Source organism: Hydra vulgaris, chromosome 12 (assembly GCF_038396675.1).
Source record: "Hydra vulgaris chromosome 12, alternate assembly HydraT2T_AEP".
Classification (NCBI taxonomy): Eukaryota; Metazoa; Cnidaria; class Hydrozoa; order Anthoathecata; family Hydridae; genus Hydra; species Hydra vulgaris.
The window spans coordinates 67580844-67652932 of NC_088931.1; the positions used below are offsets into that span (position 1 = coordinate 67580844).

The following is a 72089-nucleotide window of genomic DNA, read 5'->3' on the forward strand; positions in this document are numbered from 1 at the left end:
AAAGAAGCCACCATTTTAATATATCTTTTCTCCTTGTGTGAGAGTCGTTACACCGTACAAAAGAGGAATGCGCGATTCTCAGTTAACAAAAAATAAATCTGGAAATAAGAACAAATAAATCTGGAAACAGCGAAATCTTTTTTTTTGTGCTTTACAAACTAGTTACCTACTAACACCTACTAAAAGAAAACTTGCTTCTGGCACCTTTTTAATTTTATTCTCTGAATTTTTGGAATCACAACGATGAATAGTTTACACAGAATAAAATGAGGGAGGAGGAGGTGATGAATCCTTAAAAAGTGAATCCTTAATTCCACCCCCTAAAAATAAATGGAACAATACAAATAAACTAAAAAACTTGAATCACCTTTAGTTCATATTTTTGATTGCCAACTTCCTGTTTCTCACAAAGTATATTCTTCCTATATTCAGTGCCGGTTTTAGGACTACCAGCGCCCTGGGCGAGATTTCTACGGCGCCCCTAGCTCAATTTAACCCCATTCGAAAAAAAGGCAAAGGGTAAAATAACCAATTAGTTTCGCCCCTTTATATTCGGCGCCCTGGGCCATCGCCTAACCAGGCCCTACCCTAACGCCGCCACTGCCTATATTCATACTGCTCTAGAAATTTGCTTTTAGAAATTTTAAAAAGTGATTTTATTTCATCATTTATCTTTTGGATGTGTTTAATATGTATTTTTATTTCTTTTTATTTTCAAGTGCATTTAAGCTCAACTAAGCATTAAATTTGCATAAACGTTTCGTAAATGAAATGGTTCCTCTGGGAAATTCCAACCCCTTAAATGGTAAAATTTTTAATTACAAAATTTGAACGTTTGTAATAACATCTGTATTTCGTATTAGATATATAGTTACTCATAATTTAAATCCAATCAAAATAACTCTGACTTTTATTGTAGCCGATGCATTCCCCGCTAACATAAAATGCTTTCTCGGGAACCTCTATGTTTATTTATGAATATTTACATTTTCAGGATATTTTGGTTCAAAATTCGTTTTTAATTATTATTTATCATATTTACATCATTTCACGTAAAAATTTATACTAATATTAAATAGAAAAGCAGTTAAATATTTTTGAAAAGGGGAGGAATTGCCCCGATTTTGCATAAATGTAAAATTTTAAAAAAATAATTTTCTTTTGTTTTGTTTTTTGTTAAAATTTTAATTTTATATCAACCGTTTGCTTAAATGCGTAAATAAAAAAAATTCTTGTGCTACTTTTTTATTTTTTATTTATAGTGATCTTTAACCATTTTTTAGAAGTAGGGGGTGGAATTACCCCAAATTGGCTTCTTAAAAATAATAAAAAAAAGGTCTATAAAACTAAAATTCACCTGACTAAATTGTGTCGAATACCCAACTAGCCGACTAAATTTGTCAAAATACTGACTATAACTTAAAAATCACCTTATTTGGAGGGTAAGGTGTTATTCCCCCTCCCCTGCCTCCTCCCCCCTACTTCCCTAAAATTGCCGCTGAATTTAGGTATATATATTTAAGTATATTTAAAAAATAGAAGTCGAGATCTTAAGCTCTTTTACTTGGCGATTTTCATTAAACTTAATGCGCTATTTTTATTTTTTAACTTGGACCATTATAAAATTATAAATTCATAATTACTTTTTATAATTATAAAAAGTAATAGTATAAAGTAATCTCTAATTATATGTAATTAGAGGTTTTCTGGGTCTGGGAACTCATTTTTGAGAATAAAAGGTAAAATTTGACCACTCTGACCTGCATAAGACTAGATATTGCATACCTGGGTCAACTTACTTTATTTCTAACATGTTTAATTAAAAGTTGTTTAGGTTTAGGGAATTTATTTTTGAGATTGAAAGTTATACCTAACCATTTTGAGTGGTATACTAATAGCTAGCTGATACATGTTCAGATAAATTTACATTTTTTACATGCTATAGTTCTACCTCTTGGTTTATGGAGTTTAAATTTTTCAGATATCAGCAAACCAATCATCATGGAATTATAATAAACATATCAGGAATTAAAGATAACAAAATTCTTTTAAGGCATCAAAATTTAAAGGTTGGAGTTTTAAAAAAAGATGGGATCAAAAAAACAAGGGATTTTAGAGAAGTTCTTCTTTAATCACCAAATACTTTGGTGATTAAAGAAGCATGTAATTTTAACCATTTTAAATAGTTTCATTACATAAACTTACTATTGCGTCCCAGTAAAAAAAACGCTTGTCCCATATGGGTTTCATGTGGGTTCTCATTAATCCCACACAGAATCCACATGGAATTCATGTGGACAAGCTTTTTTGTTCATTGGGGTACAGCTAGAAGTTCGAATCAAATCAAATCAGATATGTTCTAAAATAAGGTTTTAACATTATAAGAACTTTTACGAATAGTACAAGTAATAATATAAAGTAATCACATAAATAATACAACATACAAATATTAAATAAGATGAAAATAATAATAATAATAGTAATAATAATAGTAATAATAATAGTAATAATAATAACAACATTAATGATAATAGTAACAGTATTTAAATAACAACAACAATAATAATAAAGAGAAGAAGAAAAAAAAGCGCTACATCATTAAAAGGGGGAAAAAAACTTGTATTTATATCAAAAGAGTGACACTGAAACTAAAGATAATTTATTAGTAACTACGATAAAAATATTTAGAAAGGAATAAAGAAGACTATTTAAATTTCTTAGAATTATTTGAAAAACTTATTATTGGTGCATACCAATGCTAAATTTGATTATATTACTTAGTTAAAACCATGCCAAAAAAGATCTTTTGTAACAACTTATAAGCTTACATTGTGCAGTCGCAATTACTATTTGTGTATTCTCAATTACATATTACAATTTCTAAATTACATGTTTTGTTTCTCAATTACATATTACGAAATCTAAATAACATGTTATGTTACTCAATTACAACTTTTAAGATCTCAATTACACCTTGAAATGGTAAATATTATAAACCTTTCTTAATTACAATTATCATGTTCTCAGTTTTATCTAAGGCTTTCTTATTCAATTTTCGTGTTCTCAATTACTACATACGTTTCTAAATTACAGCTTTCGTGTTCTCGTTTACAATTAGGAATAAATGAAATAATAATAAATGCGATTGAGCGCAACCAAATTTTAAGAATGTAATTGCAAATAAAAGGTTCGAAATCAAAATTTATTTTAGATTTCAAAATTTATGAACTTAGAATTTAAAAGTTTTGAATTAAAATGCAGCCGAACGCAAAAAGAAAAAAAGAGTAAAGATTTTATGATATCAAAATAGTCAAACTTTAGTAAAGAAATTTAAACTTAAAAATGTTTTTTTTCTATGTTTTTGTTGTTTTTATTGGTTTATTTGATAAACGATAAATTCAATTAATAAACATAATAAATTCAACACAACGATAATTTAAAATAAATTCAACACAACGATAAATTCAATTAATAAACAAAACCAATAAGATCACAAAGTTTCCCTCGCATTTTTTAATTAAGCCAAAAACTAAAATAGCGCTTTAACTTTAATGAAAAATTTAAAAGTAAAAAATGTAAAAAATGCCCCGTAAAAGAGCAATGAATTTCTTACCTATTGTTTTTTAAATAAACTTAGCATTGCGTAATTTATGGACGTCCTTTTCCTTTCTCGTTCCCGTAGAAAAACGGACAAGTGAAAGTCACTCAAAAAGTAAAATCTCGAAATTTCGAGATAATTTTATCAGGCAGCCCATTTTTCTAACAAATCTTTTTAAATTTTGTTTCATAATCGAACTTTAAACTATTTTATTAAATATTTTTTCTTTACTCACTTAATTTTTTGTTTTTCCGTTAAAAAAAGTTTGCTGTTAGCAAAGTCATTGTATATCAATAAGGTAAAACAAAATGAAATTTTTATTAATATGTTTTCTTTTATAATTACCAAATAATGCTTTATATTAATTATTATTTTTTAAATATGGATTATTGTTTAATAAATAACTAGCTGGATTTTTAGATTTTGTTTATTAATGAACAGAGCCTTAAAATGTTTTCCCTAGGGAAAACATTTTTAATAGCTATTAAATGCGGGCCCCCTTAAATGCAGGGCCCCAGGTTTTAGCCCAAAAGGTCATATAGTAAATCCGGCACTAGTATTGAGTGCCTTTATCTTTAAACCGTGACGAAGAAAATTACTATCAAAGCCTTTAAAGTGCTCTGTAATTTTAACAACATTATTATTCCTAAAGAAATATTTTTAAACAGTAAGACATTTTAAATCAAATCATACTCTTTAAAAAAAATTTTAAGTGTTTGAAAACTGCATATTAGTTTTAGAGAAGAACTGGATTTTTCTTGAGAAGAACTGGATCTATTAAGAAATGCAAGCTTTTTTCTGAAAAAAACCCCCGCTAAGAATTTACTTCATAAGTCAGCTTTTTGCAAATATCTTCTTATAAAATTCGTTTCTTTCAAGAATTGTTCATGTGCATTATTAAAAATGTTTGAAAAAAAGATAAAATGCTGAGTGCAAAAAGCTAAATAACTTTTATCGACCTAATTTTTAATTTTTGTTACTTAATAACCTTTTAAACCAATACCCAGAGCAAATTAGGTTGATTGACCTCATAGTTCCATGCTATCTAATTTTTTTCAATCAGAGATTATAAATTATAATTATTATTGATTAATCAATAATTTCAAACAGGTTTGGTTTAAAACCTGTTTGACTTTGTATTGGAGACCTATATTTTTAATATTTTATTTTGGATTATACGTATGTGTTCTTTTCACGTAACATTTTCATCCAAAACTGCACCTTGAAACGATAAATGTAAAATACAATGCTGAACTTAAATTAACTTCTTCCGCAGTTATACTGATTAATATAAGATTCAAAACTTGCAGTAATTTTTTATTGAGCAAAATATGTTAAACTTTTTAGTTATAACATTTTTTATTACAAATTATTGGGTGTTTTCACAGGTTTTAAACATCTTTGCATATCTAAGTTTTTTTGAGAGTTTTTTTTTTTAAATAAGTTTTTATAATTTTGTAGTTATTTTATTTTTTATGTTTTATGTTTTCTAATACTTTTCATAACGTTTTTGTCTTCTTATAATGATTTAAGTAAACCTTGATCATCCAAGGGTTCAAAAAAGGGTTTGAATTTTAATTTCTTTTCCGGCTGAAAGCGCTAAAACATAGAAATAGCAAATTCATGGTTAAAAAATTGCGCTATAAATATCTTATAAGTGTTATTTATTTCTTATGATTGTAATATAAGATTTCAATCAACTTTTTCCGATAAAAGATTTACTATAGAGTATAATATAAAAAAGAGTTTTCATTGATCTATCGTATTGAAGTTGTAGGTTTTGATAATGAATTATTAGGGCTAATGTTATCAAATGTAATCTGTTACGTCGGATTTACGTAACATACTATGAGCTGACGAGGTCATTTCGTAAAATAAAGTTATTATATTTTTAAGCAAAAAGAAAAATAAATTAAAAGAAAATAAAAAGTAGTTTTTAACCAATATTTATAAGAAAACTTTGAACGTTTAGATTTAAAATTAAAAAAGTATTCTGACGAAAATAGATTCTCTTTCAATGGAACTCACTTTGAAGATTTTTCGATTAAAAATTATCATCCTTCTTTCTCAGCACTCAATTTAAGATTAAGAAAAAAATATTCATTCATTTTAAAAAGTAAAGTATAGTAAACAAGAAAATAAAATATTATGAGGTTAAATGTTTTCTTTTCTTTACACCCCAATCTTCTATGATTAGTTTATTGCATTAGAAACTTGCAATTTTTCCGGCCGCTTGTTTCGTTTGATTCTCCATTCTCGGAATTTTCGTTCTTCGTATTGTCCCAAATCTTCAATCATGTAAATGCTGACGTTAAAACCATAAAAGAGTTCATCGAACAAGATCAGTAAAAGTATTAAAAAAGTATAATCAGAAGAAAAATTGGAAATTCTTTTTAATTTACAATTTTAACTTGCATTAAGAAGAGTATGCCTCTAAAATAAAATAGATTAGATGAATAATAAAATTAAAGTACAACTAGCCTCTAATTTAAAAAGATTCTTGTTTTTATAACACTCAAAAAGTATAACTGTATTTCTAGATTCATCGCAGTTTTGCTATCATCATTAGCTTCGCCAAAAATTCTCCAAAAGTTTCGTAGCCAAGACGAGTCATCCTCTCATTACAGGTCAATAATTTGGTTAAAGCTAAAGCAGCGGCTTTAGAATAGCAATAGTTTCCCGTGACCGATTTGCAATTAGTTTTATAGAGGCAACCTGAGCTGAACGTCTTGCGTACGAAAGCTTGTAAAGCAAAATTTAGCATCTAGCAGGACTGCAACTGAAAATAAAAATATCTTAGACTTTTATTTATATATTACAATAAAAAATAAAACTTACCAAAAAATATGAAAAACATAAAAAGTTTTATAATGATGAAGGAAAGCAACACCAGACTTTCATGTGCTGATGATTGACATTACTGCATCCAAAGTAGAATGATAAATATATTTTTTAACAAAGTTTACTCTAGTGACATTAATAATTACATCGTGCACTAATTTATTTCAACAGTTTGTAAAAATGTGCTGACGTTCAGGATGACCTTTGATTAGTTGAGTTTTAAATAAGCCACTTTTTCTTAAATTATATTCTGAATTTGATGAGAAAAGCTGTAGAATATAAATTTCAATCTGTTGTAAATGACAAGCATTTTTCTATTACTGTATAAGTTTACTGTGTTCTTTAAGTGTTTAAGCCGAGTATTTTTTGTTTTTGATCGTTATTAACGATATATTTTGATGTTTAACTAACAATAATGCGCGTTGTTGGACACGTTTGAGTAAAGCAATTTTTGTAGAGGAGTTAATCAAGCTTGAACACAAAACTCTAGATGCGGTACCTGATGTAGAGCTGGTACAGTTTTTCTATAGCTAGAGAGATCCAACACCAAAATGAATAAAGAAAACCAACCACTTGATTGCTATCCCAAGTTGCTGCTTCTCTTTGTACTTTGACTTTTTCGAATATTTCTACACCAAGGTCTCACTCAATGCGTGTTGGAACTATATTGCATCAGTTACCGTTTATGTCAGCCACTGTATTACCAATTAGTTTTTGCATCAAACAAATAGCATTACTTTGCACTTTTTATTCACGAGCCAGTTATGCTACCAATTTACGGCCCTGTTGTTATCCGCTTTCAGTTTTCCATATTCAGAGGAAATGGATTGACACCGATAACTCATGTGATCTTTTAACTTGGTATGGTTATAAATGCAGTTTGGTAATTCATTGATGAAGAACGCAAACAGCAGTGATCCTTGAGGGTCACCACTTCTCACTTTTTTTCACTAGGATGTTTTTTCTCCTATTATAACTCATTGTTGTTTAATTGCTAGCTAACCAGTTATCCAGTTTAATACCTGGCCTCTCTGTAAATGCCAAAAGCATGAATAAGTGATGAATGCTTGACAAAGTTGGTCAATATTTAATAAACCAGGTATCCACTGTAAACTGCTTTCTTTAAAATGTTACGGGACTCAATCAGGTTTGTTAGGCAGCCGTAGTGATTTACAAATCCGTGTTGAGACTTTGATATTAGGTTGTGCACATTGATTCATTATGCTATTTATGATAATTCTTTCCGTCACTGTACACAATATAGGTGCGAGACACCAGCTTGTAGTTATAAGTCTTGACTTTGTTTCCTTTTTAAAGGGAAGGCGTGACAATTAATTTGCTTTGAGATTTTAACACTCTATAAGGTGTCGTTAAACCTTAGCAAACAAAATTTAATAAACCTAATTAAATTTTCTTTCAGAATAATTATAAAAGTATTTGTACGAGATTTTCTGAAATAACCTGAAATAAGCTGAAATAAACAAAGTTTATTTTTAACAATAAAATATTTTGTTTGGATAAGTTCTAAAGCTTATTTCAATGTCAAAATATTTTTTTTTGGTTTGCCCCAACCAACCAAAGAAAAGAGAATAAAACAAAGTTTTAATTGCTTTGCACATCACCAAGTAATTTTATTCTTTTAAACGTTCAAAAGACGTCTTTATTAGGTCCTGTGCCCTCTGGGTAATGTACAAAATATTAAAAAAAAGAAAAAAAGGAAAGTGGATCCGCTTACTATAACATTTATAATATAACATTCTCTGCCAGTTTTCTGCTCTAAAAATTGGGTCCCTAAAAAATGAATAAAGTTATGGTAGATCCAATCCCTTTTTAAAAAGCCTTAGTATTCTGAATAAGGGTTAGTTTACAAAATATGGGCGTTGAAATTTAATCAAAATTACAGACTGTAGATTTCAAGAAAAAAAATAGTAATAATAAAAACGAACGAATCATTATTTATTCTCTCTTTTCTTCAATTTTTTTTATAATCAACAAAAACAAGTAGCGTTACTTGTAAAATAAATTATTCATTAGTTTGCGATTAACGAATAACTAAATTTAGGAAATAAATATAAAATTATAGAAACTTGATTTCTCTATGAATATAGAGTCTATTGAATATAACTTTTAATAAAGCTGTGTTTGACCGGGATCATTGAAAAAATAATTTCTTTCTGAAAAACGCAGTCTGTCACTGATGCAGACATGTTTATAACAAGGGTTTGGATTGTAATCGTTACTTTTGTTTACCGTAAGCAAATAAATATAAGTTAATTGTAATTATATTTTTATAATTTTATAAAACCTTGTGTACTTTTTGTTGATAATTTAAATCTTAGCTTTACTCCTAAAATCTATTTTTTTTTCGAATTTTCTTTCGCAAAATTTTTTTACAACAATCGTGTGTTGTTTGCTATTAGAAATAAAACCTTAGTTTGTTACACATTATGTACAAAATAACAAACTGAAATATAAATTTATCAACATTTAGATTTTTCTTTATGTGAACAGAGCACTTTTTCGCAAGAGCAACGACTGTTTACAAGTCTATTTCAAAACTATAGCGTTGAGTCTAGGCCCGTTTTACAAGCTTCTGACCCCGTGATCATTTATATAACAACAGACATAGTGAAAATAGATGCGGTTGTAAGTTTGTTTCAAAACTTTTATTTTGCTTATAGAATTTGATTTTTAATATTTTTAAGTCTAAATATTTTAACAAATAAATAATTTAGGGACTGTTTATACGATGCTAAAATAGCCAAATGTTGAATGTTTGCTTTGTGTAGTTATTGTAAGATATCTTCTACCACATTGAAATGTTTATTTTGTGTAATTATCATAAAATATCTTCAACCACATTGAAATGTTTATTTTATGTAGTTATTATAATCTTTAATCATATCGATCACTATATTGAATAATAGATTTAAACAATGGATCTGATTGCCATATGCAAGATGGTAGATAATTTATCGCCATATTGCACAACATGTTTTACCATAGATTATTATTGTTGAAAGAAATTTATTTTTTAATGGCTACCCAGATGTCTGTACTTTTTTAATGTATTATTAGAAATTATTTTTTTTTACGGATTTATTTTTACGGCATTATTAACCTGTTAAAATACTATCATCAATGATTTAGTCAACCTTTTTCATTTTTAGTCAACCATATCTTTGTCATTTTTAGTCAATCATATCTTTATCATTTTTAGTCAACCATACCTTTAGTCAACCTTAAGTCAACCCTAAGTCAATCTTAAGTCAACCTTAAGTCAACCTTTGTCATTTTCAGTAACTAGCATAGTTAAATCAATCAAATAAGCAGAAATAATTTTTTTTAAATTAAATTCTAAATTATTAAATTTTGTGCAACCTGCAATCTTAAAATCTGAGAAAAAGTAAACATTTTCGCATGAAATGCAAACATGTTTATTGTTGTTATAACAACAATTTTAATCGCTAATTTTTTCGTTTTCTGTAATGACTTTTCATATTTTTTTAAATAAAAAAAATCAGCTAAAATATGTACAGAAACTGCCTTTTTTTCAAATTTACACACCGTTGTTTATTGAATATTTTCTTTTTTTTTAAAGAAAGTCTGCAAACGACACTTAAACAACTTGTTTTTGTTTGAAACCTCATAAGCTCGTATAAGTGTATCATAATAAAAAAGATATGTAAACAAAATTAATAAAATTTATAAGTAATGATATAGATACAAAATTTCTTAGAGAAGTCAAGCAAACATTTTTGTAGTTGATTTGCGGTGGACTAATATAGGCATTTTGAGCGGTTCATTAGAACTTATTCGGTTATTTAGTGGCATCCGCTATAAGTGGCCAACCGATAACTTTCAAAGTTGTGATATGGCGGCTACTACTGATAGTCCACTAAGTAACCGATGAGCAAAACTAGAGTGGACCACCCAAAAAGTCTTCATAGGTCCACTAAAATTCTGCTTTAAAATGTTTGTTCGGACGTCACTAAATTCTACCAGAGAAATTAAATTTAGAAAGTTAAAAAAAAAATAGGTTAATTACTTTATTGAAGACCTAATCGCTTTGCTGACAAAACTATTTCAAGCGATTTCTGACAAATCAGTGTGTTTTTTAATCTTTATTTTAGAACGAAAAAACCCAAGCAATGACATTAAAGGTTCACGTAAAGCACGTAAGTTACTATTAATTTTCAAAGTTTTATTTAAAAAAATTTATCATTCTTTGTTTCAAGGTTTTAAAAACATTTCTAAACCCTAACCCTAACTTTTTTTTTTTTAAAAAAAAACATAAGCGTATTCATAAAAAAAAAAACTTTTAAATATATAAGAAGTAAAAAAAAAGAAAAAGAAAAGGTCAAAAAAAAGACATCGTTAAATAAGAAAGGAGTGAAAAGTTTTCTTTAAACTTAACCTGTGATAAGTGATAAGTATTTTTAAAGCATTTTAAGAAAAACTGAATAAATATTCTTAAACCTTATTAGAAATTAAAGTTAATCTATTAATTAAAAAACAATTTAATGTATCGTACATAAAATATTACAAAAATATATAGGCTATGTTGCCTGAAATGTTAAACAAATAATATGATAAACAAATAAATGAAATATTAAGCAAATGTAGAGAATTGATGTAGATTTTTTACAGCTGTTGTTCTGCATAAAAAAAAATAGCCATAATGCCTATATTAGCAACAAAATCTCAAAAATTTTTGGAACTCTATATCAATGAGGGGATCTACTAAATAAACATCATCTAAAACAAATATATTTCAGTTTTATACAAAGTTACTTAAATAAAAGTTACGCAAATATCGCTTGGAGTAGTACTTCTAAAGGCAAACGAATAACACTCTATCGAAAACAAAAACATGCTTTAAGAACGCATTTAAAAAAAAAAACGAATTTGCAAAACCACTTTTCGAAAGTATGAATATTTATACATTATATGAGCTAAACATAGGTTTAACATTTAAAATTTTATATTTCATGTACAAAAGTGAATTTCAACAATGTCCTTCAATTTTTCATGATCTTTTTAAATTAAACTTAACTTAAAATTTTTTAAATATTTTGCGCACAACAGGCACCTTAATTGAACCTATATGCAGACTTAAGCAGGGACAATTTAAAATTACATATCAGGCTCCTCACATTCAGAATAAAATCTTAGCAAAAGATAATATTATAACATGTAGAAAATAAAAATTGCTTTCAAAAATTAATTAAAAATAATATTTTTGAGTATGCTAACCTTATTAATGATTTCTTTTAAATTACTTTTTGTATTTTTATTTTAATACTAACTTTGTGAGTTTTTTTGTTTTATTTTCATTTATTTTATATTATATTCATTTTAACTTTTGTTTTTAACATCATTGTCAAAAGTTTAATATTGTAAAAATATAAATGCTACACAGCGGTTCTTGATGATAAGACCTTCCAAGTTTCCCGCGTTTTTCTTTAACTATAACACTATTATTTTATGAAAATTTGTAATAATTAATTTTTATACGTTAAATTTTTTACTCACACATATATAATTTGTTTATTTTTGAATGTTAAGAGTTTTTATAACACGAACTTTATTTGTAAAAAAAAGTCCTAAGAGAAATTTTATGATAACTAACGTTTGCGGGGAAATTATAAAAGCTTGAGATTTTTTCATTATATTTATTGAAATTGTTTAAAAACAAACCTTGAACTTTAAATCCAAAGCTGAGATAAAAATTGGTCTCTAGTTATAACATCCTTATTATTAAAAGAACTTATTTTCTTAATTAGTATTATTGAATTCAAAAAAATTGTAGTGCAACGTAATGATAAAGTAATGCTAAAGTTTCAAAGTTGCTGTATGAGATCCTAGCTCTCGTGATTTATTTACGGCATGGCAATGGACCAAATTGGATTTAGCGTGCCATAATCGAGATAGTAATGAATCATTATAACTCAATCACTTTGAAAGAACCGCTATTGAATAATATTGGTTCAACGGTATTAAATCGATAAGATTATCATATGACCCAATAGTTCCGATATAATCAGAAATAACCATACCGGTGTAGCATGTACGAAGTTCTAATTCGATGCGGATTACTGTACAGTTACATTGACCTGACGATACGGATTACTTTTAAAGTAATTTCTACCTGGGCACCGTAACGCCTAACATATTACCTTATCGTTGTAAACGAGGTAATAAATGCGGAAAAGTAAACAAAATACATTAACTTGTTCGCAGCTTTTTTAATTATTTTTCTTTAGCCATAGATCTCTATTGATTTTTTTTCTACAAATTACGCTAAAATGTTATTCTAGAATAATGAAGAAAACATTAGTCCTATAAAAGATTCAAAAAAGTTTTTAAAATAAATATTAAAATTTCAGTATTTATCACATTTTTTTTTATGTACTAACTTCGTTAGTTGAATTATTTAGAATAGTCTTTTCTTACAACAACCGCTATTTATTTTCCGTAAATCATTTTTACAATAGTTTTGATAATATAATAATAACAATGATAATAACAATAATAATAATAATAATAATAATAATAATAATAATAATAATAATAATAATAATAATAATAATAATAATATAATAATAATAATAATAAATTATAATAATACAAGATAAAAAAAAATTAATACAAATTATAGTAATAGTAATAAGTATTTTTACAATAATTACAATGAAAAAATAATAATAATAACTAATATTATAATGGTAGTTATGAGCATAAAATTATTTATAATAATAAGTTAATGATTTATTAGGATGGTGTCACTCACACAAAAATCTAATCAAAGGAGTGACACCAATTTTTAAACATAATATAAGTAATAAAGTTAGAATAAAAAATTTTTCAGAATTTTTTTAAATTGATATTGATTAAGATGAAGTAAAGGTATTTTAGGATATAGTTTTATGGACTCATACAAAATACATGCAAGGCTCCTATTCCATTCACAGACACAATAGAAGTATGGTAAACAATAGAATTTTTACCATACTTCTGGATTTTAAAAGATGGTACATTTAGTTTTCCATTGTGTTTATTTCTAGTAGAGTAGGAATGTAATTGTCTACCTTCAGTGAACAAGTTTGTGATAGGAGGTGGTAAGGAATAGTCTACTTTCTGTGAACAAATTTGTAAATGGAGATGGTATACGAATGTTGTAACTCATATCTTTTAAAAGTATATGAGCTATAGAAATATCTTTGATAATATTTTTAAACATTGTTTTAGCATAAACTTTCAGAAAAAAAAAATCAATAGAGATCTATGGCTTAAAAAAACAATATATATTATATTTTGAAAACTCTTAGTAAAGTTTTTTTTTCACATTTCTGATTTTTATTAATTTGTAAATATGGGTCAAGAAACTTAAATTAATTGATCACAAGTCATCATAAAGAATAATTATAACAAGTCATCATAAAGTCTTAATTAATAAACTACCCGTTGATTTAAACAGAGAAGATGTTTATTTAGTATATATATATATATATATATATATATATATATATATATATATATATATATATATATATATATATATATATATATATATTACACAAAAGCTTAAAACAAATTATAAACGGTGAAAAGTAGCAAAAAAACTGTGTTAATTCTTTTATTTTACAACTTTTACCTTTTTTTAGTAGGTAAAAGTTGTGTTCAATCACAATCTATAAGGTTTTTGTAATATTTGGATTTACAATCATGTATAAAAACGATGTAAACATGTTAAAAAGTTGTATGATGGTAAACATGTTATTTAATTGTTCAAATACCAGGTACAACTAAGACCTAGGGAAAATTAAATCACAGCAATCAGATTTTCTAATTACAAACCGTGGTCGATCAATGTGGAGACATTTCTAAAATATTGAATACCTAAAAAAAAGCATTTCATCGTTTAAACGGCAAACTAAAATACATCTTCTTAATTCCTGATATATGTATAATATAGTTTACAGTATTTGTTTTCAGATTTTTGAATTTTTTTTATCTTATTTTTTTAATATTTTTTGTTTTCAATTTTTAACTCTAAAAAGAGTTTTATTGAATTTTTTATTTTATTTTAAAAGTTCAAGTGTTTTTTTCCCTTAGTGACTAAAGCAATGGTTCCCAACCTTTTCTAACCCGTTCCCCAAATTATATATCATAAAATCTTCATGGACCCCTTAGCTTTTAAAAATTTTTACAAGGTGAAAATTTTAATAATGTAACTTTTATTCATCAGCATAATATTTTGTTTAAAGTATTTTTTATTAGACTGTCTAGCGACAGTCTATTTAAAAATATGACAGTCTATCAATGACACAAAAGTATTTTATCTTAGTTAATATATAAAACCTAAAACTTCGACTCATTTGGAGTCGAGAAAACTACGCAGCAATATCAGCACATATTGCAGCTGTTAAATGAGAAACAGTATTCACTGGACTAAATGCAAACGATGATTACCAGCTTCTAGCAAACGTGTACAATGAAGCCACTAACCTACACATTCCGTCAACTACCACTCCCTTTACTGAAAAACAGGAGCAATTGGTAACACCAGAACTTATTGAGGCGGTCAAAGCTAAACGCATCTCTTGGGCCAAGTACATAAATGCAGGTCAAGATACGCATAAGTTTCTCAAAATATCGCATCGCACTGCCTACACAAAAGTTAAAAAAATGGTCAAAGCTGGTAGGCAGAAGTACAAAGAGTTACTCGTCAGGGATTCCGATAGCAACCCTAAACGCTTATTTGCATATGTAAGAAGCAAGCAGAGTGTCAGTAACAACATTACATTGCTTGAAACAGTCAATAGTAACATCACAACCGATACCGGCGATATATGCGCATCGTTAAATAACTATTTTCAATCAGTCTTTGTTTTAGAGCCTGAAGGTTCAATGCCAGGCTTTGAAAGTCGTACTGAAGCAGTTTGTGTCATCGATCCAGCAAGTTTCTCTATCGATATAGTACAAAAATGCCTAAATAACCTTGATGAAAGAAAATCAACCGGCTACGATGGCTTACACCCACGGGTCCTTAGTAAATGTTCAGCTGCCTTTACCAAGCCTTTTTCGCTTATCTATAAGTGCTCGTTTGCAACTGGTGTAGTTCCTGACTTGTGGAAAAAATCGAATGTAACACCTATTTTCAAGAAGGGGAGTAGACTAAAAGCATCCAACTACCGGCCAGTCTCGCTCACTTCCATACCTTTCAAAATTATGGAAAGTATTTTACAAAAAAGAATAATAGAGCACTGCGTTGCTAATGGTCTAATTTCTCCAAACCAGCATGGCTTTGTTCATCGTAAGGGATGCGTATCAAACCTTTTAGAAACTTGGGACATGACGGATGTAACTCACTGCAGACACGCAGTAGACGTCATTTACACAGACTTTGCAAAGGCGTTCGACAAAACACCACATAAACGCCTTCTTCATAAGCTGAGAGCGTACTATATTCAAGGCGCTCTCGTTGACTGGATCGCAGCTTGGCTAAGCAATCGATGTCAACGAGTGGTTATAAACAGCATTACTTCTGAATGGAAAGCAGTTACTAGTGGAGTGCCTAAAGGCTCGGTTTTGGGGCCATTGTTATTCGTAACCTTTGTAAACGACCTGCCGGACAGAATTACACATCATATGAAACTGTTTGCCGACAACAGCAAAATAATAGGGATAATTAAAAAGGAGTCGGACAACATCACTCTCCAAGATGACGTTGACAGAGCAATGGAATGGTCACATATTTGGCTCTTGAATTTAAACGTTGAGAAATGCAAAGTAATGCATGTTGGGCGCGGATGTAACAAGACAACGTACAAATACTCAATGTCTAACATCAACGGCACCCGTCGTCCTCTCGAAAAAACCGCTGTCGAAAGAGACCTTGGTCTGATGGTCTCGAATAACCTAAACGTTAGACCGCAAATAGAGTCAACCGCATCAGTAGCAAATAGAATGCTAGGGTGACTCAAAAAAACACTTCGCAGTCGCAGTTTTTATTTATGGCGCACTCTGTATCTCACTTACATTCGCCCCCATCTTGAGTTTGTTGTACAAGCCTGGTCACCGCATTTAAAATCAGACATTGCCATTCTCGAACAAGTCCAACATCAAGCAACAAAAACAATATCGACTATTAAACACCTGTCCTATGAAGATCGACTCCAACGGCTCGGTTTAACAACTCTTGAAGAATGCCGCAAAAGAGCTGATCTTATCGAGTAACTCAAAATCACTCGTAAACTCGAGCTTTTCAGTTTTGTCGTCCTGCAAAAATTTTCAAAAAGTGAAAATAAGTATATTTTAAGAGACCATAACCATAAACTAGAACATCAGATGATAAAAAACTATGAGGAGCGATATAACTTTTTTTCAAATAGAATTGTCGCCCCATGGAATGCGCTTTTGCAAGAAACCAATGCTTTCAAAAACAACATAAGAAAGTAACTTTGCTGCTTTGTCTGTAGCGTCTGTATCTCTATGTTCGTCAGCATAGAGGGGCCTGGTGTAGCACCTCTTCATCAAATTATAAATAGATTATTGTATTTGTATTTGATCACTGAATAATAATAATATTAATAATATGATACAAAAGCAGGTCAGTGGGAAATCTGGCACTGCTTACCAGCAATTAATATCTGAAAATTTGGTTTAATTTAATATCTACATTGATATCGAGTCTATTTCTTTTTTTAGTTTTAAGAGATAGCATAGCTAAAAACTCGGCTTCACACAAATGTGATGTTGAAAAGGGAATAAGGGCTTTAAGTGCAATTGATAAACACAATGAATATAAATTCCTCATTTTCATCCAGAAGTTATCTAATGGTGTTATTTTAAAGTGATCTTTAGCCGTGTATCATCCTTTAACTCTATAAATTCTACTTGCGCTTCCTCAATAATATTTTTCACATCACAAGAAAGTGGTGATGTAATAATTTACTGCTGAAAAATTTCTCATCTAGAATATAGTTACCCAACTCATTAATCAAATTATCTAGGGAACAAACTATTTCTATCTTTATAATTTCGGGAAGAATGTCATTTCCAATTACGCTATTTAAATTCTAGTCTTATACAGTTTGAGCTTTTCAATAAATTCCTTCAGTATTTCCAAGTGTGTAATGGCATTAGCATTTTTGCCACAATACGACCCACAATGTCCACATGATAAGCCGTTGTTATTTCAAAACTGTCAAATTTAAAATATTCTACTAATCCACTTTTCATTTGACATAAAAATTAGTTCACTTCTTTTCTAAGCTTGAAAAATCTTTCCAAAAATTTTCCAGCAGAAAAAAGTTGAGTGTTGAAAGCAGAGGATTTTATATGACCAATTTGACTAATTGATTAAATACAGCTTTCAAACTACCTGGTAAAGTTTTGGTTGCCAAAGCCTGTCTATGAATAAAACAGTGTACACCAACTACATTTGGAGCAATCTATTTCAGTCTAGTCTGCAATCCAGACTTTATAACCAGAGGCGATTTTACGGGGGAGTGTTACACCCCCATCCCCCCAAAAATTGTGATTTTCGATCACAATATTTGGGGGAATATTTTTATTGTAATTTTTTGTCATTGAAAAACTGTTTAAAAATTTCCATAATATATTGTTATATAATATCATAGCATATTGTTGTTTCAAGAATAGAAGAGAACAAGAATTCTTCCTTGAACTTGTTATTGCGAATATACCTACAAAAAACAATTAATTGTGCCATTGAACTTACATCTGTGGACTCATCTAACTGAATAGAAAAATATGGTGATTCTTTAATTTTTAGATTTTTTAGTTTTGTGGTCCACATTAAATTTTCTTATGGACCCCCAGGGGTCCATGGACCACCGGTTGGTGGTCTGGACCCACCACTGGACTAAAGGTTAAAAAGATTAACACATCATCCTTACCTTCTTTGAGTCCCTGACAAATTATAACAGTATATATATATATATATATATATATATATATATATATATATATATATATATATATATATATATATATATATTAAGGTTTTTATGCTTACGATGTTATCTATTTTTTAAATGATTGAAAATTGTAATATTGTTTAATCAGCGAAATAAAAGTTATATAAAACAAAAAAAAATAAAAAAAAAGTAAAAATTTAAGATCGTAAAGTTAGATGGTTTTAAATTAAACTTTAGTAAAATCATTAGTAATTATATTTTGTCTTTAAGTTATACTGAAGTTTTATCTTGTAATTAAATATAGATAATCAGTGTTCCGTAACGCTAATAACTACCTACAACATTACCCTATTTCGAAACCCATTTTTATATTAAGCTGTTTAAATTAATGAAAATAATTTTTATATATTTACTTATTTTGTAGGGAACCATAAATTTTTGATTGTGATTTTTTGCTTTTTAAGGAATGGAAAAACAGCCTTTTAACATGGGATCCGGAAGAATACGGTGGGGTTGATAAACTTGTGGTGCCAGTTTCAAAAATTTGGACTCCATTTATTCATTTATATAACCAGTACGTTTATACTTTAATTATGTTTAATCAATTTTTATAAATAAAAGCGGTTTCAAAACTTTAAAATTGAATTTTGATAAAACTTTAAAGTTGAATAGCTTTTTTGTAAACGTTTTACCACCTAGAACAGCGATTCCCGACCATTCCAAAGCCGCGATCCTTTAATATTATTAAATATTAATATTATTATTAAAGAGGGTCTTCACAACTCGGCAAAATTTGCCGAGTTGTGGAGACCCTAACAATAAATTTAATAAGGTTGTACCTAAATCACTGCAATTTTTTTAACCACTAAATTTTTTCAGCTATTATATTTTTTGACTTTTAAATATCTGATTTTATTTATATTTTATACTTCATAGGCACCATATTTTTTGTTACAAATTGTTTTTAAAATTGATTTATAGTTTGATTAATATTTGCAAAGGAATAACGTGCTTACATTGTAAACATTTTATAAAGCCTCAACTTTAAAGTTCTAATTATGCATGACATAATTATGATAAATTTATTACGCACATTGCACAATTCACACGTAAAATATTGTAAACTTTACAATATTTTAAGTGTGCATTGCGCAATTTAAATTATACAACTGTAAGTCACACACAATCGAAGCTATTAATTTTAAAGTTGATGTTTTAAACTTATAAATAAGTACGCTGTAATGACTGTAGTCAGAGTATCGCTTAAATTTAAAATGATAAAAAAAAAAATCCTTACCAGCGTAAACAAGGTATTTCAGAAGGTCTAATGACCCCTGGCATATTGTCAGGTAACCCTCTTGGGGTTGTGACCCACAGTTTGGGAACCGCTGATCTAGAACGTTTCAGCTATCTAGGCCATATCATCTTAACTTGGTTCAGCTGTTCAAAAATAGACATTGGTAGAGTATGTTTATTTACACTTTTTATAAGTTTTACTATATATTGCTTGCTTTTTTTTAGTGCATTGCAGGTTTACAGTGAGAAATTTCAACCAGACGAATCTTACATGGTTCTATTAGACTACAGAGGCAACTGTACGCGCTTTTTTTCACATTTCTTTATCAGCAGTTGTGACATAAAGGTGAATAGTTTTCCTTTTGATGAACATATATGTCTGATGGAGTTTGGATCATGGACATACGATGAAAGCTTACTTCAAGTTATTCCGACACATAGCAACGCAGTTAGTGAAGAGTATGTGATCAACGGGGAGTGGGAACTTTTGAGTGCTTTAATCACTGGGTTGAGAGTAAGACTTTGTGTATACGCATTTGGTAATATTATTAGTAATATATTTTATATTTAAAATATTATCTTTTATTTAGAAAAAATACAGAATACAAACTTTATACCACAGTAGCATTCAAATTAGAGTTCACATTCAAAGAAAGCATTTATTCTTTGTAATGAACCTCGTAATACCATGCGCTTTGATTGCTTCTATGATATTTCTTGTCTTTCTTCTTCCTCCGAAATCCGGTGAACGAATATCTCTAGGAATCACAGTGCTTTTGTCAATGGCTATATTTCAAGAGCTATCGTCTGAAAAGCTTCCAACAAGTTCTGAAAACTTTCCTCTATTAGGTAACATAAATTTTCTTAACTTTGTTTGAATTTAAATCTTGGGCTTTAGAGGAGTTGACATATAAAAAGTATATGTTCTTTTAAAAAAATTTATGACTAAAATTCCAAGGAGTCTGAAAAAACATTTAATTATTGAATTCTAAAGTATGTGATTGGGTAGCTTTTACTAATGATACTTTTTTTGGGGGTCTGAGTTTCATGTGTAATGTAAAACAAAAACATTTAAATGTATTTATTGATACATTTTTTGGCAAAATGCTAATTGGTTGGTTACTTCACATTATCCAATTCATAAGTTGATTCATGAAAGTAAAAAGAGGAAAACGAGGCAAGATGACGAATGGGGCAAGATAGCTTTTCATTTATGAACTTTTTATTTTTATTTTTATTTCAAATTTTTCTGATTGCAAACAAAAAATTCGTGTAGACAATGATTAATTAAGATAACATAAACATACTGACAAAGTATTATTGCTTCATGACTGATAGTTTTGCAATAACTCAGGCCTTTCAAAACGTTTGCTTTAAATTTTTACATTTTATTACGTTTTATTTTATTATGTTTTACGTTTGTTTTAAATTTTTTCATTTTTTCCAGAGCAAAGAAAGTTTGATCAAAATAAAAATGTGAGCCTGGAAACAAAGATACTTCAAAACATTTGCAGCCCCAACCTCAAATGTGAGGGTAATGTTTTTTTTTTTCTTCAGAAAAGCATTTGACAAGGAAGTTCCCTCCTCCTTCTTTACCTATGTTGCTTATCTGGCCTAAGCTGGCATCAAACAATGGACCTTTTGGTTCTGAGCCAGAACTCTAATCACTGCTCAAAATAAAATGTTTTAACTTATTATCTTATGCTAAATTTAAATTCATCGACAATAATACTTTATTCAATAATATTTTAGTTTTAAAAAGTTATGACTATAAAACTTGAACATTCCACCTTCTCACCACCTTGCACCTTCTCCTAAATTAGAGGATTTAATACCTGTCAATTAACTTAAATTTAGTATAAGATGGTAAAGTAAAATATTTCATAAACTTTTATCATCATGTCTGGGGTTGGGGGGCTGCAAATTTTTTAAAAATACTTTAGTTGCTTAACTTCAATTACCGCAATTTTTTGCAAATCTTTTTTGATAAACATACTTAAAATTGAAATTTTAACAATCCCTGAAAGTGTCATATCGGAAACATAAAAAAACTCTACGTAGGTCCCTGAAAAACTAAAAGTTTACTACACACCTAAAGAACCGTGTAAATTCATATTTATTTGGTTTGTATTTTAACAATTTAAGATAATGTGTAAAAGAATTTAGTTCCAGCTAATGTTTCGAATGATTATCAGGTATTATTCTTAAGTCCTGCTTGCAACAAATTCAATTTAATAAACTGATAATAGATTTTGGTACAGTTTTATCCTAAACACCTGAGGCTTAAAGAATCTAAATATCTACAATTTTGTTGGCAAGTTTTTAGTTTTAAAAATTCTAATTTTGATCTTACCGAAAATATTTATAATACCTTAAATCTTTTTGTAAATTCTGTCGTAATCAAATTGACAGCAATTCAAATATGGTGTTTAATGCTGCACTAAATTAACAGTTTCCTAAAATAAAATTGACAGCTTCCATTATAAGTTTGTTACACATGGAGATTCAAATTTGGAGATTTATATTATTTGAAATAATATATATATCTCCAAATTTACCATTATTTAGTAAAATGTCCACAAGAAGAGTGTTGATGACAGCAACAGTAACTACGATATAAAATCATAATAAAATTAAAAAAGCTCTAATTCACTAAAAAAGCCAATTCACTAGAAAACGAGGAAGTTAACTTTTTTTTTACAATTACAAACGGAACTGCTACTATACACAATTCAAAAGTTAGCGTTAAAGTTTTATGCCATAAAAGTCCGAAACAAGAATCCCAGATGAAAATTTGAAGAATGAATGAATTGAATGATTTGAAAAAACTCATTTTAATAAAAATGTCATTTTCACTTATTTTTGATTACTTATTTATAAAATTTATTTAAAAAAAGAAGAAGTAAAAATTATAAACAAATATTTTCATCCTTACCACAACGTTTCAAGTTTTGATCATCCTTCTACACAGATTTTTGACACTTTGACAATGTTGACAACTTTTGTAGCTTATATTTTATAATTGTTTTTGAAAATTTTTAAACTGCAAAGAAATTAATGTATATTAAAACATTGTATTGTATTTGCTCACCTGCATTAAAATAATATGAACCTGAAGTATTATATTAGGAAAATGTTAATAAAATAGCACATAACTTTTTATCTGGCGACTACAATTTCGTTGACCTTAACTTTAGTTGACCTTAACTTTCGTTGACCTTAACTTTAGTTGACCTTAACTTTAGTTGACCTTAACTTTTGTTAAACTTAACTAGTACTTCTTATTCTTGAAATTAATTTTCAAAAAAGGTCATGAATTCTCAAAAGTTGAAATTTGTATAAATGCAATAAATTCATAAATCTATATCATAAATTTAGGTTCAAATATCGAGTATTAGATATCGAGTATTAGATATCGATTAGGTTATATCGAGTACCGATATCGACTATTAGAAACAGCATTATTAAAAATTTTAAATTTTTTAGATATTGTATTTAACATTTGATAAATCATCGTTTTTAATAAAGATATATAAAACTTCCTTTCCACCCTTTTGTTTATTTTTTAAAATAAAATTAATTTAAGCAGAACAACAAGTAGTATTTTGTATATATGCCTTTTCTATTAATGTTGTCTAGATAACTCATAAACTCTAAAGAATTTTTTTCACATTGTTGATTGTATTCAAGAAAATGTACCAGATTTTTTATAATACTTGTAATAAAACCTCTAAATTTTGTTGCATATTATTTTATGGAGAAATAATGACGTTTTTTTTATGGAGAAATAATGACGTTTTTTTTATGGAGAAATAATGACGTTTTTTTTATGGAGAAATAATGACGTTTTTTTTATGGAGAAATAATGACGTTTTTTTAAAAAAAAAAAATTGTTAGTGGCATAAGCAAGTGCCTTAGTTTATAAAGCTCAACTGAAAATGAATTTTAATAAATTTTTTAAATTAGTTTTAATTTATAAAGTTATATATTTTGATAGGAGTCTACTACACAATATCAATGTTTGAGATTGGTATTGCTATGGCAATGAATTGTTTTATTTTGAATTTATACTACCGCAACTATGATATGCCTCGTTGGGTTCGTAGTTTGGTTTTAGGACACTTGGCAAAAATTGTTCGAGTTGATGTACCGCTTCGATACATTGCAGAAATCTTTGTTGAAGTTGATTGCCCGTCTGAACAAAATAAAGGAAGATTATCAACGTCAAATATGTCAAGCGAACAACCCAACGACGACCCTAGCTTTCGTATTAAGTCGTCTGGCAATGATTCCTTTTGTTTATCAAACAGTAAAGCTAGCTTCAAATCCAAAAAAAAGAAATTGTCTTATGTTAAAAAAGACATGGGTGAAGATTGGAGAATGGTTGCCCGAATTGTTGATCGACTTATGCTATTCCTTTCTGTTGTAATCGGAGTTGTATCGGCAGTAACAATTTTTCTACAAACCGATAGATTTAAAAAATTTTTATACGGTTAGGTCATTTATTGAAAAAGTTTTAAAGGAAATTTTGTTCTTTTAAATAATTTTCAAACATCAAAACGAAATTTTAGAGAATTTATTACATATGTTTTATATAGTCTACTGAATTAAAACTTTTATAAAAGAAAAGTTTTAATTTTTCACATAGGTTCTAGAGCTTTAAAACTTTCAGCATTTGTGTTGTCCCGATGAAACTGTATGTTAAAAATTATTTCAAGGGCCGCCATGATTCGTTCAATGTCACCATAAATCATTCGTGAACCATTTCCAGGGCTGCCCAAAAATGTGGAGCACGTACCCCACTTTTTTTGTTGCAGAATCTTTTTATTGATTTTTCGCAACTTTTCAAACAAGCTAGAGCTCCCGAACTTTTAGCGTTTGTGTAGTCCTGATGATATTGCATGTTGAAAATTGTTTCCAGTGCAAAGATATAGTGGAAGTGGAATCAAGGGCATATACTCCTTTTTTTGTAACAGAATTCTGTGATAAATTTTTCACTACCTTCCAGACCAGCTTAAGCTCTGAAACTGAGAGTATTTATGTAGTTCCGATAACAGTGCAAGTTAAAGTTGTTTTCAAGGCTGTCAACACCAGAGGACCCGTGTGCACCAGACACGCGCCCTACCCCTTTTTTCAACTTTTTTTACTCAGTTTTTTTCTTTATTTTTAGTAAGAAAAATTTCAGAATATATATATATATATATATATATATATATATATATATATATATATATATATATATATATATATATATATATATATATATATTCTGAAATTTTTCTTACTAAAAATAAAGAAAATAACTGAGTAAAAAAAGTTGAAATAAGGGGTAGGGCGCGTGCCTTAATAAAAAAGGTAATCTTTTAATCCTATGTCATGATTAAAAGCGATTTCCTAGCAGCAACATAACAATCAATACCTTTTTTATTTAGACACCTAACTGTGCTATTGTGGGGAAATTTTTAATACTTTCCCTGAGACACTAATGATTTCACTCGTTTATCAATTTTATTTTATTTTCATCTGACTGCGAATAAATTATTTACAAATATCACCCTTTTTATATAAAGTTTAGAACCACAAAATAAATAAACTTAATTACAAGTAATTACGTTGGCGTAATTTTCCCATACCTCTACGAAGACCACATCATTTCAAATACATTAATGTTTATATTAAGAAACAACCGCTAATTGTTGTTAGTATCTTGGAAGACGTAATTCACCACACACTCCCCCGATTAAAGCTGAGACTTCGGCTTTAATCAGCCATCTCGTCTTCCATGATGGAACTGATTATTTGTCGTGCATTTAATTTCGCCTGTCTTGGTTCTCTTTTCAAGGTATCCTCTTCGGCCTTGGTTTCTAAATTCTCTTCCGATTCGATTCCGCTTTCTGCCCCACACCCCATTTCCAAGTCGCACACCAACTGAATTGGTCGTTCAATTACATAACCATTTCCAAGACGTATTTTAAAGCCACGAATAACTCCATCCTTCCCCTTAATGTTGTTTTCAATTCGACCAATGTTGAGAAGAGCCTTGTCCTTCACATCGTCTTTTATGAGTACCATACTTCCGACCTCTGGGAGTTTCACGTTACCTCTCTTTTCCCTTACTTGTTGTCGTTCTTCCATTGCGTGCACGTACTCGTTCATCCATCTTTTCCTTAAGTGATTCTTACAACTTTTCACAAACTTGATTCTCCGTAATGCGCAATCATCCCTTGTTATTAAATCGATATCTTCTTCAAGCAAAACTGCCGGTCTACCCCTCATTAATACATTTGGTGTTAATACTTGCTTATCGAATTGGTCACCTTGATAACAAAGTGGTCTATTGTTCATAACGCATTCCACATCCAGCAATACTTCTTCCAATTCAAAGAAGTTTAGGATGCCTTTCCCAATTGTTTTTGACAAACTTTTCTTCATTATCCCTATTAATCTTTCAAACAAACCTCCCCACCATGGCGCTCTTGATAAATTAAACCTCCATTTTATGGCTGTGGTAGCAAGATAGTTTGCGAGATTTTCATCCTTCTTAAGTGTTAGTAACCACTTCCCTGTTGCCACAAACGTTTTTGCGTTATCACTAATCATCATTTGTGGTGGTCCTTTTCTTACAACAAACTCCTTTAAAATTCTCTGAAATTCTCCTGCCGTTAGGTCATGACAAAGTCTAAGGTAGACAGCTCTTGTACATGCGCATGTAAACAGTGCAACATAACATTTTTCAACCAACTTCCCTTGCGCTTTATACTTTAGCGGACCGGCAAAATCAACACCTGTAACCGTAAACGGTTCGATATTTTCAGTTCTAAAACGTGGTAACATTGCTCTTGTTGGCGGTAACAGCGGTTTCACTCTATATCTCTTACATAGATTGCATTCACGAATGACCTTCTTTACAGCAACTCTCAAATTTGGTATCCAAAACCTTTCTCTAATGCTACTCATTGTATCTCCTACTCCCCCGTGTAACGTTTTCGCGTGATGATACTCAATAATTTTTAGAGTTAGTTGAAAACCTTTTGGTACAAATATTGGATTATACCCAGAGACTTTTCCATGACACCTCCAAAGCTGTTTTTCATCCTGTTTAAGTTCCACATTGGACTTTATCGCAACAGCTTCTTGTAGTAACTTAAGATTCACCAACTCCGCTTCTATCATCTCTTCAGCATTCAGTGGTCCTGTTATTTTTTCTTCATTCCGACAATTGTAAATAAACTTTTTTATGAAAGATGATATTCTTATGATTTTCCAATACTTGTGTTTACTCAATATTTCCTTAAATATATGAAGTCCCTTTATTTCTTCTGTTGCCATACTGACGTTCTCTCTTAAATGAATAGTTTCACATAATGCGTTCGGCGTTTCAAATATTTCTGGTTGAATTGGCCAATTTTCTTTGTGTTTTAACCATATAGGTCCATTGAACCACAAACTTGTTAGTTTCTCAGGACTTACTCCTCTTGTTCCAAGATCACTTGGGTTTTCTTTTGTTGGGACATAAAGCCATTTTACTTCTGCATTTAATAATATCTGTTGAACTCGGTTCCTGACAAATTGTGACCAACTGCCCCTTTCTTTTAACCAATAAAGTACTGCAGTACTGTCAACCCAATGATATACTTCAATAATATTATACTTGTTCAATGTCTTCCTAACGTGATTCATTAACTTGCTCAAGGTGTGTGCTGCTACCAGCTCCAGTCTAGGAATACTAAGATCCCTTGGTGCGATCCGTGCTTTCGCTACAAGTAAGTTACTGGTTTTCGAATATCGGTGGCTCACTGCAATGTAGATGCATGCACATACTGCTGATTTACTTGCATCTGAAAATCCATGGAGCTCCATTTCAATACTTCTTTCAGACAGAACGCTCCGCGGAATTGAAATAGTTCTTTTAATTCGTATTGCCTTGATCCAGGTCTTCCATTCTTCTGAAAGTTCATATGGAATTTGTTGATCCCATCCGAGTTTTAACAAGCATAGCCGACTGTATAATATTTTTCCAGTGATTAAAATAGGTGCACTAAATCCCAATACGTCAAAAACACTGTTAATGGCGGATAGCATTTTCCTTTTTGTTATCACTTCTTTATCTCCACTATTGATGCAAGCAGTAAAGTCAATCGATAGTTGATCCGTTTCTTTGTTCCAAGGAATCCCAAGTATTTTTGTTGATCTGCCCTCAGCGTTGCTTTCCAATTTGCTCACGTTGCTATGCCATTTGTGCAGCTGGAACCCAGCTTCCATTAAGATTTGCGTTGATTCATTTTTAAACCTGATAAGTTCATCTTCCGTTTCTCCACCTGCTTGTATATCATCGACATAAGTATCTTCTTCCAAAGCAAGCACCGTTTTAGGATAAATGTCCTTGTATTTTGATATATGCTTTTTAATGGTAGCACCAAGAATGTAAGGGCTTGAACGTGAACCAAAAATCACCCTTGTAAATCGTAAATCCGTTAATTCCATATTCTTCAAGTCCTTATACCAAATTAAGCGTTGTGCGTCTCTATCCATTTCGTGTATTCGAATTTGTAGAAACGCCTTCTTCACGTCAGCTAAAACGCAGAGTTTATTCATTCGATTTCGTACGAGTATGTCAAAAATTAATGGTTGCAGCGATGGTCCCACTTCTAGACAGTCGTTTAATGAAGGTGACTGAGCGACTTTTCTAGCTGAACAATCATAAACAATTCTCATTTTTGTTGACTCGGCATTTTCCTTGACTACTGCTTGATGAGGAACGTAGTGAATAATTTCTCCCGTAGGTTTTTCTGGTGCCATTTCCAATATTCCCTCATTGATCTGTTCCATCATTATTTCATTATACTGTTCTAGTTTTTTAAGTTTTTTCAATCGAGTCGTCACACTTCCCAATCTTTTAAGAGCCAGGTTTCTGTTATTTGGTAGTTTAACAACACCCTTTTTCCACGGCATTCTGGTTTCATAGAAACCTTCTTCGGTTTGATGCAGTTTTTCGCTGAAGTCTTGGTGGAACATTGACTCACTATTTGTGTCCGATAATCCAAGTACTTCTAAACTACACATTTGCTCAAACTCATCACGACCAGTGTTCAATAAGAAACTTCTCTCAATACCTGAACTAAATTGTGTTCGTCTCCCAGAAAGAGTCCATCCCAACATCGTTAATTCGGCTCCGGGATCTTTATCCGGATTTTTTCCGAGAACTACCGGTTCCGTGGTTTTTATTCGCTGATAATCAGCCGCACCGAGTATAATGTGAACAGGTTGAAGTTCGTCACTCCCTTCATCATCGCTAAATTTCAGCCTCCTCAATTTTGCAAAATGCTTCTTAACATCCTTGATCATCGGATTCGGTAAAAAGGTGAGTGTTTCCTTTTCTGCGTTGGCGCATTCGACTTTGATGCTAAATTCCGGTATTGTCGTTGATTCTAGCGTAACCTTATATATTTCCACACGCTTGTCCACAGTTCCATAGAGCTGTTCAATACTTTTATATTCCTTTCGTGTAGGTTTCAACTTTAGTTTTGTTATCAAATTCGTACATATATAGGAACTTCCAGCACCCGTATCCAACATTATCCTTACTTTTTCACCATTTACTTTTGCGATCACTGTTGGGTGAATAGTTGTGCTTGCATTAAGCACCGTTCCCATGTTTTCTTTTTTATTTTCAATGTTACCATCCATTGTTGCGTTCCTATCTTGACAAATGGACGTGTGATGTTTTTTGTTGCACTTTCTGCATCCTCTTGATTTACAATTTACCGCCGAGTGTCCGTAACCAATGCAGTTGTAACATAATCTTTTGTTTGTTAAAATCTCCCTGCGTCTTGCAACAGTTAGTACTTTTGTACAATCTTCGCTTTTGTGATTTTGTAACCCACAGTAGACACATCCATGCTTTCCACTAGTTGCCCTGGTTTCTTTGTCATAAAGACTGCCATTGTATTGTTTAAACGTAGTGCTTCGATGTTCATAGGGCCTTGACTGAACGTTCGTGTTCTTTTTATCGCCCTTTGTTTGTTCGTCGCTTGAGTTAAAAGTTGAGTTCAACGGATTCCTTTCAATGTACCTTTGCAACTTTTCGACAAGTTGCTCCAGTCCCCATTCTCCCCATCCATCATCGTTTTGTGTAAGTATTTCACGAACTGGTCCAAGTTTATCCATCAATGAATACACGAATGATTGAGCCGTTTGTAGTTTCTGCATAGTTTTCAATGTTCGTACAGTTCTTGCAAGCTTGTTGTAAAAGTCGTGAACTTCTTTGATTTTGTACGAGCTATGTATAGCCGTCAATCCTTCCAAATCTTTAATCATTGCTTTGTGAACCCAAATATCTTTTCCGTAAGTTTCTTGTAGTATGCGTTTAGCTTCATCGTATCCTTCCAACGAATGAGGTAAACCAAGTATATCCTCCCTGGGCTTTCCTTCGACAAGTTCCAGCAAGTAGTTGAATTTGCTGATGTTCGATATGTTTGAGTTGTCAACTTCTACCGTGAATTGATTCCAAAATCGCAACCAGTCTTTATAATCGCCATTAAATTTTGTAATTGTGTACTTTTGAAGTTTGACAGATTGTTTAGTAGCTTCGTTTTCGTTTCCAAGAGATTTACGCAATGTTTCTTTCATTTTTAGTTTCTTTAAATACCATTCTTCTTCGCTTTGAAGTTTTCTCAATGAGGCTTGTTCTGCTTCTTTTTGAATCGTTAACTGCTGTTCCACTTTTTGTTTTTCATACTCAAATTTCCTGACGCATTCGTTTTTATTTATCGAATCCAACTTGTCCACCATTTTGTTTTTGATTTCAATTGCTGCTTCTACTTCCATTACTGGTTTCGAAAGCCATTCTTCAACTGAATCGATGCTTTCGCCGTCGTCAAGTATTTTCCTGGTCAGCTCATCCTTTGCCATTTCAAATCTTCCCAATAAATTTGTTATTTTGTCCAGCGCCAAGATTATGCTTGATTTGTCGCCATTAATCGTGTTGCGTTCTATGTTTTTAATGTTTATTCTTATCATGCTGACTTCTCTTTGGTAAATTCGCTCTTGGTCCATTCTTTACTAACTCGTAGGTTTCGTAGGTCCTGGCAGGGTCGCCACCTTTTAGTGTGGGGAAATTTTTAATACTTTCCCTGAGACACTAATGATTTCACTCGTTTATCAATTTTATTTTATTTTCATCTGACTGCGAATAAATTATTTACAAATATCACCCTTTTTATATAAAGTTTAGAACCACAAAATAAATAAACTTAATTACAAGTAATTACGTTGGCGTAATTTTCCCATACCTCTACGAAGACCACATCATTTCAAATACATTAATGTTTATATTAAGAAACAACCGCTAATTGTTGTTAGTATCTTGGAAGACGTAATTCACCACACTATAACCAACACAAACAACTTTATTACTAAATTCATGAGACAGTTCTTTTGTGTGTGTGTGTGCGTGTATGTAGTTATTAAGGTGCTAACAGAAGAGTAGAGCTCCCCGAACGGAAGAAAAGAGTTTCAGGCTTCCTTCTTATCAATGCCGTTTAATGGGCTTATCATCTAAAAGATTAAATAAGATAGTTAAATAGACGTCAAGAAAAAATCTAAGTAAACATATAATTTTTAATTTTTTTGAACATAATATTTAGCCGTTGAAGAAATTTTACAACTTACATAAATTTACAAAGAAAATTAATGGCCGGAGCAAGAAGAAAACATTATTTTTGTCTTGTTGCCGAGTATCGTATTACAATATATATTTTCTACAAAATGTTTTTCAAGAGTATAAAGTATAATCAAAGAAATAAGAAAAATGTTTACAAAAATATTGACATTAAAATAAGATCGTCTTAATTAAAAGTAATACCATAATTAAATTTGATAAAACAAAAAATAAACAGCTAAAAAAAAAAAAAAAAAAAAAAAAAACCGATAAATGATTATGTCAGTAATTATTTGGTTTTTGAACTTACAGAGTAATCAAATTTAAGTTTTATTGATTTTAAAAGAAACAAGATAAATCAACATGTGTGTAGTAAACATTGCTTTAATTTAATTTTAAACCGATTAAGTAAAAAATTCTTCACGGCAACAATGTTTGAAAAACTTTTCCACAAAAATGGCTTGCGATTCTGAATTGAATAAGAACTCAGTTTTAAATAAGATTTAGGTACAACAAAGTTGTTATGGAAAATCTTGTAGAATACTTACGGTGTATTTCTTCAAAATAAGTTTTAAAATCTTTATAAAAATAATCCGTAAAAGTAGGTCGAAGTTAAGAATATTTAATGCACCAAGTCTAATGCCTCTACTTATTACGATTGAAACCTTTCAATTGTGCTCATCAAAAATGATTATGAGTTTTTAACAATTGAGGGGACAAACAACACTAACAAAAATGTAACTTTGCACGTCATATATGTATATATATATATATATATATATATATATATATATATATATATATATATATATATATATATATATATATATATATATATATATATATATATTCAGCAAATGCATTTATTTTGTAGGCGATATTAATTTAGACTTGCTTGATTATGTGGTAGGTTGTCAATGTAATATTGTTTGATTTAAGATTAAACTTTTAAATTATAAAAATTGTTTTTATAAAATTTCGTCTTTGAAAAAAATATTTTGAAATACTTCCGGTTTATGATTATGATTTAATAACTAGTAAAAAATTTAAAAACTACTTCCCCCTCATTCCCATTCTAGCTTGAACACTATTTCCTAATAATTCTAAATCTGAATGTCTCTATCACCCTAAATCTGAATATCTCTAGTTTAAAGAATCTTTAAACAATGCCAATAAAACAAAAAGCATAACAAAAAATTTATGAATAACGTTTCCTATATATCTTCATTTGGACATCTGAAAAAAAACTTTTGTAAAAATTTTCAAAAAATTAACAAAGTAAAAAATAATAAACAAGAATAAAACTATTTGCCCTTTCCCTGGCGCGCATTACATAATAATATTAGGTTTTGTACTGCAGAAAGTGTTGATGAATCGTTCTGTCCTGTTATAAGGTACCTATCAATTATGACATGTGTACAGTTTGGCTTGCTTTTACTGTAGCAAGCATCATTATCTTTAATAAAATCTTCCAAAATAATAGGTAAACTACTAAAATTATCCAAAATACTTAATTCTAGCAATGATGGTGCAGTAAGAGAATATTCTTTAAATAACCATTCATTGTTTATTTTAGCCGAGCATAGTCCTGCAACTCCGTGCCCAACAGCACATATAGGCTTATTGTCATCTATAAACGAAACTAAGCAGCTACTAAGAGCTGAACTTGTAGCTAAATCGTAGAGACAGCCAAGACCACTGGGAATTAAAATCGCAGAAAAGCTTGATGCATCAACTTCTTCTAACTTAGCTGGAATCGAAAAAGGTTTCGATTTAAACTCTTTTAACCACCTGTTGCTGTTATCATCAATGTTGGTAAACTCTATAGGGTTGCCATTTGGTGTGACAATCGAAACATTAAATGCTGAATGAATAAGGGTAAATGAATGTATAAATGATTGTGCTGACACACCAGAGATTGATCCACTGCAAACTATCAAACAACTAGATTTTTTGGTAGTCATCTGAAAAATTTTTATATACTATCTTTCAATTACAAAAATAAATAAATTTGAATTACAATAGTAATATTGAAATAGTAATATTGAAAAATATTCATAGCTAACAGCCTAAGTCTATGGTGTAAAATAGATAAGTAATACAGATACTCACATTCATAATTTTATATATAACTATGCATGCATATTTAGAACTTCTCTAATGTCACACTGAAATAGCCTGTTGCTGGGGGCTTCAGTACATACATCAACTATCTTATAGCTTGCTGTTGCAAAGGAGTGCCGCTACATTAACTTAGGTTTTAACATAAGGCAGCAATCTATTGTTTTTTTATTTTTTGTTTTTTTCTTCTGTCATGTCAGGGTTGATATAGCAAAGCCATATAATACAGCTAGTAAAAATTATATGGCTTTGCTAAGAAAAACATACAAATAGTTAATAGTCTGTTTGAAAAAATTTATTATTGCAAAATTAGTTTATTGAGTTTAATTAATAACTTTTTAATAGTTTTGTAGTGTTGTAAGTTTTGTAAAGCTTGTAAAGTTAAATAAAAACATTTTTAATTGAGAATATTAATTTAAAACAAATAATAATGTAAAAAAAAATAAATAATTAACTTTTTTTTTGTACTAAATAGGAAAAAAAACATTTACATGAGCTTAATTTTTTTGAGTTTAGTTTCTTTATTATCTTTGGGAGTGTGAAGTAATGCAAAATTCTTTAAAATGATGTTTGCCATTGTTCTAAATCAACTATAAAATCTATAATCAACTCTGAAAAAGTAATAGTACCCTAGACACTTTCTTGATCTATTTTAGGATAAGATTTTAGAGTTGCAACTGTCTCTTCACTAAATAATTGTAAACAAGTGTAATTTGCTGTTCTATTGGTTTAGGATTTATTCATGTTTCAGTCAACTTAGATAACTTTTTTCCAAGTCTATATAAGTTAACTAAACAAGTTTTTTTTTTTTTTTTTTAAACATCTTCGCTTCCAACAAGGCTGCAAGCAGCCACTAATTAAAGTTGGAAGTTACTGAAAAAGAAAAGATGAAGATTGTAGAGCAAGATAACGATTGACAGAAGACTTAAAAGATTGCAAATTATATGAGTCAGGAAAGCAAGATGAAGGAAGCGAATTCCAAAGAGCTGATGTTCGAGGAAAAAAACTAGATGAATAAGCGTTTTTGGAGCACTTAGGAACAGTCACAGAAAAAGGATGACACTTAATTGAATGACGAGTAGCACGCGAATGAATTATAGTAGATGGCACAAGAGACGATAGCTCTTTAGAGCAGTGCCCATTATAGTATTTGTAGAAAAGAGAAAGAGAAGCAACTTTACGACAATGTGATAATGGTTGGAGGTTGGCTGCAAGAGCAGGTCCAACTATGTTTACAACGTGTTTTTGCACCTTGTCTAAAAGAGAAAGGGCATCATTAGAGGATCCGCCCCAGATATGGCAACAATAATCCATACAAGGCCGGATTTGAGATTTATAGAGATAGAGAATAGAATCCGAAGTAAGAAAGTGACAAGCTCGAAAAAGAGATGCAACCTTAGCAGATGCTAATTTTGCAACTGATTTGATATATGGTTTCCAAGAAAGATTGGAAGTAAGAGTTAATCCTAGAAGATGAAGAGTAGGTGACTCATCGAGTACATCACCGTTCATAAATATAGGAAGATCTAAATTATTGCGATAACGATTGGCTGAAAAAAATTGAGTTTTATCTGAATTAAAGTTCACCAGCCACTGTGAGCCCCATGCTGTAGCAGAAGTGAGATCCTTTTCAAGCTCAAATGCCCCCTCCAAGCAACCAGAGGGTGTTGGTTTTTTATCACGACAAGAATAAATGGTAGTGTCATCAGCAAACAATGCCACCTTAGATGAGAGAATATCTGGAAGATCGTTGATGTAAATTAAAAAGAGTATAGGGCCAAGGATAGAACCTTGAGGAACCACTGAAGTTACAGAATAAGAAGAAGAGTGCTGTCCATCAAGGACAACTTTTATACTACGATTGAAAAAGAAGGATTCAATAATCCTAAAGATGTTGCCAGATACACCATAAGAAGAAAGCTTATGGAGAAGACCAGCATGCCAAACTTTATCAAAGTTTGGCATGCTGGTTTTCTTAACCTCTCCACAGAGCCTTCAGGCCTTAACCTCTCCACCTTTATCTAATGCACGATAAAACCTGTCAGTTATTACTGTTAACAAATCAGTTGTAGAACGAGAAGATCGAAATCCGTATTGATGGTCGGAAAGTAAGTGATTAGATTCAAGATGAGAAATTAAGTGTTTGTTAATTAAAGATTCAAAAACCTTGCTTATGATAGGAAGAAGACTTATGGGACGGTAGTTAGACGAATTCGATCGCTCTCCAGAATTTTTGAAGATAGGGATAACAGATGCCGCTTTCCAGCAGGCTGGAAAGCAAGACTCTAATAAGCAATTGTTGAATAGTTTCGAGAGTATAGACGACAGCTCCGGAGAACACTTCTGCAAGACAATAACAGGTATGTTGTCCGGGCCACAAGCTGTAGAAGAGTCTAGGCAGGAAATCACTTTAGATACAGATGCTGGAGTGATATGAATGTCAAGCAATGGATCAACCTGTTTGTTGGCAATATCAGGTAGAAAGCAACTAGTGGAATCAAGAGATGATATTGATGAAAAGTTTTTAGCAAACAATTCAGCTTTGTCTTGGTGAGGTGACAAAGTCTGAACCATACAAGAGAGGTGGAATTATTGATTTGCCCTTATTATTGATATTATTAAAGATTCTCCAGAAGTCACGAGAGCCTAATTTTTGAGATGAGATACGAGATTTCATGACCTGAGAATATCGGGTTTTGGCATTAGACAAAACCTTTTTACAATTGTTTCTAACAGTAATAAACAGACGTCTGTTTTCTGGAGAATTGTTTTGCTGATAAATATGGAAGTAACGGTTTCGATAAGCAATCGCAGCAGCACAGTGTGAAGAAAACCATGGAGGAGAGTGAGGCTTGACCTGGAATCGTCGAGAGGGAATAAAAGATTCCATGCCAGCCAGAATCCACGAAGTTATGTAAGAAGCACATTTGTCGACAGAAAGACGAAAGATTTCTACCCAAGGGCCATCACCAAGAAAATCACGGAAAGAATCCCAGTCAGCTTTACTGTAGTTGTAAGAGGTTCGATAATAGGGGAATTCAGGTGATGAAGAAGAATGAGATATTAGTTTTAGAGAGATCAAACTGTGATCAGAAACACCTAAGGGTGAATGTGGAGAAACTGAGCACTGACTAGGATCAGAAACAAGACATATGTCGAGTAGTGAAGCTAAATGATTCGGGTTGTCTGGAAAGCGAGTTGGAAAGTTGACTATTTGAGTTAGGGATTGAGAAAGGCAAAAGTTGTGGGCTTTAATGCCTGCCGAATCACTGATACTAGAGCCAAGCCATTCAGAGTGGTGAACATTAAAGTCACCAACAACAACTATATTAGCAGATGGATAAAGAGAGAGGGCTTGGTCAATATGATCAGAAATAACGTCAAAAAGTGTGCAGTCTTGAGATGAAGGAGAGCGATATAGAACAAAGAGAAAGGCAATAGAGTGAAGTGGTGCTAAACGAAAGCACATAAAAGAATAGTGTGTGGATTTAAACCTAGTTTCACGACAAATGGGTGAATTCTTACGGATGTAAATGCCCAGGCCAAGCATGTGACTATTGGAGTCTTTACGAATTAGAGGAAGATAACCATCAACACTAAGATCACAAGATGAGACAGCTGAACTCAAATTAGTCTCACAAAGAGCAAGTAGGTCTGGTGAACTTTGCAAGAGATAAGGCTCAACAGAAGAAAAGTTACTTCGAAGACCGCGAATATTAGTGAATGATAGGTTTAGAGAATTTGGTGATGATGATGATGGTTTTTTGTGTTTTATAGTTTTTGGTACTTTATTCATTTTTAAATTAGATTGAAGAACTTGATTCAAAGTATAGATAGTACTCAGAACACTGTTTAATAGCCCAAGCAATTGTCTCATTACTACTAATAAACTCTAAGCCGTAACAAAGGGCTCCAAATGTGGCCTCCGCAATGCACACCAAAAGTACAAACAGGGACACCATCCCTGCGCAACATGGCACTGTTAATACTTTGATATTTTACAGCTGTTGATGGAATCAGCCTCTCTGAGAGCTACCCCAGAGTTCGGGAAACCTGACTACCAGCCGGCCTCAGAACCATAAAACTGAGTTTTAGAGCTATACCCTCATTAGGAGATAATAGAATGAGTTGCCTAGTCATAAAAACAGAGACACAAGCAAAACCCATGCATTGAGTCAAGAAGATCCAGCATTCAACATCCTAAACTGGAAACAATGTATTAAAAATACATCTGCGCCAGCCTAATAGATGAAGAAGGGGTGCGAAGCTGGTCAACAGATAGAATCTGTTTACCCCTTAAGTCTTTGCCTAGGAGGCCTTCTACAAGACAGTAGCCGGGTGCATTTAACATCTGCCCAAGATGAGTATTTTTATCTATATAAGTCTATATAAGTTAACTAAACAAGTCTATATAAGTTAACTAAATCTCTCTTATTTGCAAAATTAAGTTATTTCATTATAAATAAACTGCAACTGACCTAGTTTTTTTGTCAGCCAATTGTCTCTTATGCACTTTAAAAGATGGGCTTAGTCATAAAACATTGACATAACCAAGGTGTTCCATCTACTGTTTTGAATTTAGAAAAAAAGATTTGTTTAACTTTATTACCATCAGGAATAATTGCAATTACTTTACCATTATAGATTGAACTATCTATGATGTCTACAATTAATTTGCATAGTGGTCTAGTTAGAAATCTGATGTTAGATTACTAACTGGTAAAACTCTTGCTAAAAATTCAGGTCCACCATAAAGACTTTTGAGCATAAATGAACAACAGTAGTATTAGTAGTAGTAGTAGTAGTAGTAGTAGTAGTAGTAGTAGTAGTAGTAGTAGTAGTAGTAGTAGTAGTAGTAGTAGTAGTAGTAGTAGTAACTTAAAATGATTCTGAGCTATCAAACCTCAAGGTTTGATAGCACAGAACTTAAAAAGACTAAATCATTATGAGAATTTATTTTTGAAGCTATACGAGTTATATATAACACGTATAACTTCAAAAATAAGATCATAAAACCCAAATAATATTTGAGATGCTCAAATATTATTTGGGTTTTATGATCCTCATCTTTTACTTTTAGCGATCTAAGAGCTTCATTTAAAGCTGATTTTGTATTAAATGAAGTTATTCTGTTATTTGAAAGAGGTTTAACAGTACATTTTGAGCCATAATGAAATGCTTCAAACATTAAGCTTTGAATTATTATCATCAAAAATAGCGGAACTCCACAGCTAAATACTAAAGACTGGATAAAAACAGAATTGTTTTGCTTGTAAGTAAAGATATCATTTTCAGTAGGTGTTTTACAATATCTTTAAATTTTCAATTATCAATTATTTTATACTCTTCAAATTCATCTTTTGTGACACCCTTGAAGAAGATATCAAAAAAGATGAAAAGTTTTTCTCATTTTTGGTGGTGGAGAGGATAGCCAACTTTTAGAGATATTTGGAAACACTGATGGAGGATTAATTGGTCTCAATTTATCATAATATAAAGTTAACTCAGCTTCATCTGGCCAATGCATTTTACAAACAACACTATAATTTGTTAAAGTACTGTACGTGGGGCAAAGCAAGGGATACTCATAAAATACTTGCTTTTTTCAGATACTTCACAAGGAAATTGGTATACAGATATTTTAAAATTTGAAGACTTACAATTTAAGCAACAGTTTGGTACACAGCATTTTAAAGGCATCATAAATTGTTTAATTTTAATTTCTTTGAGAACAGCAGCCAATATTTTACAATATCAATTGTAAAATATCGACCGACAAATAGCCTGACTCGCGACGGAGTGTTGCTACATCAACTATCTTATAGTCTGACTCGCAAGGGAGTGCTGCTACATTGACTGAGGGTTTGGTTGGGGCAGGCAGTCTATCAAGTATCAAAAAAAAAAAAATTCCGGTCTTGCATTATAATTTTTACTTTTTGTCAACAAAATACGGAAAAACTTTCTGACAACCAGTTAGGGGTTATATATATATATATATATATATATATATATATATATATATATATATATATATATATATATATATATATATATATATATGTATGTATATATATATATATACATATAAATATATATGTATATATATATGCGGTAGTGGTGTAGTGGTAGAGCGCTCGCTTCGTAAGCGAGAGGTTCCAAGTTCGATTCCCACCACGTCTCTGGTAGTACCGCGCTCAACTTGTTTCTCCGCGCAGCGGCCTTGTTCGTCAAGGTTCGTGTTTCGGAGTTATAGAGTTCAGAGAGGGTGATAACCACAAGTAGCCTCCTCATCTGTAGTGGCCTTCTTGGCTTTGGGGAGGTGAATTATTTAAAAAAAATATATATATAGAGATATATATATATATATGTATATATATATATACATATATATATATATATATATATATATATATATATATATATATATATATATGTATATATATATATATATATATATATATATATATATATATATATATATCCATATATATATATATATATATATATATATATATATGTATATATATATGTTAGGGGCTATTCTGAATGTAGGAAATTGCAAAAAAACAATATTTGACGTAAATACATTAAAAAAAAAATTATAAGGTCCTCAATTTGGGTGGCACCCAAACCGGCGCACAAATATGGTCAGTACTGTCAAAAAATATATATATATATATATATATATAATAAATACCACAGGTTGATGTTTTGATATATAATTTTCTAGAGATCTGAGTTTTTGAGATCTAAACTTTTTTAGCCTAATAAAATATTAGTTTTAAAAGATAACATTGCTGAGTAAATTAACTTTGCTAAAAAAATGATTTGATCATATATATGATTCAGAGGTACAGAATAAGGGCGCAATTTAAATAGCACACCCTGTTAAAGAATTATCATTTTGTCCCTTTGCTATAAAAATCATAGAAGTTCTTTGTATAAATAGTTAAGAAAACTTTGTTTGAGATAAATTAAACATAATTATTAAATTAAAATTAAAGTAAATTGCATATTAATTTCATGACATTCGTATCTTGACCATGACATTAAACTAATCCTCTATTGAGGCACATAAGGGTCTATAGCCATGATAAAGGCAACTTACTTAAAAAAAAGTTCTCTATTTTTCAAATGAGTTTTTATTATACTACTAAAATTATACTTCTTATTTAAAAAATTATAATACTTATTATAATTAAAACTAATAATAGTAATCAAAAATAATAAAAACCAAAATTTTACAAACTCAATTTTTTTTATTGGCATGGAATCAAATACTCATTAGATTGTTAGGTACTAAAGAGAGAAATGCAATTAATATTTGATCAATACGTATATTTCTTTTCATGTATGTATGTATGTATGTATGTATGTATGTATGTATGTATGTATGTATGTATGTATGTATGTATGTATGTATGTATGTATGTATGTATGTATGTATGTATGTATGTATGTATGTATGTATGTATGTATGTATGTATGTATGTATGTATGTATGTATGTATGTATGTATGTATGTATGTATGTATGTATGTATGTATGTATGTATGTATGTATGTATGTATGTATGTATGTATGTATGTATGTATGTATGTATGTATGTATGTATGTATGTATGTATGTATGTATGTATGTATGTATGTATGTATGTATGTATGTATGTATGTATGTATGTATGTATGTATGTATGTATGTATGTATGTATGTATGTATGTATGTATGTATGTATGTATGTATGTATGTATGTATGTATGTATGTATGTATGTATGTATGTATGTATGTATGTATGTATGTATGTATGTTTATATTAAACTGTGATTAACACAAACGCAAAAATAAAATAAAATTTATACGAATAAAGGTTCTTATAACTATATATATTTTAAATTCCATTTTTTTCCATCCAATAATAAGTTCTCTAACTATCACTGTTGCGTTGATTTTTACGCATTTTCTGATTTTTGATTTTGCCAAAATGAAAAATCAAAATTTTTGACTTAAGTTACATTTTACTTTCCCAGTTATTGTTTTTATCGGTAAATTAAAAACTTAGTAACCGTATTTTTACGGATGCCAAGTTTTCATAGCTTTTAATTTAATTTATTCATACGATCAACTTTTGGCATTGTTCAGGCGTAATGGCGGCCCAAGCAGCCTTTATTTCCAAAATCGGTCTAAATTTGTTGTAGTTGATCGATTTATGTTGTTGTCAACTTCCTTCCACAAATTTTCTATCGGATTAAGTTCTGGTTACTGTGCAGGCCGCTCCAAAACATCAATCTTGTTGGCGTTAAACCACATTTTAACACTTTTGGCGGTGTGCATGGAGTCGTTGTCTTGTCGGAATTTCCAAGCCAAATAAAGATTTTCCTTTTCGCGTAAGCGACTTTTGACAGTGCTGACTGACTCGTAAATTTCCTGATTCGACTTGTAACAGCTAATTGACTTTCAAATTTACTGATTAACTTGTCATATTAATTGATTATCTTTAATTCTAGGTGCGCCAGCAAAAGGATTTAGCTTAGCGATTCGGACAATGGCTGCGTCTTCTCTGGGGGTTGTCTTTTGTTCGCTAGACTTGCGTTTTTTGTTGCTTAATGAACCAGTATTAGTATATGGAACTTTTTTAACAATACTTTATTATGCTAAGGAGCTCTATGAAAAGATTGAGGTGGTATTCCACCATCGTTGTCTTCTTTTAGTCCCAGTAAATTGTTTTTAAAAATATTTTAATTATCATATTTTTATAATTATCAAATATTTAATTATATTTACTATGTGTAACTTATTTGTAATTTTTTTTTACATAGACACTATGTAAAAAAAAGTATTATATTTTATTTGAATATTTTGTTTGGATAAGACACTAGGTCTTATCCAAACAAAATAATTTATTCAAAAATCTTATAAATGCTTTTATAATAGTCCGTAAAAAATTTATTAATAATTTTAAATAGCAAAATTAAAAAAGAACTAAATTAATTAACTTTATTTGGAGTTTTAAAATCTCAACGCAAATGTCACGCCTACCCTGAATAAAGAAAACAAAGTCCAGACTTAAAACTACAAGCTGGTGTCTCACCTATACCGTGCAAGGTGACGGAAAGAATTATCTTTGGATTGGATAATGAAACACTGTGTACAATCTAATATCAAACTGTCAACATAGTTTTGTACATCACAAAGATTGCTTACAAACCTGATTAAACCCCGTAACATTTTAACGAAAGCAGTTTACCATGGAGAAGATACTAGTTGACATAATTTTAGATGACTTTGCTAAAGCATTTATCACAATGTCACACAACAATTTCTTTATAAAATTAATGCCAATGAAATATGAGGCCAGCTATTTAACTATATTTCTATTTGGCTAATGGACAGCAATGAGTAAGAGTTAGAGAATAAACGTCAAAGTGAAAAAAGCAGACGAGTGGCGTCCCTCAAGGATTACTTTTTGCATCACTGCTATTCGTGTTCTCTATCAATGACTTACCCGACTGAATTTATAAACATACCAAATTATACGCAAATGATGGCAAGATCACGAGTTATCGATGTCAATGAACTTTCCTCTGAATATGAAAAACTGCAAGCGGACACCAACAGCGTCGTAAACTGTTTGCACAACTGTTTGGAAAAACTTAAAAATTTTGTAGGTTCTTGGCTATGTAAAGTTTGTGAATATGACTCTACGTAACTTAAAGCTTAAGCAAAACTTACGCAAACTTTACGCAAATATTGGACTTACGAAAGTGTTGAGAATCCACACCCAGTACTTTAAAGACGTTGAGTTTGGTGAACCGAGAAGTTAATTATGTCAATTTTGCTGTTAATTTTGTATTGTTCAATAAAATCTCCTCTTGCTCGTCGTTTGCTTAGCGTTGTTAGGTTTAATCTTGATAGTCGCTGATTATAGGGTAGGTGCTTCATGCTGTAGATGTGTTTCTTGGTCAGTGTTTAAATTGCTAGATTTCAGCTATATCTTGAGCATACATATGGTGACCATATCTAGGTACATGGCTAGTAATGCGAATTCTAAGTGTTGACAAACGTATGAAATATACAATGTGCGCCCTAGTAATAGACTGCGGCCTAGAAAAGCACTTTTGAGCATGTCAGTCATACGGTTGCCAGCTTATGCGGCCGTTTATACTTGTTTTCTGAATTATTAACCATCAGTCATTACAACATCTGAAACTCGTTCAGATGGTTTGCACAATAACTGGTGCAGTTAACCAAAAATGTTGTTTATTGTGTAGATTGCAATTTATTTTTAGGCTGTTGTTGTTGCGACCGGTGTGCATGACTTTACACTTTGTTCAATTTTGTTCAATAACCCCGATTATTTTTCTTCGTTCAATAACCCAAATTATTTTATTGTTGTCTGTATACATTTTGAATCGGTGCATCATTTTGTCTGGTAGATCATTTATTTAGTTAAGAAATAGTAGTGGTCCGAGAACAGATCCTTGTGGCGCACCAAGGAGATTTTCATTCAGATAAGTTATTAACTAGGGTTGCACGTTGTTGGCGGTTGGTCAATCAGCTCTCAAACTATTTGTACAAGGTATCTGTCACCCTTTTCACTCAGTCACCCTCAGTCAATTTTAAATCTTATTTTTTCCAATTACCGCTATAATGCTAACTGGGTAAACAAAATGCGAAAATGTAACCTTTGTCAATATGACCCATAAAATCTTTTTTTTTTTTAAATAAAAATTGTATTGGTCTTTTCAAATGGACCTTTAAACTCTGTGACTAGCATTTGCATAGATAAATTATATTAGATGTGGATTGCTTTGAATGCGTTTCTTGAGAAAAACTAAAATTGATAATAAAATTACAGGTCTTTTTTGACAAAGCTTCCTACATTTTTTTAAAATTTATTAACTTAACTAGTAAACACATAAACCAATATTTTGATTCTCATTACTCAGTATAACGATAAACTCGATAAACGATAACGATAAACTCGCCTCGGCAAGTAGTTAATACGATACCGCTTTATGCAGTATTGACACATATTTGTTGGTAATGTTTGTTTGCTTTTTGTTTTTTATAACAGTATATATTTTGCTGTTTATATAAAAATAAAATTACAAATGAGTTACACATAGTAAATATTGGTAATTGAAATATTTTTAAAAGCAATTTACTGGAACTTAAAGAAGACAAGGGTGATGGAATACCACCTCAATCTTTTCATAGAGCATAATAAAGTATTGTTTAAAAAGTTATGAGAATCCATTAAAAATATATAAATAATAAAATAATCTACTAATAAGAAAGTAAATAAGTTTTAACAGTTACATAAATATTTTCGCAATGGCTATTTTGCAAATGAAATTATTCAAATAATTAGAAGTATTTACGAACATATACATTAAGATCTAATAACTAATACATTAAAAGATAAATATATAATAACCCTCTAAAAAATGAAGCGTTGATTTGATGTTGATCAACGTTGATTTTGCGTTGACATTAGCGATCAACGGCGATCAACTATAAATGGATGTTGTAGCAACAGCAATGTTATCAACAGCAAATCAACGTTTATTTACAAACACTGAGCGTTCGTTGATTTACTGTTGACAAAAAACAAATTTATTGAGCTGTTTACTTACAGCAATTTGCTGAGCAAACAGCATGTTCTGCTGGGATTTTTTTGTTATTTTTGGTGGTAATAAACGTTTGTTCAAATTTTAATTATATTATGGTACCGTAATATAATTAAAACCTTTATAGATGGATAGAGTAAATGGATTGATAAAACCTATGAAATGAATATAAACTTTATTGAAAAACATATATTTTGTTAAGTAATTATATTTTCAGTTCTTGAATAAAGATTATTCTATTGAAATTAGGGTAGTTCTTTAACTATTTGAGGATAATAGAACATCTTAATGTAAAAATTTTAACAATTTAAAATAAAAAAGTCACAACTTAGCAGCAATTTGGCTTATTAATGCTTATTATAATAACATTGCTATTATCATAGCAAACTAGTAATGTTTATGACTGCAAGTATTTGCCTGATAAATTCTGACTGCAAACTAAAATCATATAGTACAAAATGCAATTTAATTTAAATTGGTTTTTTCTGATTTCTTTTGAAGATGTGCACAGCGATATATTTATGTTTTCAATCACTTTGCCTGTTTGTTTAAGTAAAGTTTTAATCTTATTATGGTGATGTTGACAACATTGCAGTTGAAAGTAGTTTATACAGTAGTATTGATACTCTCACTTCAACAAAAGATTTTTTATATGAGTGGTCATTAAAATACTGTATAAAATATGATGCTTTAAATGCACTTTTATTTCACTTAAATAAATTTACTCCATCTATACCAAAATGCAGGCAGACATTACAAAAATCTCTTCAAAAAGTTAATGTTTTATATGTCAGTGGAGGCGATTATATATATCTTAGAGTTGAAAGTGCAATTGATTATTATATATCAACAGTTGGAAATAAGGAAAAGCTTGATCTAATTGTAAGTATTGATGGTGCACCTATGTACAATAGTATAAAGACTTCCATTTGGCCTATACTATTTACAATTAACAGAAAAGAACCATATGCTGTTGAGTACTTTAAAGATTTTATTCTTGATATGAAAAAATTTCAAATTAATGGGTATAAACAGCTGCATGTGACTATTAAACTTCGCACTGACATGGCTTTTAAAAATAATTTGTATAAAGAAGAAGGTCACCAACTTGACAAGAGTCTTTCTCCGCTTGCTCAGTTAAATTTCCCAATGGTAACTGGATTCCCATTGGACTATATGCACCTTATATGTCTTGAGGTAAATAAAAAACTTCTAATAAACTGGTGTAAAGGTCCCCGATGTATTAGAATAAGTTAATCTGTTAAAGACAGTATTTCAAATGAACTCATAAATTTATGAAGTTATACACCATCCAATTTTCAATGTAGACCACACTCTTTAAATGAACTTGAGAAGTGAAAAGCAACAGAGTTTTGATTCTTTCTGCTTTATGCTGGACCTGTTGTTTCAAAAAGGAAAAATAAATAAAACTATGACTTATTTGTTTCTCTTTCAATTGCTATGCACATACTGCTTTCTGATAAAATGGTGAAAAATGAATTGTTGCATTTGCTAAACAGTTGCTTATATGGTTTAATTAGAGAAGTACAAATTTTGTATGGGGAGATCTTGGTAACATACAATGTTCATAGCATGATTCATTTAGCTGATGATTGTGTTAACTTTGGGGAGAGTCTTGATCATCTAGCAGCTTTTCCTTTTGAAAACTTTTTGGGTTGAATTAAAAAAATGGTGCGAAAATCATATCAGACTGTTGCCCAAAAAGTGAATCAATTAGATGAGAGAAAAAAGTTGGATATTTTTCTTAGAGAAAGGAATGGTAAAGAAATTTCTGTCCAAGTGGTAAATAAAAAGATCACATCAAATCTACGAGACAGAGTTTATGTCATTCAAGGCAAAGGGTTTATTTTAGTAGAAGAGGTTTTGGTAGATCTTGCAAAATGCAACACTCTAAATCGTCATTCAGTTCGAAAGTTTTTTCCTAATTGTTTTGAAACATCTTATTTAGACAATTGTTATGTAAATTCATTAGCCAACCTAAAAACAATTTTTCTGAAAAAAAAAAAAAACTTTTGAAAAAAGGCTTGATGATACCTCTTCAAAAAGGTGGTTATGCTTTTTTTTTCAGCGTAGACATTGTGATATTGCTTATGATCACTGATTTCTTGAATTAAAACACAAATTTTGATTATACTTGCAGAGCATCAATTTTTAAAGAATGTCTGTGCATGTGTCATTATGTAAAATTTGTTATAAATTTGTCAAATATATAGTTCATTGAATAATTTTAAAGTGAGTTTAATGCATTTTAATTAAATATTATAAATTTTTTGTGTGAAACAAATACCTGGTATGTTTATAGAAATAATAAAATATTTACGCTGGTGTTTTACATTAATAAATATAAAAAGCGTTTTACAAAGTTCATTGTTTTTAATCTCTAATGTATTTTTAATTTTATTTTGTAACTTATATAAGATTGTTTAGAATTAAATTGCACCAGAATATTGAAATGTTATTTGCCATTGTTTAATTTTTAAATGGAAAAATTAAAGTAGTGGTAGTGATTACTAAAAGTTGGATGAAAAATGATGGGAAAAGCTTCTGGCATTTATTTAAAAGTTCCGCTGCAATTCGTAAAGCTGTCACAACCTTGCAGGCACCAACCTCTGATTGGAAGATATACCCAGCTAGGATTTTATACACTACAGGTTTGCATATTACTATAAAAAAATGTAAAAAAATTGAATTAGATACTGAACTGTATGTTTTGACCAGGGCACTGGAGAGGATAAACATGTGCTGGTGCAAATTTATTTTGGGCCCCCCTTTACAATATGACTATTCTCTCATTTAATATCACTTATTTTAAATCCAATATTCCAACAGGCATTTGTTTGAATTATATGTTCTGAATGTCATTAGAATGTTTAAAGAAGATTCTTAACAATTTTTTTAATCGTTGACAAAAACATTTTTATTTTGGAGTCTTTATAAACAAAAGTTTTTTTAACAATGTTTTTATTTTTTTTTTAAATTTTCAGTGTTTTTTAAAAACTAAAAAATTCATTAATTTTCATGGGTTTTTCATTAAAATTCATTAATTTTTATGCGGTGCACCAACTGCACCCCATTCTCATAGCGCCTGCTTTTGCCGCAAACATTTCAATAATATTTTTTTATTAGATATCGATAAATGATTTTACGTACATAGATTTGTGTTTAGATTTTTATGAAAAAGCTCAGTCACGCTTAGAGAAAACAGCAGATACTTTAAAAATTGAAACTGACACCGAAGAGAAAAAAGGGACAAAGCAAAAGTAAATTTTACTAAAATTATTTTTAAATAAATAATTTTGCAATAAAGAATTACACAAATCATGCACTGTTTTTGTTTAAAAAGTAAAGTTTATATTAAAGGAGAAAGACGGCAATGGCATTCTCTGAAAGTGATGAAGATATTGTGGTTGGTGATGAAGAACTATACAGAAGATATTATTTTGATAGCTCAAATAGCTAAAGAACATCTAACGTGATTCTAAATATAGCAGGTTAACTATTTTTGTAAAAGTAATATAATGGTTTGTTAAAATAAACATGCTTATTTTTTTACTGAATTATAAATGTTTTTAAATCAATATCAACTCCCCATTTACACAGTGAAATAGCAAGCTTTTCAGTTGCTGAAAATAACATTGACTTCTCGAAAGAAACTAATCTATCTCAAGGGAAAATGATGTTTTCTTCAAATATATTGATAAAAAAAAAAGTCCTAATGTTGCTTTTGTTCTAATTAAAATCTGTGTGCGTGTGCAGTAAAAAAATTAATAGAAATCAGAACTATATGTTATAGAATATAATTTTGTTGACAAGTTTAAATAAAATCACTATATAATGTTTAAAAATTTTGTTTAATTTTTGTAGGTATAATTTATCTATACCTAGGTAGAAAATGGCTCTAAAAATTGTGTTTTGGATAAAGAGGATAGCAGAGAAAGACATTTGTCTTGCCAGGGTAAATAAAATTTTTAAGAATGTACATTTCAATGTGTTAATCAAAGTTTTATTTATTTTTTCCATTTAGGTAATTTTTCATGGTTAATTTTTTACAAAATATTTTACATAAATGATAACAATATTATTTATTTTACTACATTTTTTTTTAAGATTTTCAAAAAGTTGCGTTGAGTTGGATGGCAAAAATAGATAAAAAGGTACTACTGTTGCTTTTTATTTTAATATCAAGGATTGCATAATACCCCCACAAATTTTCAAAATTTTGAATCAAATCAGAAAAGTGATTCAAGAGTCAATTTTAAAAATCCATGTATTGAAATTAAGATTAATATTTAATGAAAATTAATATAAATTTCATTCATATAGAATGAACATAATATGTATTCTGACCCTTAAGTAATTTTTATTTTTTTAATAATAGATGAGTTCTCTTAGTCGTTGTGGAGGTAATACTCCATTTAAATTGGCTTTTGCTTTTGGAAAGTTGTTGATGAGCGAGGATGCTGGGGCCTGTTTTAATGTCTCTGGTGGTTCATTGAAGATAAATTTTAAAATATACACCCTGTATCATATGACAGTGGGTTAGAATGGTTTTATGCATTTTTTTAGATTTTTTTTTTTACAGGAAATATATTTTGTTTGCCCTAGTCAGTCATTTATGTAACTATTTGCTATAATTTCTGCAGTTTGATTTTTTTTTAATTTGATTTGAATTTTTGATTTAGATGCGATTACACGACAGCATCATGGTGCAAAAATTTGCGAAGGTTGATCAGGCATTTCGAAATTTTTAAGACAATCAGGAACACGACTCAATCAAAAAGTTTTAAAAATGAACAATGCTGCAAACGCTAAATAAATTGTTTGAAAATGTAAATTTTGTGTTAAATTCAATAAAAAACTTTCTTACTTAACGCAGTGCCTACTTTATTTCATTATTCTTTTGAGTTAGCTTTTAATTGCTCTATCAATAAATTTTTTGCTAAATCCTTTATTTACAGCCTGTTTTTTACAAAACAAATTAAGATATGAGCAATATGTATAAATTTTATATATAAATATTTTATATATGTGCATATATACATACATAATATATATATCAATTATAAATTATTAGAAAATCACTTAACAAAAAATTTTTCAATTAACACAGTGTTTCATCAATAAAAAGACTCATCAGAAATAATGAGTTTTTTTTATTGATGACAGCATTTCTGATGAGTCTTTTTATTGATGAAACACTGTGTTAAATGAAAAAAAAAATTTGTTTAGTGATTTCCTACTAATTTATAATTGCTCTGTTCTTCTAAGAACATTGAGCACTCTATTTTGTAGAATACATTTTAAAGTTGTTTAAATATATATATATATATATATATATATATATATATATATATATATATATATATAAATATATATCAACTACGAAATATATATATGTTTATATATAGATATATAAACATATATATATTTCGTAAATAGTTGATATATATTTTTTTGATATATGCATCAAAAAGCGATATCAAAATGCCGTCGACTATTATAAAAATCAGTGTTGAATCACCAGAAAAAATGTTTGTTGATTAAACGTTGAAAAGCAACATTCGATCAACGTTTTTTGTAAACACCAAATCAACGTTGATAAGTGGCTAACATTTTGGACAAAAAATCAATATGGAATCAATGTTGACGAGAAACATTGAATCAACATCAAATCAACGCCTCATTTTTTAGCGGGAAGTAATTACTATGATTAAAAACCAAAAATAATTTAAAAACTTTTAAAAATAATTTTGCAAATACAAAAATGTTTTTTTGCTCGAAGCTTTACTGAGTTTAATGATTTTACCATATTTGCATTCTCAGCAAACAATTTTAAAGGCATTTTGAGCGGTTCATCCGAGTTTTGATAATCGGTTACTTCACGGATCATTAGTGGCATCCGCTATAAGTGGCCAGCCGATAGCTTTCCATTTATAGTGGCAAATTATCGGCTAGCTTTTTTTGGCGGCTGCCACTAATGGTCCACTAAGTAACTGATGAGCAAAGCTTCAGCAGACCGCTCAATATGCCTGTACAAGCCTACTTAAATTCTGCTATAGAATGTTTGCTGGGTAGTGATTTAGTTTTAAAACTAAAATGCAATGCTTTTGTTGTTAAATGGGTAAAAGAGCGATGTTTTTTTAAAGAAGTTGGCGCAAATTAAAGTACACTGCGCGACATAATGATAAGAGACCCCGAAAATATATATAAAACTCTACTATACATTTATATTATAATAAAACTAATTTTTATTGAAAATGAAAGCAAAGGGTTTACAACAATAAATAACATTTCACCAAATTTATTTTAAAATAAAACTCGCTTTTTATAAAACAAAAATCGTTTTTTCAGCGCGACAAAATTAAAAGATAATTTAACAAAAAACGTTTTATTTGCAAACCGCTGTTGTGGGCAATTACGAATATTTATTCAATGTAAACACCACAGAAGATTATTCAACTGTAAACTGTTGTAAACTGTTAAAAATTTAATTTAGGTTTTTTTTATTAAGTTAAAAATAACAAATTAATTAATAATGGGTCGTACTGCACCGTTAAGTCCAGATAAGAAAAAAGTGCTTTCTAACTTATCGAAAAAGGGTCACTCCGTTAGTTTACATGGCTAGAGCCATGTAACTAACGGAGATCAATATGTTTTCTCCAAGTATCATCTCATAGTAGATCAATATGTTTTCTCCAAGTAATATTCTCATCAAGATAAACACCTAAGAATTTTATAACAGTATCTCTTTTTATTATCGTTTTATCAATATAAATTTGAGGCATATTACTTGGTAAAAAACGTTTTTTTGCTCAGGAGTGAAAGATAATCCATTTTGTTTTTGAACGCCACAGGTTATGCTCAGGGGTTCACTTTGCTGACCATCATTACTATACACAAGTTGTTTTCGATTTGTTAAATAGCTTTTAAACCATTTCAAGATTTTATTGTTTAAACCATAATGTTTAATTTTTTTGATTAAAATTCGGTGATCAACCGTATCAAAAGTTTTTGATAGGTCAATAAAAACACCTAGTGTGTATTGAGATTTTTCAAAAGATTCAGAAATGTTATGTATAAATTGTATAATGGCATGTTCAGTTGAACTCCCTTTACTGAAACCATACTGATTTTCATGAAAATTGTTGTTGTAATTAAAATAATTGTATACTCTGTTGAAGATAATTCTTTCTAAAATTTTAGAAAATATAGAAAGAACAGTGATAGGACGATAATTACTAGTATTGGATCTGTCGCCTTCTTTATCGATAGGGGTAACCCTGGCAAGTTTTAAACGTTCAGGAAAAATACCTTGATGAATAGATGCTCTGAAAATTTTTAAAAGATTTTTTTTTAATTGTTCGTAGCAATCAGTAACAATATTCCCGTTTATTTCATCTGCACCAGGTGCTTTAATTTTTTTAAGGATTTAAAAGTTTTTTCAAACTCATCAAATGATAGTTCTGCAGATAATTCTTCAGAGCAAATATCTTATTATTTATTACAACTAGCAATAGTTTCTTTAATATCTATCCTTATAGGATGATAATGCTTTAAAGCGAACTTATTGACTGCATTCATACAACTTTGAAAATCAGGGAAAGTATCACCTAACTTTAAGTTTACGGCCATTTTTAGAAAACAAGTATTAACAAATAATTTTGCCATAAAAATTTATTTAATTTCAGTAAAAATACGCGCGTGTCACACGTCTAAAATAAGGTGATGGAATTGGTGCATTGGTAGTAGCAAATTTCAATTTTGCCTGTTTTTTCTAAAATTTTAGAAAGAATATTATATAATGTAATTTTCAACTATTTATCTATAAATAATTTACTGTATCAAAATCAATACGGATTTAAAAAAAATTATTCAACCGAACACGCTATACTACAAATTACCCGCAATATTTCTGAATCTTTTGAAAAATCGCAATATACGTTAGGCGTTTTCATTGATCTATCAAAAGCCTTTGATACGATTGACCACATAAATTCTATTTGAAAAAAAAATAAGTTTTATGGTGTTAAAGGAAATATTTTAATGATACCTAAAAGTTATTTAAGCAACCGTAAACAGTGTGTTTATAGTAATACAAATGTTCGTTCCAATTTACTAGATATAACATGTGGGGTCCTTCAGGGTTCTGTACTAGGACCCCTCCTCTTTTTAATTTACATTAATAATCTTACTGAAGCCTCCAATTTAATGACGGTCATGTTTGCTGATGATACTAATCTCTTTTTATCTCATAATAACATAACGACATTATTACAAAATATGAACCTTGAATTAACAAAAATTTCTAACTGGTTTAAAAAAAATAAGTTGTCACTCAATGTTGAGAAAAAAAATTGGACACTTTTTCATCAAACTTCAAAAAAAAGTTATTGCCTCCTGTCATGCCTTTATTTTTTATTGACAAAGTTCAAATTAAAAGAGAAATAACTACTAACTTTTTAGCTATCTATATTGATGAAAACCTTAGTTGGAAATATCACATTGATTTATTGTCCAAAAAAATTGCTCGAAATATGGGAGTTATGTATAAAGCTAGAAATTTTTTAAATAAGCACAGTTTAACACAATTATATTTCTCTTTAATCCACTGCCGTATAAATTATGCAAACATTGCCTTAGGTAATACCAACAAATCTAAACTGCAACCTCTTTATCGTCAGCAGAAGCATATTGCTCGTCGTATCAATTATAAAGATCGACTTGCTCATGCCAAACCACTTGTATTTCAAATGAAAATTCTTAGTATTTATCAACTGAATATTTTTAATATACTTTGTTTTATGGATGAATGTAAAACTAACGCTCCTGTTTCCTTTCATAACTTATATACCTTGAAAGAAACAAATAAATATAACTTAAGAAATGATAATCTAGTTCGGCAACCTTTTTCTCTAACTAATTTTGGAAAGTCATGTTACGAGGAGCTTTTCTTTGGAGCAAAATAGTTTTGAAAAATTTTGATATTTCCCATGAATGGAATTACATTTCATTCACATAAAAACTGAAAGAAATAATTTTATCTTTTGAAGACTTATCTTTATAGTTTTAACATTTTATGAAAATATGAAACTTATTATATAATGTAATATACAATAATATTGGATTCACTATTTATGTGTTTATGAAATAAGTACTATTTTATACAAACTTTGTATTTTTATATAAGAATCAATTATAATTTCTTTACAAATTTATCTATATATTCTTACGAAATTTATGTTTTTCGCAAATTATTTCTTTGACATTTTTGTTTTATTCTTTATTTAATGTTATTTTAATGCAATCCTAGAATGAAGAAATGCTTTTCCTTTTTCTTGTTTCAAGCATTTTATCTTTTTTTCTATGTGAAAAAGGAGATTGGATAACGCATTAATCTTGTCCATCGCAATCCGCCATTTCATTGACACGGATTGGTCACGATTAAATACCGCGCTTTGAAAATAAATTAAAAACTCCATACAGTGTTTTGAAAATAAATGTTTTTTAGAAGTAGAAAAATATAGGATTTATTTCGCTTAGCGTATTTTCAGACACAATGTCCCTTAGGTTCTTATAAACAAAAAATAAACCACACAATTTCTAAATTTTTTTGAAAATGGCGCTCACCACGTTTTGAAAATAAACTCTTCATTTACACACGATCTGCCTTATAGGTTTTACGTATTAGATAAAACGTTTTTTTAGCTTTTTACGCTAATCTTCTACGTTTTTTAAAGTGTAATATAAAGTCAGTTTAAATTACACATTAAAAGCAAAAAAAATCTTCAATATTATTACATACAGATATTTGTTTTCAGATAACATACAGATTTAATTTAAATTTTATTTTACACCTTGTTAAACAATTTTCTTATATCCAAAGATATTGTTGCCTTATCATCTATGATATGATAAGCCGACAATATCTTCGAATTTAGAAATAGGAACAGCTCCAAACAGTCATAGAGACTAAGCCAAAGTAACGTCCGATATTAACCAATATTTTTGCGTACAGAACTACTCATGCGCTGAGCACACGAGGTTTTAATATTTTTTTTTAACGCTCTAAATCAACTGAACTATCCGGCCACCATTTTATGTTATTGTTTATAAATAAACGGTAGCATAAAGTTTTTTTTTCTCTTGAAATAAATAAAAACAAGTTAAATTAAGTGAGAAGCAGTGAAGAAGCGAGATTCATTAAGGGGCAAAACGTACTGGTGAGTTGTAGTGATAACTTTTTTCAGTTTATTAGTTTTATGCACTTATTTTAAAATTATGTAAATTACTTTAATAATTATTCTTGGGGTACCTAAAAAAAAAATTAAAAAAAAAAAAAAATGCTGCCGCCTTATTTAATTGGTTGTTATAAATTTTAAACAAGATTTGCTGTTTAATGTTATTAATTGATATTATTGTGTCACTCTTGCTTCAAGTGGCATTATTACTATTTTTGTCAAATTGATCGAAACTTATTTGAGAATAGCTGCTAAGGCGAGAGCTTCATAAATTTGTTAAAACTATTTATCTGGCGTTCGTGGTAAATATTTTAAATAGGTTTTTGTCCAAGTAGAATACTGTGGGGTGATTTCGCCACAAAATGATAAAATAGTCCCACAGTTAAATATATATATATATATATTGTACAATATTTTTGCTTTCTAAACAATATTTAATATTAATATTTAGTATTATATAAACAATTTTATAAAATCATTAGACATATATCAGGAATTATTGTAATGTTAAATAATAATGTATTAAAAAAGTAATGATAAATTTATTAAGTATTTTGAAGACATAATAAATCAATAGTTTTTAGATAAAATTTTAATAAATAGTTTTCTAAAACTCTCCTAAAACTTTGAATTTGAAAATGTCATTTGTTTCAATTGAATCCAATTGAAAAAAATTTCTTAAATTCAAATTTCTTATCATGCTCACCATTCAATGCTTAGCATCGCTAATTGTTTAAAGCCACTATATCGATTAGCATGTTTAAAATATACCATTATAAAATCCAAGCATTGATATTTAAAAAGATATTTATTATGTCAATTGGTAATAATTTCCTTGTTGCATTTTTACCCTAAGTGCTAAAATCTAAAATTCGCTGTATATTACCTATGTTTCAGATAGTACGCAAGTATCTCCCAAAGTTAAAGAAATCCTAAAGTAATACCAACCTCCAATTGGCTATTCAAGAATGAAAATATCATGAAGAATGAAATGTCAAATGAAGAAGTTCTCAAACAAAAAAAGCAAGTGACTCAAGAAAAAAAAAGAAATTTTTTGCCTAATCAAGTAAAAGCATATGGCTCAAAGAAGAGGAAATCCCGTAGTTTAAAATCATTACTAAATGCTACCGAGTACATCAAAAAATTTTTATAGAAACAGCAAAAAAGAACTCACTGCTTTGTGTTTGGTGTGGCATGGGTGGATTTGTCAGAAGACTAGCTCCAATGCATTTCTTGTCATATATGGGCGTGTGAAGTCTGCTTTTGCATCGACATATGCACAAAATGTGCTTAATTCGAAAAAATAAAATAAAGCTTTAACTCTTTTTACATTAACAAAATTGCCCCATAAAATGCGAAATCGCCCCATGTAAGTGTGTAATACAAATCAATGTTTTTGAGTATAAATAATTTTTTTTTCGAATTTTTAAACGTGGTTGAACTAAATATAGTTTATTTAATATAATTTAGTTAATGGTATACGACAAAAGCGTATCAGGTTGAACAGACAACATTAAAGCAGCAAAAGTGGCGAAATCGTCCCGGTCTGCCATATAATTTAACTACTTATGTACTCTATTATCCAGAAAATGACTTTTTTTGAAACCAAATTGTTTATTATACAGTATATTTTCTCAATTGTATAGTTATTTTGTCTAGCATATACAATACGCTTTCATTATTTTGAAAAACATGGTATGGAGGAAATAGGTCTATATTCAAGCAGCCTGTGTTGTTATTACACCAATCACATTTTGCGTTAGTTAAGGGATCGTCCATAAATTATGCAATGCTAAATTTATTTAAAAAACCGAAGTTTTAAAAACCGAAGATCTTAAGGTCTTTTACGCTACTTTTTAACGATTTAAGCGATTTTAATTAAACTTAACGCGCTATTTTGATTTTTTTAATTAAATTTAAGGTTCTGCAAGGAAAAACTTTTTGTTTTTGTTTTGTTTATTAGTGAGATTTAGCGTTGCGTAGTTTATGGACGATCCCTAATGCAACTGCAGTGGAGTTGCAGTTGGATTCATGTGCAGTTGGATTAACTAACACAATGTGTTAATTGGTCAGATACAACAGATATGTTTTTTGTGTGTTGATATATCAGTTTAAAATGTTTAAAAAAATATTGAACCACTTGAAAAATTGAAACCACTATTTATTATATAGAACCTAAAAATCGTAAAATGTTTAAATAAACTAATATAAAACAAGTGTTTAATAAAATCGCTGTTCTTTCTAACTCGACTATTTTTGACATTTTAGTTTACTTCGTTCTTTCTAAAACTTACTTACTCTTGGTCTATCGAAGCAAGTAATGATGGTCTTTAGAGAGTTGGACGTGTCTTTGTAGACCTTGATATGTGGCCTCTATATGGCAATTAACCGGAGGAGGGTAAACCACAATACCTATGTTAAATAAAGTAATTAAACTAAAATAAATAGTGCATTTATACTACAATTTTTAATTCACTTTTCTCTCAATATTTTTTCTTTCTATGCTATCTTTCTAAATTGCACGGGAAGAATTGAGAAAAGTGCATTGTTGAATACAATGCTCTATTTGTTTTAGTTTAACTACTTTATTTAACATATGTTTAATATTACTTTTTTTAAACATTGTATGATTTTTAGGTTGTATATATACAACCTAAATAATGGTAAATAATGGTAAGTTGTTTATATCTACAACTTAAATAATGGTAAATAATGGTAAGTTGTTTATATCTACAACCTAAATAATGGTAAATAGTATTACCAAACTACTTGTTGTGAAATATTTTTAAAAAAATTTTTAACTTTTTAAGAGTGAGATTTTAGAAGAACATAAGCAAATAAAATCAAAAATCAGATGCAGTCAAATTTGCTAATTCGACTACATCTGATTTTTACTTTCATTTGCTTCTGTTCTTTTAAAAACTCACTTCTCTTGTTCCGTCAAAGCGGGATACAATGCTCTTTAGTGAACTGAACTTGTCTATGCGGACCCTGATATATAGCCTCTCTAAGGCAATTTTCCAGAGGAATACAAACCACAATACCTGTTAAATAAATAATTGCACCAGCGAGCAGTTATTGCCGACAATTTCTATCTGTTTGTTCAATCTTTTGATAACTAGTTTTTCAGTGAGAGTTAATTTTAGCGTAGAAATTGATGTGTCGCAAAATGATGAAATCGACCAATGGGGGCTCAATGCGATGCTAAATAAATGAAACTTACGTTATGCCCACCGTTGCACTTCATATAGCTAACAAAACGCCTACAGCTTACCTTCAACTAAATATACCAACAATGTGCATAACAAGATATATTAAAATAAAAATATAAAAGATAATAAAGAAAAAAATTTCTTTCAAATTTTATTATATAAAACAAAAACAAACAAAAATGCAATATTTACAACCCCATCATTTTAGAGGGACCGGAAATTTTGAATGGTCGTAATTTTTGAACGTTAAAAGATTTTTGAATGAGATTTAAAACTTATCGATGAATTTAAATTTAGTATGAGAAAATAAAGTTGAAAGTTTTAGTAATTTACTGCCCTCGTATTTTGGTTAAGTGGCAAACGTTTTAGGTGTTTTTGTTACCAGGCATCGATCAATGCAGTTTTTTGCAAAGCATCCTCATTTGGCATAGGCTTAAATATACTTAAGTTTAAAGTTCGCACAGTGCTCAAAAGTGTCATATCTAAAACATCAAAAAATCCTTCGGGCGGCTATTGGTAAATATATAAGTGGTAGATATTCTTTATGAACTTTTATATATCTCACCTATGTGCTGCCTCTTTTGGTCTGCTGCCCTAAGCTTGTGCTTATTCTCTCTCTCCCTCTCTCTCTCTCTCTCTCTCTCTCTCTATATATATATATATATATATATATATATATATATATATATATATATATATATATATATATATATATATATATATATATAAAAAAACAAAGACAAGTTTAGGGCAGCAGACCAAAAGGGGCAGTTTATTGGTGAGATATTTTTTAATACTTTTTTTTACACCAAATAGGACAAAAACTTATGTCATACTATGTGAAATGTTAAATACTGCTTTAAACCTCACCATTCAATCTAGGGTATAATATAAATTATGAAAGGTCTCATCTACATCACACTTGCTAAAAACCTTGAAAGAACTGCTGTCAGCAAAAAACATAAATTCTTGATTGTATATCTAATGCTGGCATTGACCTTGACCACTAAATATTTAACGGAATAATTGTTTAGAACTCAAATTCCAAGTAGCGTATTTAATAGATAAAGACAAATTTGGCCACTTCACTTCTTCCATGGCTTTTAAAGATGACTACGTGTTGTTGGTGAAGGACTGGATAAGGATGAACGTGTTAATGAAAGTATGTTATACATTCTTTGAAGAGAGTTTAGCTGTAAACCAGTGAAATGTCAGTCGTTACGCGTTTTGCATGTAAAAGGCAAATGGTCCATGAAAGTCCTTATTAGGACGCATAGATGGTGGAAAGTTAATAACCAGGATAATTGTTAGAGCCGGATTATGAGCCTTAGAACTAGATGCCGCCAGAAAATTCTTTGAAGTTAATATGGTGATCAAAATTGGCAATCAAATCAATGGAGCCATCCTAAGACTATAGCAGAGTCTTCGGAGAACCAGCACTGGTTTTTGGAAAAGATTATTAGACCTGGAAGCAATATTCTAGTTTGGAAGGCAATATCAGTAGTGGTTCCAACAAAGATCAATCTATTAAGAATTTGAAAATTATAACAATGTTTTAGAAAAAATACCTAAGTTAAAAAAAGTATTTAAAATTAAAGCTAATGTAATGACAGAGTAGCAGAACTAGAATATGCATTAAATAAAAATCAGCATTCATCAGTGGCATCAACATTACAATTAGAAAATGAACAGGAAACACCTTATCCAGAGGTAACAGATGTAAAAACTTCTTTTAATAATGATGCAATAAAAAATGATACTGAAAATGAAAACTTTGAAATCAAGGAAAGTAACCCTAAAGTCACTGTGAATACAGCTAACCAGAAAAATAGTTCTAGTATATGGGATGAATTATCTGTGGAGCATAAAGCCTTCTGGAATGCTGATAAATCAAACAATTGTCAGCATCATAAAGGTATTTTTAATAACTCATATCGTGTTTTCAAGAATGGAAAACTGATTCAGTTTTTAGCATTGACAATTACGAAAAAAGTCAGCTTTACTGAGACTGCTTGCAACCATACCTCACCATCAGACAAGGTCAAGGATTACAGAAAACATTTGATAAAAAGATAAAGGAGGAGTGTGAGTATTGGGAACATGTGCTAGAGCGAGTCTTGCCAACAACTGTACATTGGTTAAACGTGGAATTGCCTTTCGTGGTACCGAAAAGAAGTTTGGTTTTTCCAAAAACAGGAACTACTTGGATCTTCTGAGACTTATAAGCCAGTTTAGTCCAAATTTAGCAGGTCATAATTTTAAGTATGGTAATTTTGGCAAAGGAAACCCTCTCTATCTTTCAAAGACAATTTGTAAGGAACTTACCGAGCTAATGGTTAAAAAAATTCATTCAAGCATAGTCAACAAAGTCAATACCTCTGGCTACTTCAGTCTTTCTGTTGACTCAACACCATATCTGTCACATGTGGATCAGTTATCTGTTATTGTGCGGTACAATAAGGATGGCCAATCAAGAGAACGTTTTTTTAGCATTCTTAAAATTGAAAAGACATTTAGGGGAAGCATAGGCTAGGCAGGTTTTGGAATTCTTGTGTGATGTCTGCAAAATAAATTTTAGTAAGTGGAAAAGTCAATTGTATAAAAATGCAGCTGATTTTTCAGAACATTACAAAGGTATAGATTATAAAAAAAAGTATTTGCTATCTATGTTCTTTTTACAGGTCACTTTTGGTTTTTAAATTTGGTTGCTCGTAGTGCAATTGCCTGTTGTGATGCGGTAGTTAACTTTTTTCTACTTTGTATATGTTTACTCTATACGTTTTTCTCTGTATCAAAAGGTTGTAAGAAAATTAGTAAAGAATGTCTTAAAAATAAGAGGTGCTAAAATTTCTTTACTAGATGAAAAGCACATTCTGCCGCAACTAATGCTATTATAATGTCTTTTCAACAAGATTTCACTGTTTTTTTTATTATTATTTATGTTGAAGACACCAAGATATTAGTTGAACTTTAACCGGAGGATCTAGACAACATTTCTGCAGCTAAGTTGCAGCAGTTTTATTTGTACCAGTAAAAAATTACCACTAATCTCCATTTAAGTCACTCTGCTCTTTAAAATATTACAAAAACTGATAAAATTAAAAATATTTTCCCTAACGTTAACACAAATACGTTGAGCAAATATTTTTGAATTTAATGGTTACTAATTGTAGTGCTGAATGGTCACTTATAAGGCTGAAGCATTCTAAAAGTCCCAAGCGAGCTTCAATGGTTCAAGAGAGGCTTGGTTATCCAGCTATTTTAAGCGTAGAATCAAATATCATGAGAGATATCTTATTTAAAGATTTAATTAGGGCTTTCCAATAAAAAAGGCCAGATGAAAGCTATAGTTAACTAATAATTTCAACTTTTATTGAATAACTTTAATCAAAGTAATCCTGTCAATTTATAAAAATGGTTTAGGACTCCATGCAGCTTTAAAACTCACTTTTGTCTTTACTTAAAACCAGAGTCGATCAGAAGTCTCCATATTTTAAGAAAATTTATATAAAATTTTAAAAATAAATTACAAGTGTGTTTGATCTGTTTAATATGATTTCAATAGTATCATAGTAATACCATTGAGTAAAAGATATACCTTAAGTATATTATAAGATATACTTGAGCATTATTTCAGGTTTCCAAGACCCCAAGACCCCGCTGTAAGAGCTTATAGCGCTTCCCCAGACCCCCAGCTAGTAAGGAGAGAGGGCTTTTAAGCTGTTTCCCGTCCTTATCCTCTCCCTGGCAGGAACACCTCGAGCGGTACCTTTGGAGACTTATCCTTAAAAGGGGCAATATATATGTATATATATATATATATATATATATACATATATATATATATATATATATATATGTATATATATATATATATATATATATATATATATATATATATATACATATATATGTACATATATGTATATATTGATTAGTTATAGAAGTAAATAAGTTAGTCAACCATAAATGGAATGGTAAAATTGAGTAGAAGTGTGTGCTTCGGAAAAGCTTTTATTTACTTTGAAAAAAAAATTATACTTTTTAACATTAGTTACATTAGACAACAAATATTCATGAAAGAACTTTCATGTTTCAATTTTAATTTTTATTTTTTTAAACAAATATTTGCATACTAATTCTGAAAGTTATTTTAATTTTAATCTAGCTATCTAACGATTGTGAAAATATACACAAGGCAAGATGGCAAACGTTTTAAAAATTCTGAGTTTTTGCAAAATTTTTAGTCATAAAGCAATAATGTTTTATCATAATGCTTCCTTCATGCATGGGTTTTCAGTTTGCAAGAAGAAAAACTATCATCATTGCATGCATTGATTTTCATTTTACAAAAAGAAAAATGATCATCAATAAGGAGTGTTCAAGTAATGGGAAAAATTACTTAAGTAATTTTGAGCAATTTTTTCAAATTACTTAAGTAATTTTAAGTAATTTTAGTTGTTTTCAAAACATAAATTTTACATCATTTTTTTTTTTCAAAAATATGGTTATTAGGATTTAACTAAAAATCTTTCAGCTTTGTTTGGATCAATTTAAGACCATCTTTAGCTTTCATTGAGTCCACAATCCTCATCACCTTTGGTTTCTATTGGAAGTCCATTCATCTAGAGTCAATAAAAATCTATCACTATTCTCAATCATTTATGACAAACCATAAACCATCTTTTTTTGAAGTTTTTCTCCGTATCCAAAAACATTGAAGTTTTTGCTTTTCTTGAACTTGGAATTTTAAGACTTTGAGCGGCCGATCCTTTTTGAATATCAACACTTTTTGACAATTTATAAATGGGAATTTTTTTAGCAGCAGTCATTTCAGCCAAAACAAGATCAGAAGAATCTTTCTTGGAAAAACTGGCAACAATTGAAAGTTGTCTTGAATTAGGGTTTAAACTTGAACATAAAATTGATCCTGACGATGAAGTATGGCGAGAAATGCCCGTCACTTATTTTATTTTTGTTTTTTCTACTTTTTCTAAATGATAAAGTTATGCTGTTGTTGCTTGTTTTGCTTTAAAACTTGATGGGCAATATTTACACTAAACAATATTTTCATCCTTTGTTGAATTTAATACAACAAAGGATGAAAATATTGTTTCCAAATTTCAAACATCTTTTTTTTGAATGCTCTTAAAATAAACAAGTATTGCAAAAAAATTTCTCTAAAAAAGTTACACCTCTTAGCAAAATGTTACCACCTATTAGCAATAACTCTAACCGTAATATTTTATTTTAAAAAACTTATACGTAAGAAATCACGTTTACAATATAAAAAAAAAGCAACTTGTATTTTAAAATACAAGCTAAAAGACATGTACCAGAAAAAATCTGCGCGGACATTTTAAAGGATATTTATTTAACTATTGTATTTTGATATTGAATGTTATACATATTTTGAAAGTACATATATTAATATTCTTAAATTTCACTCAAGAAAGTTTGTAAAATTTTGTACTTGAGAACGCACGCACTTTGCGTTTTACACTCGACATCAGCTTTTGTACATTCGACTGGACTTTCTTGGTAGCTCTAATCGATTTATTTTTGAAGTCCCTAATGTTTTTGGCTTCTTTTACATTGAACCTTAGTTTTCTTTTGACAAGAGCCCAATATCTTTCAATAGGATGTAGTTCGGGACAATTTAGTGGATTGCAGTGTTTTTCAACGAAATCTACTTTATGTTCTCTAAGCCAGTTTAAAGCTGTTCCAGAATAGTGACATGATGCTAAATTGAGCCAAAATAACGGGTTACCCGTGTGTGTTCTTAAAAGCAGCAAAAGACGTTTCTTGAGACATTCTTTTATGAAGATTTTTTTATTAATTGTTCCTGTAGTCACAAAACAAGAGTTTTTTTCACCACATTCACAAATTGCCTGCCAAACTAAGAATTTTTTAGCGAATTTTTGCATTCCAATGCATTTATAATTGGAATTCAGTTTCTTGCGATTATTCGCTGAATAATATTAGTGTTCTGGAAGAGATCAGAAATATGCAGCACAATAAGTTTCATCGTCAATAATCAAACAAGATTTTTTGGCACATAATCTTTTATAGAGCAGCTTTGAACAACGAATTGAGACATTTTCTTGCTTTTCTTCACGACGTCTAAGGCATCTTTCACTTTTTTACCAAGATATCGTCTAACAAAACATTTTTTTTTTCCACTTCCTAATTTCCTTTTGATTGTATCAGTGTCCTTAAATCGTTTCACAATGCTCTATACTGTTCTTAAAGCAATCAGCATCTCTTTTGAAATTGCTTTGTTTGATACACCAGGATTTTCAGCGAGAAAATGCAAAATCTTTTCTCGCTTCTTATCTTGATTTGATGAAATTTCAATTAAAAATAATTGTTTTGATAACAGAGTTGTTTAAATTTTGAATAACACTAATACAATGATGTTTTAAAACAATTAGCTTTTTAAAACGATGAACGGTTTCCTTAAACACCACATCAGAACACGCGCAGATTTTTTCTGGTACATGTCTTATAAAGAGTTTTTTTCAACCAAACAAAGAGGAACTCCAATTAACATTTATTTACATTAAATTTAAAGTTAAAACTACATATTTAAACATAAATTAACATGTAACTACAATTTACTTTCAAAAGTTTAGAAATATAGATTAGATCGTTTTTGGTAGAAAATCACCAAAAAAAATGTTTGAATGCAACCCAGGCTCTTTTTCTTTTTTCTGACTACTTTGTTTTAAAACAATCTGATGCTAACACCTGCTTTACCTTCAATCCGGTAAAAATAATCAGCTAAAACTTTGGCATTATATTATTAAGGAAAAATTGATCTAATTTTTTTAAATGCTTCTTTACTGTGAATTAATGCCCATTTTTGTGGAGACAGAAGATTTGTGTGTGGAATGCTTTCAATAAGCATAAGAAACATAAATGTTTGGTGACATTTCTTAGAAGTCATAGAAGAAAATCAATTGCTTCAAAGAAGCACTTTTACTCCTATGGGAAAGTACTCTCATATAGCCATGTTCTGAAGCACACTATAAATGGCCACACAGGTGTAACGGTCCATGGATTTTTTGTAAATTTATATCTTTAACAAAGCATGTTGTTTGAAAATGGAAGTTAATTAGGGTGGCTATTTAAAAGTAGTACAAAATATTAATAAATTTGTGTGGTGCAAAAAAAAATTGGGCTGTTGGGATATCAATATGATGTAACTTCATAGTTACATAGATTAAAACAGTGTAAAACTAATATTTTACTTACTAAAAAAGTTTTATGATTTAAACCTAAAACATGCCATCTTTATTACTTTATTACTTTATGAGAGTCTGGATTCACCGAATCGAAAAATTGCCCCTCCCCTATCCTTCCTTCTTAAAAATCGTCCAAATACTAGATGGTCTGGATCCATCCCTGGTTTTATCCCATGCGCAGCGCCTGTTTAAAAGAAAGCGGCAATATCATAAGGACCATAAACAACGACGACTTTAAAAGCTTGCATTCTCCATTCTTTATTGTCTCATTTCCAAGACGGACACCGTTTGTACAAAGATTGTACTATCTCAAGATAGCAATCCTTGATAACCTTATTGAGAAACTTTTCATTCCAAAGCATATAATACCCGTCAAGCATCTATGTAACAATATCAAAGCGCCCGTCTTTGCAAGCATAACGAAACAAATTCCAGCAAGGCCCGGTATCAAATATGACTTAACTTTCACTACTAAGATTCAGTCAAGAACCAATTTTTTTTATGACAAATATCATTTGTTTTTCGATTAAAGCTCTATCGTTTACTCTATATCAGACAGGAAAATATTTCTGTGTGAGAAATTAGTAATGGTGGCTTAAGCCGAAGTAAACCGGCAAACCCCTTTTATTTTAATATTGTATCAGAAAATACATACTACTAGCCGTTTTCAATACAACTCATCAAGCATGACAGACAGCCGTAATAACTTGTCTTGGACACTCAACACAGACTTATTTACTATAAGGCACCACAGCTTATACACTGATTTTAATATAGCTCTGGCTGCTAATTGAGCTTCTCTAAGTGTATGCTCCTGAACATTCATGAGTTAAAATTTAATTTTAATTCATGAATTTTAAAACATTAAATTAATTTAAAGTGTCCTTTTATTCATGTTTAGATTAAAAAATTGTTTAATTATTAATAAAAATTGCGTTATTATCAGGTACCAAAAACAATGCTAAAACAATCTGAATTCTCAATAAAATATCAAGGACCACACTTGAAGAACTCATATCTTCTAAATAATAATAAAACTATAAGTTTAATTCAAAGTTTTAAAAGTATTTTAAGAAAGCAGTTACTTGGTTTTTTATAAGAAAGCAGTTACTTGGTTTTTTATAAGAAAGCAGTTACTTGGTTTTTTATAAGAAAGCAGTTACTTGGTTTTTTTATAAGAAAGCAGTTACTTGGTTTTTTATAAGAAAGCAGTTACTTGGTTTTTTATAAGAAAGCAGTTACTTGGTTTTTTATAAGAAAGCAGTTACTTGGATTTTTATAAGAAAGCAGTTACTTGGTTTTTTATAAGAAAGCAGTTACTTGGTTTTTTATAAGAAAGCAGTTACTTGGTTTTTTATAAGAAAGTAGTTACTTGGTTTTTTATAAGAAAGCAGTTACTTGGTTTTTTATAAGAAAGCAGTTACTTGATTATCTCTAACTCTTTTTTATTTTTAAATATCTTGAAATCTCATATCAAGATATGTTGTATTTATATTAGAAGGATTTTTATTTGTTATATGTAAATGACGGGACTAGATAATTCTTAGACAGTAAATAACAATGAATAAAAGAGAAATATAAACTTTAAAAAGTTTATATTTCTCTTTTATTCATTGTTATTTAATTTATTACAATATTGCATGGGCAAGAACAAACCATGCAATATTAAAAAAATAGTACTGTAAACAAAAAAACGCGTGCAGAACAATTTTTGGAGCTGATAGAACTGTACCTTTTGAGCCTCTTCTGCGTATACTTGGAGCATTAAATATATATAAAATCAACTTACACCAAGTTTTAATGTTTATGTATAAAACAAATATAGGATTATCTCCTAAAATATTTCAATCCTATTTTGACAAAATAGTTCATAAATATCCAAAAAGTTTTCAAATAACAACTTTGTTGTCCCAAAATATAATTCAAAACTAACTTCATATTCAATTCTTTATCGTGGATCTTACTTATGGAAAATGTTTCCCGAGATTGTAAATACACATAAAACTAGTATAGAGCAGTTTAAAAATAAATCAAAACAGGCATTCTTACTTATGGATTTTAATATAACCGATTGTAAACGGATATATTAAAATCCATTTTTCTTGTTCACTTGATCTTACTCTTTCTTTAAATTTTGGTTCTTTAAATTTTTCTTTAAATGGCAACGAATTGTTTTCTATTTTACTTTTATATATTTTTTAATAAATAGTTTGTTAACTATAGATATTTAAATATTATGGTTTTTGTAAAAACGTGAGAAAGGCTAAATAAGTTTTCTTCTTGCCCCCGCCAATATTTATTTTTATCTATATGCTTCGAAACTGTATATATTATTAAACGGCAAAATAAACAATATCTCTGAAGAAAAAAAAAAAAAAAATGATGATGAGACACTAGTCTTGTACCTGCTCCTGTCATATTAATTAAAAGTAATAATTTGTAAAATAGCTATTATGAATATGACGAAACATTTATATCAAATATCAGAAAGCATAAACAACAGCTGCATACGAATTAATTTTTCTGGGGTGGCATTTCAACCTGTTTTTGCACAGATTGTTATCAGACGTAAAATACAATAAAAAAAAATAGTTAGAAATATTACACGAAAACGTCAAAGACATTAAAAAGAAGTGATTAATGACATAACAGCGTAAAAATAAAATTAGCAATTATTATTTTTTATTACTTATTAACTATTTTTTTAAAAAGTTTTCAACTGTTTGTGGATATTATTACTCGATTGTCACAGTTGAGAAGTATTGGAGCGTGTTTTATTTTTTGGTATGTTGAGGCGTAATTGATTTTGAGTGATTCTCTCACTTTATGTACTTTATACCTTGATTTAATTATAGTTTTTAGATGTGACCAATCAAATACGCCATAACATGCTTAACCATGTTCGTATGCTCTGGATGCGTCCCAATTACATTTTGTACTTTTTTTTATGTTTAATGCATCTTGTTAGAACTCTTTTTTGCAAGCAAGTTTGTAAATACCTGAATTACTATCAGAAATTAATTTGGATTTGTTATTATATACATATAAACAGTCGCTCAGGATAATCTGTTGAAAGTTTTGCTTAAGTCTTTCTAGTTGAGCTATAAACCTATGATGGTTTAATTGGTAGGAAGCAGCTCCGAGTATGCATTACCAAGTACACCCCAACACACTGAAAGCATTTTTTTGTGTGGATAAATGTGGTTTTGGAGTTGGTATTTTGAGTAGGACAGAGCTGTTGATGCTTTCGAATGTAGTTAATATAGAAGACTCATTTATCACTTTTTAATGTGATTAACATAAAGAACCCATTTTTTATCACATGTAATAACATTGTCGAGCAAACATTTTAGATAGAAAAAAAGTACAAATGTCTTAACCCTAATTTTGTTGATTCGGAGTCAAATCATGAGGACCCAAACACTTTGTTTTGAATAATAAAAAAGCTGATACTGAAATAGTTATAGTATATCACCCAATAATATTCACCAAGCAGAGTGTAGTTTTTGTGGGTTAACCTCAATTAAATCCAACTCCAGAGGTTGTCCTATTTTTTGGTTTTATTTTCTAACCAGTAGTTATTTTCATCGAAATGTTTCAACCAATTTGATGCTGTAGCATGTGACACAGAGGCCTGAAATACTGCATCACTAATATTTAGATCGACTTCTCTAGCCGAAAGGTCCATTTGATCTTCATAAAACTTCAAATTTACCAAAAATAACTTTTGCAGATTGGTAACTTGCCATCGATAAGGAAAGAGGCGGGAACTTCCTAGTTAAATACTTCTCCACGGTACTCTGTGACAAGACTGTTAGATCTTCTTGGGACACCTAAAAAAAATTAAAAAATTAAAAAAAGAAGATAAAACTATTTTATGTCATAAAAAAATTAAAATACTTTTCAATATAATTTTAAATATCACACACTGGAAACTCTACTAAAATTGCTTAATGCATTTGTATTCTATGTGAGCCAGAAACATACTAAATAAACGGCATTCGAAGCAGTTATAAATTTATTCATTATCATATATATCCAATTATTCATTATTGTATATAATTATTCATTATCGTAACTACGCAAATTTTATATCGGTAAGCAATCAAAAAACCAAACTTAAGACACTTTACTATCATCGGAAACGTGCACCTCGTGCAATAACCTTTAGAAACCGTTTTACACACTCAACGCTACTTCTTTAAGATATGAAAGCTTCGAATGTTTATTAACCTAATATTTAAAATGTTTTATGTTTAATGTGTTAACATGTGTTAATATGTTTAATGTGTTATAAAAATTTCCCTCCTCATACATTTCAAGATCTATATTGCATAAAATCAAAAAACTAATATAAATTACAAACAAATAATAATCCCATAATGCTTCCTTTTTATTAAAATAAATATGTTGCATTTTTTAAGTATATTGTGGACCTTTGTTTTGAAAAAAAAAAGATTACCTAATTTGTCTTTTTTTACTAAATTATCATGCATTTAACTTTTGAGTAATTTTTTTTAACTTTTTTGAAAAAATGTGAACAAATATAATAAAAGAGCGACAGGAAAAATTAAATTACCATATAAAACAAAAATACTCTCTAGATTCATATCGAGGTTCTTATTTATACAATAAAATACTATCTAATAACGAATCACTGATAAATTTGATTAATGAAAACTCTTTGAAAACAATATTATAAAATTATTAAATTAAACAATTATAATAAAATTTTTAAACTCCTTTTATTCAAAACAAAAATGTAAACCAATCAACATATTCATTATACTAAAATGTAAACCAATCAACATATTCATTATACCAAAATGTAATCTAACATAAAAAAAAAAAAAATGAACAACAATTTTTTTGAAAAAATTTTCTAAATGATATTTACATCAATTCAAAAAGTGAACAGACTTGATTATGTGTACTACACGTCCGGTATTAAGGTACTCGAAAACATCAATACCAAAAAATATTCAGAAATACGTGAAGATGTTTTTTATTGAAAAGATAATTTCTTTAACTTTGCAAGCTCTTCATGACTACGTATAAGTTATTCCAATCTAACTTTTTTTTTTTTTTCTCTATTAAAAAAAAGTACATTTGAAACAGTTCGATAAATTACTTTGATACTTACTGAAAACTAGGACAAGATGCAAAAATATACAAGAAAAATGTTTTATTTTGAATAATATAGGGATGTATTTGTTGGAGTTTTATATGTTTATATTATGTTATTGTCGTATCATCCTATCATATTTATATCATTTTATATCGAAATTGTATGCGACTGTTTCTTGGATACTAATTTTTATATTTTAGACTCTATGCTTACGATATTTATTATTTCATATAACTATACCATCAATCTGTTATTTTGGAAAGGTTGCTTGTTACATTAAAAATAAGTTTATTTAAAAAAAACAAAATTTCTTTTCAATAAATAACATCTTCATGTATTTCTGATTATTTTTAGTATTGATGTTTTGTTAAACTTTATTGCATTGTGTTTGTTACGAATTTTGTTCATAACTTCATTGTTATTTAACCTAGATATTTTTACTTATGGTAATTCAAGCAATGTAAAGAGCCTCATAAGAAGATCTTTGTAATCTTCTAGACGCCGCTAAATTCGTAAAATGTGAAAATTAGCGGTGTCAATACTATTTGACTAAAATAAAAGTATTATTAAAAAAATAGTTATAACTTTTTTGCAGTCAAGCTCGAGCAAAACGTCTATGCTTATTTTCACGGTAAACCACAGTCTTAAAAGCTACAGATTGAGTTAAATTAACTGTATTAAAACATTTAACTCTGTTTGTTTAATGTTACTTTATTTTTTTTTTTATTATAAACTAGTTTAGAACATCAATGATAATTTAAAAATCAAAACTTCCGTGTTACGTGCTCTAGCATTAATTACATCTTGTTTAAAAGTGCTAAATTGTAAAACTCTCTCCTTTTCTTTTTTATTACAAGTTATTTACGTATTTTTAATAAGTATTTTGAATGAAAATAAAGAAGCATAATAAACAAATAAAAAATACAAATAAATAAAAGGGCTGTCCCTTAATTACGTGAACAATTTTTCGGCAATTTTTACCACCCCCCCCCCTCTCCCATTGTCAATAACTTGTAAAACTTTCAGAGACAATAAAATTACGTCAACAATTAATTTACCCCATCCCCCCTTCCCCCTTTCTTATGTAAAATTAAAAAAATATGAAAAAAAATTAAACATTTTTAAATAATAGTAATAGTAGTAGTTTAC

General features: G+C 29.6%; 5 protein-coding genes and 1 long non-coding RNA gene across 9 annotated transcripts in view; 3 read left to right on the forward strand and 3 right to left on the reverse strand.

Moving 5' to 3' along the window:
• The window catches only part of LOC100199238 (putative Ras-related protein Rab-33), a 9366-nt gene extending 9293 nt beyond the window's left edge, over window positions 1-73 (reverse strand). The window contains exon 1 of the mRNA XM_065814221.1: window positions 1-73. This exon is cut by the window's left edge and continues 86 nt beyond it. The gene's annotated coding sequence lies outside the window, so the exon portion shown is untranslated.
• An 8465-nt stretch (window positions 74-8538) lies between these two features.
• Window positions 8539-24258, forward strand: LOC101240830 (neuronal acetylcholine receptor subunit alpha-3). Its single transcript, XM_065814222.1, has 7 exons — window positions 8539-8690; window positions 8931-9085; window positions 10573-10617; window positions 18852-18961; window positions 19909-20197; window positions 20274-20532; window positions 23681-24258. The coding sequence occupies exons 1-7, from the start codon at window positions 8645-8647 to the stop codon at window positions 24178-24180; spliced, it is 1404 nt and encodes a 467-aa protein (XP_065670294.1). The 5' UTR covers window positions 8539-8644; the 3' UTR covers window positions 24181-24258.
• Window positions 24259-25443: 1185 nt separating this feature from the next.
• Window positions 25444-30738, reverse strand: LOC136088288 (uncharacterized). The gene has a single exon (XM_065811977.1). The coding sequence runs from the start codon at window positions 30736-30738 to the stop codon at window positions 25444-25446; it is 5295 nt and encodes a 1764-aa protein (XP_065668049.1).
• A 1801-nt stretch (window positions 30739-32539) lies between these two features.
• On the reverse strand, window positions 32540-33350 carry LOC100204024 (glutamine amidotransferase-like class 1 domain-containing protein 1). The gene has a single exon (XM_065814223.1). The coding sequence runs from the start codon at window positions 33304-33306 to the stop codon at window positions 32647-32649; it is 660 nt and encodes a 219-aa protein (XP_065670295.1). The 5' UTR covers window positions 33307-33350; the 3' UTR covers window positions 32540-32646.
• Window positions 33351-45994: 12644 nt separating this feature from the next.
• LOC136088943 (uncharacterized) lies at window positions 45995-49986 on the forward strand. 4 transcript variants are annotated; one of them, XR_010642659.1, is made up of 7 exons: window positions 45995-47766; window positions 48282-48375; window positions 48476-48606; window positions 48980-49070; window positions 49223-49269; window positions 49494-49653; window positions 49798-49986. XR_010642659.1 is itself a non-coding variant. In XM_065814224.1 (4 exons), exons 1-3 carry the CDS (start codon window positions 47637-47639, stop codon window positions 48573-48575), a joined length of 324 nt encoding a protein of 107 aa, XP_065670296.1. In that variant the 5' UTR covers window positions 45995-47636; the 3' UTR covers window positions 48576-48606; window positions 48716-48818. The 4 variants fall into 4 exon arrangements, 2 of the variants coding, with proteins under 2 accessions (XP_065670296.1, XP_065670297.1); XR_010642660.1 differs by having other exon boundaries at window positions 49001-49070; XM_065814224.1 differs by lacking the exons at window positions 48980-49070; window positions 49223-49269; window positions 49494-49653; window positions 49798-49986 and adding an exon at window positions 48716-48818.
• A 5216-nt stretch (window positions 49987-55202) lies between these two features.
• Window positions 55203-57131, forward strand: LOC136088944 (uncharacterized). Its single transcript, XR_010642661.1, has 3 exons — window positions 55203-55335; window positions 56251-56722; window positions 56824-57131. It is a non-coding gene; the product is annotated as an uncharacterized LOC136088944 (long non-coding RNA).
• Window positions 57132-72089: the final 14958 nt, after the last annotated feature.

Bases quoted from the DNA above. Each gene is read 5' to 3' on its own strand.
- LOC101240830 (XM_065814222.1), top strand. From the start codon at position 8,645: ATGTTTATAACAAGGGTTTGGATTGTAATCGTTACTTTTGTTTACC. The intron at 8,691-8,930 runs GTAAGCAAATAA...ATCAACATTTAG, and splicing joins AATCGTTACTTTTGTTTACC to ATTTTTCTTTATGTGAACAG. The intron at 20,198-20,273 runs GTAAGACTTTGT...TCTTTTATTTAG, and splicing joins CTTTAATCACTGGGTTGAGA to AAAAAATACAGAATACAAAC.
- LOC136088288 (XM_065811977.1), bottom strand. From the start codon at position 30,738: ATGGACCAAGAGCGAATTTACCAAAGAGAAGTCAGCATGATAAGAATA.
- LOC100204024 (XM_065814223.1), bottom strand. From the start codon at position 33,306: ATGACTACCAAAAAATCTAGTTGTTTGATAGTTTGCAGTGGATCAATC.
- LOC136088943 (XM_065814224.1), top strand. From the start codon at position 47,637: ATGAAAAATGATGGGAAAAGCTTCTGGCATTTATTTAAAAGTTCCGCT. The intron at 47,767-48,281 runs GTTTGCATATTA...ATTTGTGTTTAG, and splicing joins TAGGATTTTATACACTACAG to ATTTTTATGAAAAAGCTCAG. The intron at 48,376-48,475 runs GTAAATTTTACT...TTTATATTAAAG, and splicing joins AAAAAAGGGACAAAGCAAAA to GAGAAAGACGGCAATGGCAT.